At 43.7% G+C, this 68,918-nt stretch overlaps 4 protein-coding genes across 13 annotated transcripts; 2 read left to right on the forward strand and 2 right to left on the reverse strand.

The window, feature by feature from the left end:
• The first annotated feature begins 8,369 nt into the window (after positions 1-8,369).
• LOC139565797 (uncharacterized) lies at positions 8,370-16,802 on the forward strand. The gene is made up of 4 exons (XM_071386371.1): positions 8,370-8,659; positions 9,660-9,887; positions 11,625-11,898; positions 12,481-16,802. Exons 2-4 carry the CDS (start codon positions 9,759-9,761, stop codon positions 14,274-14,276), a joined length of 2,199 nt encoding a protein of 732 aa, XP_071242472.1. The 5' UTR covers positions 8,370-8,659; positions 9,660-9,758; the 3' UTR covers positions 14,277-16,802.
• Positions 16,803-19,570: 2,768 nt separating this feature from the next.
• LOC139565796 (regulator of nonsense transcripts 2-like) lies at positions 19,571-39,980 on the reverse strand. Of its 4 annotated transcripts, none has more exons than XM_071386370.1 (23): positions 39,852-39,980; positions 38,612-38,980; positions 37,689-38,468; positions 37,349-37,509; positions 36,960-37,148; positions 36,710-36,865; positions 36,124-36,227; positions 35,882-35,967; positions 35,485-35,593; positions 35,217-35,330; positions 34,061-34,177; positions 33,342-33,527; positions 31,885-32,088; positions 31,184-31,459; positions 30,811-30,994; positions 27,568-27,728; positions 27,022-27,126; positions 26,850-26,948; positions 26,566-26,739; positions 25,385-25,526; positions 22,184-22,304; positions 21,235-21,282; positions 19,571-21,069 (listed from the first exon to the last, which is right to left on the reverse strand). In XM_071386370.1, the coding sequence occupies exons 2-22, from the start codon at positions 38,977-38,979 to the stop codon at positions 21,276-21,278; spliced, it is 3,843 nt and encodes a 1,280-aa protein (XP_071242471.1). In that variant the 5' UTR covers position 38,980; positions 39,852-39,980; the 3' UTR covers positions 19,571-21,069; positions 21,235-21,275. The 4 variants fall into 4 exon arrangements, with proteins under 4 accessions (XP_071242471.1, XP_071242470.1, XP_071242468.1 ...); XM_071386369.1 differs by having other exon boundaries at positions 19,571-21,072; XM_071386367.1 differs by lacking the exons at positions 19,571-21,069; positions 21,235-21,282 and adding an exon at positions 21,513-21,910 and having other exon boundaries at positions 36,722-36,865.
• An 8,363-nt stretch (positions 39,981-48,343) lies between these two features.
• Positions 48,344-56,268, forward strand: LOC139565800 (calumenin-A). Of its 7 annotated transcripts, none has more exons than XM_071386376.1 (7): positions 48,344-48,471; positions 49,338-49,559; positions 53,037-53,230; positions 53,441-53,607; positions 53,732-53,792; positions 54,582-54,781; positions 55,056-56,268. In XM_071386376.1, exons 2-7 carry the CDS (start codon positions 49,339-49,341, stop codon positions 55,158-55,160), a joined length of 948 nt encoding a protein of 315 aa, XP_071242477.1. In that variant the 5' UTR covers positions 48,344-48,471; position 49,338; the 3' UTR covers positions 55,161-56,268. The 7 variants fall into 7 exon arrangements, with proteins under 7 accessions (XP_071242477.1, XP_071242482.1, XP_071242476.1 ...); XM_071386381.1 differs by having other exon boundaries at positions 53,037-53,218; XM_071386375.1 differs by having other exon boundaries at positions 48,362-48,475.
• Positions 56,269-56,511: 243 nt separating this feature from the next.
• On the reverse strand, positions 56,512-59,168 carry LOC139565801 (putative violet-sensitive opsin). The gene is made up of 5 exons (XM_071386382.1): positions 58,500-59,168; positions 58,180-58,348; positions 57,683-57,848; positions 57,327-57,566; positions 56,512-57,192 (listed from the first exon to the last, which is right to left on the reverse strand). The coding sequence occupies exons 1-5, from the start codon at positions 58,837-58,839 to the stop codon at positions 57,103-57,105; spliced, it is 1,005 nt and encodes a 334-aa protein (XP_071242483.1). The 5' UTR covers positions 58,840-59,168; the 3' UTR covers positions 56,512-57,102.
• Positions 59,169-68,918: the final 9,750 nt, after the last annotated feature.

The following is a 68,918-nucleotide window of genomic DNA, read 5'->3' on the forward strand; positions in this document are numbered from 1 at the left end:
GAGTAAAGGTTTTAAAGTATTTGGTTTTAAATATCAACAGTAAAGGTAATTGAGAAAATATACTTAAGTATCAAAAATGAAAGCAAAAATAGAAATAATTTCTAATTCCTTATATTAAGCAAACCAGACGGTATAATTTTTTATTATTTATGCATAGCCAGTGGCATGCTCCAACACTCAGACATCATTTACAAACGAAGCATGTGTTTAGTGAGTCCGCCAGATCAGAGGCGGCAAGGATGACCAGGGATGTTCTCTTGATAAGTGTGTGACCATTTTCTTGTCCTGTTAATCATAAAAAAATGTAACCAGTACTTTTGGGTGTAAAGTAAAAGTTTTCAAAAATATAAATAGTAAAGTAAAGTAGAGATACCCTAAAAAACAACTTAAGTAGTACTTACAGTAAATTGAGATAGCTATGTACACTACCGGACAAAAGTTTTCGAACACCTACTCATTCAAGGGTTTTGCTTTATTTTTACTATTTTCTACATTGTAGAATAATAATGAAGACATCAAAACTATGAAATAACACATATAGAATCATGTAGTAACCAAAAAAGTGTTAAAAAATCGAAATATATTTTATATTTGAGATTCTTCAAATAGCCACCTATTGCCTTGATGACAGCTTTACACACTCTTGGCATTCTCTCAACCAGCTTCATGAGGTAGTCACCTGGAATGTATTTCAATTAACAGGTGTGCCTTCTTAAAAGTGAATTTGTGGGATTTCTTTCCTTCTTAATGCGTTTGAGCCAATCAGTTGTGTTGTGACAAGGTAGGGGGGTATACAGAAGATAGAGACCTATTTGGTAAAAGACCAAGTCCATATTATGGCAAGAAAAGCTCAAATAAGCAAAGAGAAACGACAGTCCATCATTGCTTTAGGACGTGAAGGTCAATTAATCTGAAAAATGTCAAGAACTTTAAAAGTTTCTTAAAGTGCAGTCGCAAAAACCATCAAGCACTATGATGAAACTGGCTCAAACTGGCTCTCATGAGGACTGCCATGGTCGAATTGCTGCAAAGAAACCACTACTAAAGGACACCAATAAGAAGAAGAGACTTGCTTGGGCCAAGAAACACGAGCAATGGACATTAGACAGGTGGAAATTTGTCCTTTGGTTTGGAGTCCAAATTGGAGATTTTTGGTTCCAACCTCTGTGTCTTTGTGAGACGCGGTGTGGGTGAATGTATGATCTCTGCATGTGTATTTCCCACCGTAAGCATGGAGGAGGAGGTGTGATGGTGTGGGGGTGCTTAGCTGGTGACTGTCTGTGATTTATTTAGAATTCAAGGCACACTTAACCATCATGGCTACCAAAGCATTCGGCAGCAATACGCCATCCCATCTGGTTTGGGCTTAGTGGGACTATCATTTGTTTTTCAACAGGACAATGACCCAACACACCTCCATGCTGTGTAAGGGCTATTTTACCAAGAAGGAGAGTGATGGAGTGCTGCATCAGATGACCTGGCCTCCACAATCCCCAGACCTCAACCAAATTGAGATGGTTTGAGATGAGTCAGACTGCAGAGTGAAAGAAAAGCAGCCAACAAGTGCTCAGCATATGTGGGAACTCCTTCAAGACTGTTTGAAAAGCATTTCAGGTGAAGCTGGTTGAGAGAATGCCAAGTGTGCAAAGCTGTCATCAAGGCAAAGGGTGGCTATTTGCAGAATCTGAAATATAAAATAGATTTGGATTTGTTTAACACTTTTTTTGGTTACTACATGATTCCATATGAGTTATTTCAAAGTTTTGATGCCTTTGCTATTATTCTACAATGTAGAAAATAGAAAAAATACAGAAAAATCCTTGAATGAGTCGGTGTTCTCAAACTTTTGACCGGTAGTGTATAGGTAGAGGTAAAGTGACAAGGCAACAGGATAGATAAGACAGTAGCCGCAGCATATGTGGTGAGTGTGAAAATGTGTGTATGTGAGTGTGTGTGTGGCGTCAGTATGCATTTGTGTGTGTGTGTGTGTGTGTGTGTGTGTGTGTGTGTGTGTGTGTGTGTGTGTGTGTGTGTGTGTGTGTGTGTGTGTGTGTGTGTGTGTGTGTGTGTGTGTGTGTGTGTGTGTGTCAGTGTTTGGGTAGTCCAGTGGGTCCAAGAGAGTTAGTGCAAAAAGGGGTCAATGCAGGCAGTCCGGGTAGCCATTTGATTAGCTATTTAGCAGTCTTGTTTAGCAGTCTATTGGCTTGGGGGTAGAAGCTGTTCATGGTCCTGTTGTTTTCAGACTTGGTGCACTGGTACCGCTTGCCATGTGGTGGTAGAGAGAACATATGGCTTTGGCAATTTTTTGGGGCCTTCCTCTGACATTGCCTGGTATAGAGGTCTTGGATGGCAGGGAACTTGGCCTCAGTGATGTACTGGGCCGTATTCATCACCCTCTGTAGAGCCTTGCAGTCGGGTGCCTTACAGTTGATGTACCAAGACCTGATGCAGCCAGTCAAGATGCTCTCAATGGTGCAGCTGTAGAACTTTTTGAGGATCTGAGGGCCCATGCCAAATCTTTTCAGACTCCTGAGGGGAGAAGAGGTGCTGTCGTGCACTCTTCACAACTGTGTGGGTGTGTGTGGACCATGTTAATTCCTTAGTGATGTGGATACCGAGGAACTTAAAGCTCTCGACCCATTCCACTGTAGCTCCAAAGAATGTGGATGGGGGCATGCTCGCTCGTCCGTTTCCTGTAGTTCACGATCAGCTACTTTCTCTTGCTGATGTTGAGGACACTTTCGGTATTGCAGTTTAACTATAGTCCGGCCCAGGAAGACAATTCCCATAGACATGGAGACACTTTAATCATCATTTTATGCACAAAACATCCATTGAATTATTCAAATAATAATTGTTGCAGATGCCAATCATTTTTTCATCCCCCACAGTCAAAGATATTAAAGGGATAATTCACCCAAATTACAAAATGTCATATTGGGTTTACTTCCATGTAAGCAGTCTAAGGACAAGGTATGACATGCTTTCCCATTTAAGTCATGGGACCGATATTATAATTGTTTTTGCATCATGTTCAAATCATCTATAAGTGATTTTATTGAGCTTCACAATACATTTTATATAGTTTTGGATGATTTGGACATGATGAGTAAAAAATGCTAATATCGGTCCCATGACTGTAAGGTCTACTACACCTGTTGTATTCGGCGAATGTGACAAATAAAATTTGAGATAGAATTTTTGCCACAAATGCTAAAATGTTAGCATATGGAAACGGTGCCAGGGAAACTAACATAGCAGGAACATACTTGCGAACATTAAAAAAAATAAAAATACTTTTAGACTTCTTCTCCTTCTTAAAAGGTGTGAGGCCCCCTCGTGTCAAGCTTTTTTGTTAGAGGGATACTTCAGGATTTTGCCAATGAGGCTTTATCTACTTCCCCAGAGTCAGATCTTGTACATGCACCACCAAGTCTGAACAGTAGGCTAAATTATGAGGGGGAAAGGGACCAAATTATTAGGGTGGGGCACATGGGCTATTAACACCTTACTACACTTAGTATTGCAAACTCAGTAGATACCATTATGTATCTGTGTCCAGTTTGAAGGAAGTTAGAGGTAGTTTTGCGAGCCAATGCTAACTAGCAATTAAGCTAACGCTAGTGAGCAACTTCCTTCAAACTGCACGCAGAGACATAACAATGGTATCCACAAGTTTATCTGACCCTGGAGAAGTAAATAAAGGGCATTACCATTACTCATTACCAAAATACCAAAGTAAATCTCTTCAAGGAAAAAACTGCTAGTCGTCAATGCTCGATTCAAATAATGCATATGTGACAAAGTGGATGATTCTAATGCATAGGACACTCAAGGACATTCAGAGACTTGTCCCAAAGCCACTCCCGCGTTGTTTTGGCTGTGTGCTTAGGGTCGTTGTCCTGTTGGAAGGTGAACCTTCGCCCCAACCTGAGCGCTCTGGAGCAGGTTTTCATCAAGGATCTCTCTGTACTTTGCTCTGTTCATCTTTCCCTTGATCCTGACTAGTCTCCCAGTCCCTGCTGCGGAACAACATCCCCACCTCATGATACTGCCACCACCATGCTTCACCGTAGGGTTGGTGCCAGGTTTTCTCCAGACGTGACGCTTGTCATTCAGGCCAAAGTTCAATCTTGGTTTCATCAGACAAGAGAACCTTGTTTCTAATGGTCTGAGAGTCTTTAGGTGCCTTTTGGCAAAATGTAAGAACGGCCCATTCAAAAGTGCTGAACAAATAGTTATTGACTACGACCGTCTTAGCTCACTCATCACTCATTAAGGTCTTAATCGAAATTACGGATTGCCTCTCATCTGCTCGTCGTTCCCTTATGCCATAGTTTGTACATCTCAATTATCAGTAGAAGCCACATTTGTTTAAGCAAGTCAGCCATATCAGCTATGTCTTTTTTAAAAGGCAGTAAATGAGGCTGAATGAACTGTGTCGCTGCCAGACAAGTCTCTGCTGATAACCAGGTGTAGCGGTGGTAAGGATTCACTCCATGGTGCTGAAAAGAAAGCTCTGCTGTTGGGACGGCTTTATGTAGGCCCTAACAGTTTGTATGCACTGTTTGTCACCGTTATAGTGCAATTAATGTATTGTTTAGTGTTGTGTTGTGCAGTGGCTTTGCTGGCATGTATCCCAAAAGAAAAAAAGTTGACTTTACCCCACCAAGATTTCCATGTTAAAATCGCCACTGGGAGTCTCTAAACAAAACAATGAGAAGAAAATGCATTCATTTGTTGGGGCCACTAGAGGGCAGTGATCAGTGGCGATTTTAGCATGTAAATTTTGTACATGCACCACCAAGTCTGAACAGTAGGCTAAATTATGAGGGGGAAAGGGACCAAATTATTAGGGTGGGGCACATGGGCTATTAACACCTTACTACACTTAGTATTACTTTCTTAGCTACAGTATACATATCTCCGTGGCATATTACATAATTTATGCAGCAGCATACAAGGCGTTTTAGGACTCATCGTTGTGCTGTGCTCACTTGAACAGGAAGGTTGCGCGACGGTCCTTCTTGTGGGCAAATGTTGTCATCAAAGTCTGGCATTCTCTGGATTTATGGTGCTTTCAAGACAACTGGGAACTCTGAAAAAACAAGGTTGAATCATGACGTCAGTGATCTTCAGGTCGGAGCTCTAGAAAGAGGCCCGAGGTAAATGCAGAGGGTCTTTTACTCAGTTATGAGGAATTCTTATCTCTTTACAAGGTCCCTGTAACACCTAAAGATTTTGCAATTGTTTTAGACGCCATTCCCTCAGGTGTTGCTCTGTTATTCAGGAACGTGTCAAGACCTGACCCTCAGAGCCTACCTTCTATTGACCCTGTTGACTCATCAGTAGGAAAGATTTGTTTCTCTTTTGGTCCATTCAACAACAGAGCGATACGAACCTTGTTTCGGCAGGATGTTGTATCTATACCTTATGTCATGCCTTATTGGAATGGATTTATTGATAATATCTGTTGGAAAAAAGTTTGGATGTTGCCACACACATACCTACTTGTTAACAAAATTAAGGAGGTTTCCTTTAAAATTATTCATAAATATTATCCTGCCAACCACTATATGAAGAAGTTTAAGGAAAACATCAACTCAAATTGCTCCTTTTGTAATGACCACCCAGAAACAGTGTTGCATCTTTTTTGGCATTGTATACATGTAAGAAAACTGTGGCAAGACATCAGTAGATTTATAATTGAACACATTTATGAAGATTTTACACTATTGTTGTCACGTTCCTGACCTTATTTCCTTTGTTTAGTATGTGTTTAAGTGGTCAGGACGTGAGCTGGGTGGGCATTCTATGTTATGTGTTTCTATGTTGGGTTAATTGTATTTGCCTGATATGGTTCTCAATCAGGGGCAGGTGTTTTACGTTTCCTCTGATTGAGAACCATATTAAGGTAGGCTGTTCTCACTGTTTGTTTGTGGGTGATTGTCTTCCGTGTCAGTGTTTTTACCACACGGGACTGTTTCGTTTGTCTAGTCTAGTCTGTTCCTGTTCGTGCGTTCTTCGTGTTCTGTAAGTTCATTTGTTCAGGTCTGTTGACTTCGTTTATTATTTTGTATTTATCTAGTGTGCTTCGTGTTCGTCTTGTTTCAATAAATCAACATGTATTCATCACCCGCTGCATTTTGGTCCGATCCTTGCTCCTCCTCGTTAGAGGAGGAGAACGACTTAGACGAACGTTACAATTGTGGAGAGATGTACTGCTTGGATTCTTTACATCCGATAAAAATAAGCTGAAACATTTTTATGTAATTAATTTCATTATTCTTTTGGCCAAATTTCATATACACAAATGTAAATTTACTAACAAAAAAACACATGTTCTTACCCTACAAAAATAAATGTAACTGTATTTGAAGACTATTAAATACTCTAACATAAAAGCTGTTAGAATTGTAAGTGTATGTATGTCCCTTAAGGTCCTTGTGTAATTGTAATGTGATATTGTACCCCCTAGCTCGATTGTCCATTATATATAATCTATATATACTTGTGTTCCCTTATGTACTTTCTGTATTGATTTGTTGATAATAAAAAAAAGAGAGAAAAAAAGAAAGAGGCTCGAGTTCCCGAACTGGAATGCCGAGTTGGATGACCGTTCAAAATGTATTTTCCTAGTCAGAGCGTTTTTTCCCTGAGTTCCCAGTTGTCTTGAACTCACTGAAGTATGAGATTTCACAGTTCCGAGTTTCCAGTTGTTTTGATCGCGACAGAAGTCATGCTGGATTGACAGCATGGCCAATTGTATTCAACCTTTTCTGGCCCATGGTGTTGCGTGTGTTTATCCTGTTTATCCTTTTAAGCTTGTAAAAGAGACCTTTAAACCCAGACGTGGACCACACACCCTCTCCACTGAATAGCAGGCTAGTGATTGCTTTGCAACCGTTGCAGTTAGCCACTGATTCCTTATAAACTACTCATTGTTGAATTTGCGATTTCCAATGTTGGATTGAAAATGATTTTCCACTAGATTGTTGACGTGATTCATGATGAGATTTTGAAAGTATGACGTTGGCATGATCAGTCCAATCAAAGCTACGGTAGATATAACGTGATTTGGCGTCATTTTATATGTGACCAATGACCTTGAGCCTTCTTGGATGGGAACTTCTAAAGTAAATATATGACAGCACCCAAGGGGGCTTGAACTTTCTAGCTCTCCCTGTAGATTATGCGGTGACAAAGTGTCCGCATGAGTGACAGAACACTGAGCCAATCACGGCTCAACTAGAGAAGATTACCTACTCCTACACATATTTTCTCTGGCTGCCCCTCTACCACAGAAAGCACTGAGCTAGGCTGAAACACCTGCATTTTGGAGCTGCCTTACACAAGAAAGCAAAAAAGAGACCATATTTGTATGCAGCTTTATTAACTCTTTTTTACATAGTTTGCAAACTGATATGTGACACGTATTAATGCCAAAATAACATGCAAAACAGGTAACTATATATATATATATATTGGCTAAACAGGTGGGGCACTGCTGTGCCTTCCCTGAATGACGGATCGCCACTGGGTACTCCAGCACTAGAGGTGGCGTAAAATCACCAATATTAGCTTTATGCTTTTTTCAAACACAAAATAAGAAGTAATGTTACTTTAAAATTGGGATAGCGCTCAATGGTGCTGCCCGTGCATTCACCGGAATCGTTATGGTACAGATACAAAGACGAACTCTCTTTCTATTATGGGTGGCGAATAGTGTAATGCCAGCAGCACAAAGTGCGGCCAAAGACTACCGGGTCATGGCCAAAAAAATACAAAAATGTCCTCAAATTAAACGCAATGTTCGCACGTAAACCAAACTAGATAACAATTCTTGCATTTTAATTAGGTTGTTGTTATGATGATAACAGTTCTTTGGAATTCCAATAATTATGTCATTCACTAGGCTGGAAAAAAAGAAGCACTATGATTCATGAAAATATCAGACATGCCTGCCTATGAATGAAATGTTAATAACAATGCCAGGGTATGGCGTGAATTGGGTGCCAACCTCATTTGTACCAAAGTAGAAACTGTAATGAAACTCTAGTCCAGAGAGTCGGGTTTGTTAAGTTTTGGTCCCAACCAGGGCAGGGCAAAAGCTGCTACACGAGATTTGTAGGCTAAACCGGATTATTAATTACATCTCGTGCATGATATTAGCTCATAATTATTAAGGCCATAGGGTCTGAAGCAAAAGGATTGCAGAACATTCCAGATGTGACACGTTAGTGCGTGCGTTAAGTTCAAGGGATGGCCATGCTGTCATTAGCCAAGATTGCTTAATTGTTTAAGTGAAAAAGCCTATAATAGCCTACATATTTAACTGGGACTCATTTCTAGTAGTCAGTGGGCGGTCTCCAGCACTTGAATGAAAGCTCCAGTTCACTGCTCAGCTGCGGTATTGGGTGGAGTCTTGTGCGCTTGACGCTTCACTGGAACAGGAGACCTGCTACATTACGCACGGGGAGGTCTCCAAGTACGCCAGTACCGCGAGGAGACTGGAGGGCAGAGAACTCTGAGAACAAAGCTAACGATTTTATGTTTTTGTTCTACGAAAAGGAAGAGTTTGTTACTCCATCCCTGTATACAGAGTGACGTTTTGGGACATTTGGATATATTTTTCTCAGAAGCCTATGGTTATTTTAAGGTAAGTGTATATCTAAATGTTTAAGAAAGTTAAGTACAGTACATTCAATGTAAATGTGTCTACCATACCTTGTGTCTATGGAAGCCTATTTTGGACTAATTTGGTATAATATTTCAAATCTGCAATGAAAATACTGGGAATGGGAATATGAAGTCCCAGTGTCCCACAGCAAAATATCTTAATTTTAGGCTTTATTTGATCATGACATAAACTCATAGGCTACATCGAAACCAATGGCGAGAATGGAATGTGTCAAAGCAGTCACCTTGACAAATCACCCATCAACAGCTTTGAGCATCCAATGTAAGTTTATTTGAAGGTCATAAACAAGGAGGGCTTATCCGGTGGAGCCTGTTTGCTCGTCGCTAACATACCTGATCCAGAATAACTCGTCTATCAGTTTATGAGTTTTGTACTAGTGATGCTGTGCCAAAAAAAACTCCAATGTATGTACTAGGTATATTGTAATAACTACCTGCTATAGAGGGTGTAATAACTGTATTATGAGAACGACGCACTAGTCGAGGGACCTACTGAACAAGGTGAACCGTGTTTATGGCGGTGACTTGGATGTGTTGCCCCGCTGAGGCAACCAGCATTGGCAAACATGACAACCTGTTGCAAAATGACTGATACTTCAGCTGAAATGGTTGAGTCAGTGTCAGTTTGGAGTTCAAACTTTGGGTTGAGAGTTTGGTATTTACATTAAATAGATTTACCCTGAATAAGTGTTTGGGGGTGGAAGGAATGAGGAAGACATTTTCCCAGGGGAGAGTGTTCTGTTCTCACCAGCTGTCTCCCCTGAGAGTATTGAGACAGTCAACATGATATTGATGTTATAGTAAACCAAAACACCACTGTATTATTACATTCATTCTATTACTGTACACCCTTTGTTCAGGCTATCAGGGAAGTAGTCTTATACTGTACACCTACTACTATGTTATTGTTTGACCTAGCCTCCGTTCCTTAAAGCCGTCCCTCTTCTCTCTGTTTCCAGACTGTTTGAGGAGATTAAAAGGTTATTCAGAGTGAGAGCAGACACGTTCCCTCGACTTTCTCTCCAAGGACTGCTCGGAAACCCCTGACCCTTCATGAGATGCCCAGGAGTCGCCTGGCATTTGACCCTATAACCATGGACGTCCGAGTGCAAGCCAATCCGAACCTCTACTTCGGGGTCAACGGGGGTCATGATGGCGCTGATAGAAACTCCCACAGTAAACCATTTGTGAGTATAACTTATATGAATCCCTTTCCATTATTCTTTTGGTATCTTAGGTCAAAATGTAAATATTTCTCCCTTTGTTCACAATTTACGCACCCATATTAAGGGGGCATGGCGTTGAAGTATTCACCCACTTGTTCCTGGTTTAGAGCAGGTGTTTTTCATCGTGTGACTTAAGAAAAACCTGACTTATCTGTTTATACACCAAAGTCTGTCTCCATGCCCCCCTCTGTCATGCTGTCACTGAGAATTTACACAGGATTAATGACTACATCCTGTTGCATGCCTCAGGGATAACACACACACACACACCACAGAGACTGAGGGAAACCGGTTAAGGTGCAGTTCTGTTGGTCCTGCTTCACACAACAGAAGTCAGTGGTCTTTGTGTTTGGTTTCGAAATTAATTTGCCTACAGATGTGCGCGCGTGTGTGTTGGTGCGTGTGTGAGTGTGCACATGGGTGCGTGCATACATGTGTGTGTATGGCTGGTGTGTGTGGCTGAGTGGAACAGGTCTGTGTTGTGGTACAGATTTACCTCTGGTAAAGGTTGATCTCTCCATCCCTACAGTGATGCCTAGCAACGAGATGGCATCCTGCTGCGGTAACCTGTTCACCCTCGTAATCACAGGCACAGGGTCGTAACTTGAAACAGCAAACAAAAAATATTTGGTTTGTCGCTGATTGACAGTGGTGGTAATGGTTGATGAAAAGTGGTATGGGTGCATCCGTTGTTTATTTTCTTGTTGCAATAAAAAATGGGCCATTGTCAGCCAGGTATTTGTGTCTGTGTGCGCTTTCCTGGGTTTGTGTGTCTACTGCCTACATGTGTGTATTTAGATGACACATTGTTTGATGGGGGATCTTCAGTATATATAGCTAGTCTCTAGCTCATTTGTGCATTCTGTTGACCTCGTACCTTTTTCCTAAACCCATTAAGGTTCATTTGAAACAATCTAACCAGGTTGCCCTTTGATTCAGTGTATTATCTTGAGTGAAACAGACCCCAGGGAACAGTGGAAAAATCTATAGTCAGGGTCATCCAGCAGCTGTCAAAGCAGCCCTATCATTGTATACCCTATGCCTATTGTGTTGTGTTCTGTGGCTGTATGTGCTCTGTACAGAGCGACAGGTAGTGATGTAACATGTAGGCAGTGAGGCCTCCCTGTTGGAGGGTGTAGGCTCCTTCCTCCAGGTCTCTGTGCTAGGTTGGGGGGGATTAGAAGGTTGAGAGGTGGGAGAGCACGAACAAGCAGCACTGTGTTCTCACCGTGGCTCATACGCACACACAAACATACGAGAGATGGCAAGCAGCTAGATGGATTGGGATACAGGGTCTCTTAAGTTAAGAATCATGCAAAAATGTTGGCAGGCAGATGTCCACGAGCGGATGGTCCCTAAAACACAGCACACCGAGCGAACGGCAGATCAACATTCAGTGTAGTGTGTGTGGTCCTTTCGAGTATGAGGGGAAAGGCTAAACCAACAGGATCTGTGTTTGTTTACATCCTTTACATAACTTTTTTGGGCAACCGGAAGTATATTCCATACACTAGACCTGATTATGGTATAGGAGATACTGTATGTCACATTAATGTAACTCGTGTTACAATTACCCCTTAACCAAAGAGCACCTTTAACCTACGTTTCTGATGATCTACCCGTGTGTCCCTGTAGTCGGCGCTTCCCATCCAAGTAACTCGTGTGTTGTTGCCCTGTGCCCTGTGTCGCCCCCTACAGGAGGATAAGGCGCTGCATTTCTTAAGCCAGGAGGAGCAGGATTGTATCCTCTTCTTTGAGAAGACCATCGACTCCCTGCTGACTCCCCCAGCAGTAGATGAGCTTGATGGACCAGGACCCCCCATACGGGCATCCGCCCCCAGCCTCAGCCCCGTACCACCCCTCTCAGCCTCAGACAGACGCACCAGCCCCAAGGACATCATAGACCTGGTTCGCCCAGCACAGCCTGATCTGGTCCACCCCACACATGCACCATTCAACCCCCCCATGCCAGGTACAGCACAGTTCGCTCCTTGCTCCACCCTAAACAGTACTGTTTACATTTGATTATCAGTCCCTTGGATCATTAGAATTACCACAGTCAAATGAGATCAGACTTCATCACAATCATCAGCATGACAGATTACTCAACATTGACATTTGTACTGTATAGTGAATATACAAGTGTCACGTGGGCTCCCTCTCCGGCCTCTAGGTCACAAGGCTGCTCGTTAGGGCGCACACCTGTCACCAGCGTTACTGCGCATAATGACACTCACCTGGACTCCATATATCTCCTTGATTACCTGCCCTTTATATGTCACTCCTTTTGGGTTCTTCCCCAGTCGTCATCGTTGCTGTTTCATGTCGGTGCTCTGTTTGTGTTTCTTGTTTTGTTCATTTATTAAAATGTATTCACTTCCCGAACTTGCTAACCCGACTCTCAGCGTACATCGTTACAACAAGAAATATGATTGACTTTCCATTGACCCAATGGTTTTTTGAAGATATAGATTTGCCATTGACCTTGTCTTTTGAAGATACAGAACGTACAGCGAACTGATGAGTTTACCTCTCAAACTCTTTCTCTTTGCAGATTTCACCCAGAACATGGTAATGAACAACCCTGAGAGGCATTTTGAGAACAAGCCGAGGCGTGAGGGGATGGAAAACTTCCCTACAGAGTACAACCTGCCGCCCCCTGGCAAGGACAGTGCCCCCTATGGCCACGCCCTGTACCAGCCTGTAGGCTCCGTCCCCACCCCCGTCCGCATCGCCCAGAAGATTGCAGAGCACCAGGGGAGTGTGGGGAACACCAACATCCTCTCTTCCTCCCTCCTGTCCAACTGCCGTAGGAACCTTGATTTAGAGAACGTAGAGAGACCACCCACCTCCCCGGATTATCCAATCAAACAGGACCCGACCACCTCAGCCAAGCCCACCCATTACCCCAACAACATCAGCATGATAATGGGCAGCAACCAGCACCACAGCCATTCGCTGGCCAATGTGAACCTCCAGGATAGGAAGTCTCAGATGCTGGCTAACCTATCAGGGACGTCCCACCCTGTGGAGGCGGAGGAGCTCCATGGGCTTCCAACCCGCAGTGTGTCTTTCAGGGATCCCACTCCAAATAAGTCCCGGATGGAGGCACTGTCCAAACTGGGCTTGACCCGAAACCACACCCACAACAGCAGCACAAACACCAAACCCGCTGCTGCCCCGATTCCGGTTGCCACCCCTACACCCGTTCCCATGCCTACCCCTACACTGACACCCGTGAGTAAACCAGATGTGGCCAGACAGGCAAAGACCTTGCCACCAGCAACAGTCAACACCAACACCTCTCATGCAAGTATCCATGACAACAAGCCTGCTTCTCCGTCGCCCGAAGTCTCGTCCAAGGACTTTAACAGCTATGGCGGGAAGTCCATCGTGGTGAACCCCTCTAAGGCTGCTGCTGCTGCTGTAGCTCCCTCCACCAGTGGCCATGGCAGTAAGGCCCACCCAGTGACCTCTCACAGTGACTTCAACCCTTACGGGGGTAAGACTAAGGTAATGAAACCTGCTCCTGTTACCACAACCAGGGCTGACCTAACCCAGCCAGACATCGAGAGGAGGGCCGTGCCTCCCCCAGCCTCCACCTCAGCCAGAGTGATGCCTTCACCAGCCTCCACCCCAGCCAGAGTGATGCCTCCCCCAGTCTCCACCTCCACCCCAGCCAGAGTGATGCCTTCCCCAGTCTCCACCGCCACCCCAGCCAGAGTGATGTCTCCCCCAGTCTCCACCTCCACCCCAGCCAGAGTGATGCCTTCCCCAGCCTCAACCTCCACCCCAGCCAGAGTGATGCCTTCCCCAGCCTCAACCCCAGCCAGAGTGATGCCTTCCCCAGCCTCAACCTCTACCCCAGCCAGAGGGATGCCTTCCCCAGCCTCAACCCCAGCCAGAGTGATGCCTCCCCCAGTCTCCACCTCCACGCCAGCCAAAAGGATGCCTCCACCAAACTCCACCTCCATCCCAACCAAAGGAGAAACCATGTCCTACGAGGTCAAGAGCTACGGGGGGAAGACCAGAATGGTCACCCCATCCGACACCACCCCCTCTCCCATTACCACCCCTGACATCCTCACACACACCCTAGTGAGGTCCCCCAGCAAAGCTTCAGCCCCAGTGCCTTCTCCAGCCTCCAGACCTTTCCGCTATAGCACTCCCCCTAGCGCCAACAGGGTGGGGGCGTCTCCCTCTTCTCCGGAGTCCCGGCCGAAGTCCGCCGTCTCCAAGCCATCGTTCCGCTCCCAGGGGATCACTGTGCAGTTCTCCGGACGGGGAGTGACAGATGAGTCACGCAGAGAAGCTCTTCGGAAACTGGGACTGCTGAAAGACACTTTCTAACTCTCTGCATAACCTCTATTCAGCTCCCAGGTGGACAGACGTAACGAAGGCCTCTGGAGTTTTTCTGAAAGGGTGTGAGGCGTGGCAGGAGAGGATACCTACATTACTGTGGAATGATCCGGGCTGAAACCGGCACACCCGGTTCTGAGCGCTGAATGCTGACAAACGAGTCCGACACGTCACATGGCCTAGTTGACAAATACACACACGCAGACATGTACACACACATTCGTCAAACAGACATACACGCACTCAAACACACACGTGCACTCATACCCACAAATACATTCACCCAACAATCCCACACTTATATGCATCAAAGCACTATCCCTTAATTGTCCTCTATTTAACTGTAGTCCGACTAAGTGTTTTACATTGCCTCTGAATCAAGACATATTGTACTTTACAGTATACATGTACCTCTAATATTCTCTGGGCCAAAACAGACAAAAAAAACAGACCTGTTCAAAGGGTAATGCAGACAGCTGAATGTCTTTGGCATTGGCACATTTGGCAGAGACAGACTTTTTACTACCTTTGCCACCTTCTGATGTCACATCCTCAGCTACCAGTGAGAATCCTTACATGCTCTCACTCTCCAAAGATGGATTTATATACCCAATGTAATTACATTGACTTTGTATGACACTATAATGATTACTGATCAGTTTGAGCCTGGTACTGATAAAGTGAACTTGAATCATTATAAACTGGCTGTGCAGTCACCTGAGAACTGAAGAGCCTCACAACATGTTATTTTGTTTACCGATTTCAGCGTCGTTGTTATCCAGGGGGTTATTAAGAGTGTGATGTATCTCACCGTTCAGCTCTTAACAAGGACATAGTTTGAGGGACTTTCCTGGCAGAATAAGGTTGAATTAACTTCACTCACTAATTGTCACGTACCCCCCTCTCCGGCGCTCAACGTCACCAGTTTACTCATTATTACGCACACCTGCCACCATCGTTACGCGCACCTGCGCCTCATGACACTCACCTGGACTCTATCACCTTCCTGATTACCTCCCCTATATCTGTCACTCCCCTTGGCTCTTTCCTCAGGTGTTATTGACTCTGTTTCTGACTAGCTGGTTCATGTATATATGCTACTCGTGTTACTTGCATTGTTCCATGTTCATTTATTTATTAAATTCACTCCCTGTACGTGCTTCCCTACTCCCAGCGTACACGTTACACTAATCTATTAGAATGTATCTATATTCCCTGTGAGGACGGTAACCATCCTACTCATAAATATTGATGATATCCTACTTAATAGGTATTTATGCACCCATTGATTTCCACTGCTGCCTTATGGTATGTTAAAGACAGGTCACTCGGAAGGGGGTACATTCCCTCATGCAAGAGCAAAGCTTAGAAACGTAACAATTGATTGGCATACCAAGCAAACTAAGCAGCAATTAAAATAGTTTGCATTCATGTACCTCATATACTCAGCTCGAAGGATATCAAATTATTGGAAGTTCTGAAGTGACCCCATGTGTTTATCTCCTCATATGACATTTTTGTGAATGTAAGTTACAGAAAAGAGGGAGTGCAAGACAGGCTTGAGTTTCTAGGAAAGGAGTGATATGTAACTACAGCGCTGGCTAAAGTTTATTTTTACTCCATGGACATTCCTCCCACACAAAACCACTGAATGTGGTTTGAAATGTAGACTTTTACTACTTTGAGGGGGGAAAAACGTAACTTGGTGAGGACGGGCAAGGGCTTGCAATGTCCAAAACACAAACACTGAAGCCACAGAATCCAGAAATACTCACAAGGACAATTTTTTCTTGTTTTGCCCTTCTTTTGTTCATGTACTGTATGCTGAACTTGCATTTGCAATATGTCATTTAACTGTCATCATAACTCTTGCCTCTTGTTTCTCGCTGGACTGCAGATATATTGGTACATAACCCTCTGTGTGTGTGTGTGTGTGTGTGTGTGTGTGTGTGTGTGTGTGTGTGTGTGTGTGTGTGTGTGTGTGTGTGTGTGTGTGTGTGTGTGTGTGTGTGTGTGTGTGTGTGTGTGTGAGTACGTGAGTGAGTACATGAGTGAGTGAGTACGTGCGTGCGTGAAACATGTTTGTGTGTGTGTGAGTGAGTACGTGAGTGAGTGAGTACGTGCATGCGTGAAACATGTTTGTGTGTGTGTGAGTGAGTGAGTGAGTGAGTACGTGAGTACGTGAGTACGTGCATGCATGAAACATGTTTGTCCATTTTAAAGTTTTTTTTTAATGAAAAAAGTCAGACTCCGGTTTTGTAGTTCATCTACAGTAACTCATGAAGTATCTAATACACACAAACACATACTCGGAAAATATACCTGTAGTTTGCAGACCCAGAGAGGAAAAGACTCACGTACAAAATCTTTATTTGACATTCAATTAACATTTACAAATTGTCAACAAAAGTTGCTGCTGTGGTACAACAGCGGCTTTATATATTTTGCTCATTGTCATATTGTACACAACGTTTAATGTACATCTGTGTCACCTAATAAAGAGACTAATATACATGACTTATCCTATCCAGAGTTTGTTATTCTTCGCAGGGCATTTACCATGTTATGAATGAGTAGAATCTCAGTGTATGGTTTATAATGATTTCTCTTCCCTGGGAAATACTTCACCATGGTTTTAATGGAACAGTAAACAGACAAGCTTTCCAGGGCATCAACTCACCTCAGCCTACACTCAAACCCCTCATTCTATTACTTAATTGACTGTCCATCCATGAAGATCATGATTCCAAAGTTCCCTGTCTCCTTTCTGCCACTAAGATGAAATAATTGGACAGTCAAACTCCCATAAGTCTTCCTCAATATTGTTTTTGTCTTTCCCTTTTTCAGATCGGATGACAGAGGATGACGTAAGACTATTGAGATACTTTCTCTTTCGTACAGAATATTTCCCTGGAGAGCTGTAGCCCACTGTGTACTCTCTCTGCTAGGTGGACGGCCGCTCCCAGTTTCACATGGGTATGCTGTCTACACTGCAGAGTCAGACCACTTTACCCAGCCCCAACAGAGAGCCTCTCTTTCCCTCTGTGGGGCATGGGTCTGAGTGTGTGTGACCAAGAACATCTGGGGCATTGGCTATTTCGGGAGTGTGAGCGAGGGCAACTAAAGCTGTGGTTGGGTAAGGAGTGTGTGTGTTTGTGTGTTGAGGGAAGGTACGAAGGCAGGAAGTGAGGAAATAAGCATGTTTAGGGTCTGTAATTAGAGGCAGCATAAAAAACCTTTAAGAGTGCCCTCTAACAAACACACACACACTCCCTCTGCCATACTACCTCTTTCTCTTACACACAGATGCACTAATACAGTCTTGCACTCCCTCTCATACACACATAGGTACATCAATGGAGGAGCTAAGGCGCCCAGCCATATTGGTGGGACCAGGGTTGGGGAGTAACGGATTACAAAACGGTAACTGTAATCCGTTACATTACCAGTAAAAAATATTGTAATCAGATTACAGATACTTTTGACAAACTAGATGCTTACTTCAAGGATTACTTTTAAATTCAGAAAGGAGGTTTGCTAAAAGAAATCTTTGACATTTCTGTTTTCTCAATGACATTCAAATCCGCATTGAAAAATGGCGCAAATGTAAGTTTGTTCCACCTGAGCGAGTCTGACCAGAAGTCAGAGACCACTATGATGACACAGCACATGGGTTTGATGGATCGCGGGGAAAAAAACAGGAATAGGCTTTTGTAGGCTACAATCCAAGCAATGTCTTCCAATGGTGAGACTGCTGTCGGCATTCCAAAGATTATCCAACTTGAATAAACGCTTGGAAGTAAGGATGACAGCAGTGGTGTAGTCTACGGCGATACGGATATCACCTCTTATTGATATCTACATAGCGCATTGATGTGAATCACACTGCTGCTCTCTCCTTTAGCTAATTGCGCCTTACGGATTGTGGTTGTTGTGGATGGCTGTTCACAAATCTAAATTTGTATTTGAACCCAATAATGGTTGAATTCAAGAAGTTTAAGATGCCTATCAATCATTGTTTTTGAAACCAGTGGTCAGCCAGTGAAAAATGTGCTCTTGCAACAGCTACACAGTGCGGATCTCAGCCTATGGAATAAAAGTGGGGCTTTTATTGCTCAATCTAATTCATGCTGGTACATTTTTTTAATCCATAGCCCTAATGGACACATGTTCAAACTCGCACACTTTTCATATACTTAAAGGGGAAATTTGTAGTTGCTACATCCATATTTGGACTTATAAATTATATATATCCATTGATTCTTGAAGAATATAATTTATAAATGCCTCATGAGTTAAGTTCAACTGTCACACTCCATGAGAACCCAAAATATAAGCTTGTTTTTCTCCAATGTTTGTAAACATTGTGAATGTAAACAAACACTGTATAGCCTCTTAACATGGTTAAAACGATACTTTTGATATCATGGATGGTCAGTCCTTGCATCCATAGGTCTGTCTATTAATCTGAGAGTGATTACATTTCTCCAGGCCCATCCCTCAGCTTTTTAACAAAACAGAGGTGGTTATTTTGTTCTTGTTTCATCTGTGGATTTGCCCTTTAAACAGCTGCATATTATCAAGACATCAAAGTGTCACCAACAAAAAGGTAAACAATAGGCCTATAGCAAATGCAACACATGGCATTCATTTTTTCACATGTAAATAGCACTTTTCAGTAGTGCTCAAATCTGCCATTCCAAGAGCGCAGCATTTATTTTTCAACTTGAATCAATGAGCCCAATCAGTCCTCCATGACAACAAAAATCATAAACAGAGTAGGGCTGGCTAATAAATCCTTAGTTTTGGGGTTATGCTCAGGTAAAACAATTTGGCTAATCTATACTTCCATATTTCCAAGTCCTATTCTTGAAGATCAAGGGGTATAACATTTACTGGAGTGACTATAATGATGATATTCATTTAATCATATGTAGTAGAAAGCGATGGGTTAGAAGAAGCCTACATAACCAACCCATAAAGTAAAATGCAACATCCATATATGGCCAGCTATGTCAATTTTAACATTATTTATCCTGCAATAGATGTGGTTATGTTGGTAACATACATTTATGTCTTCTTCTAATGCCTCTAAGGGGAAAGTAATCTAAAAGTAACTGAATGTAATCCGATTACGTTACCGAGTTTGTCATCCAAAAGTTACATTACTGATTACAATTTTGGACAGGTAACTAGTAACTAACAGATTACATTTAGACAGTAACCTACCCAACTCTGGGTGGGACAAAGATCATGGACACAGTAAAGAAGTCGAGCCAGAGGAGTGAGTCACAAACTGACACTTTTACTGAAACAGGCAGAAATTGGTTTACAGAAAGGCCCATGCAGTAGAGTACAGATTATCTATCTATAGATTCAACAGACAGAAATAATCAAACAGAAGTTATCATCACTGAGTAGGACTCAGGAGGCAAGAGCACAGATAAGTATCTTATCCATTTGTCAAAAACTACAATACGGCACACAAATTCCAAATCAACAAACTGTATATCACCCCAAGAAAGTAGAGATTTTTCATGAAAATAAAGGAAACATCTAGAAAGCCAAAATGCTGAAAAAATAAAGAATATGTATTATATTCATCACTTATATTTATTTTTTTATTTCTGATGATGAAACGCTGGTCAGTCAACACTGGTCTCGTACCCGCCTCTGGGTCAGGGTCGTCACCGTGACAAGGTGTTCCATTTCCAACAGGGTTAGGAGGAGCAAACCATCTCTATGGTACAGATGCAGGATCTTAATTTGATCACCCTGTTGCAGGAGAACTGTGCTGCAATGCAGGACATTTTAAAACGTTTAGTGTATGAGGTTTAAAAATGCTTCTGAAGTTTGTAATTTCCACTTAGAAATGTCAGACTTGATTTTCCCTTACAAAAATGTATCAACCCCTACAAAAATATCCACTAATCATAATCCACATAATAATTCCCATTTCCTGTTGCTGCAGGATTATTGTCCCGCTGTAGCAAACTGGCTCAAATTAAGATCCTACATGTGTAACCCATCCTCACACACAAGCAACCGCGCCTTTCTGTACATAATCCTGTCCTCCTTGTTCCCTTGTTTATCAAGTCATTTAGTAGTGGTGACCCCGTCTGTCTCTCCTCCTCCTCCATACCCCTCTCAAAGCTGCCTTTGAACAGTGTGTGATTTAGCTAGATAAAGAGATAAAAAGACTGAATGACAGATCTGTTCCTAGTAAGAGAAGCACAGTCCATCTCCAAAGATGTCACACCTACACCCGTCCCCTTTGCTATCCCTTTGTCCGTTCTCCTCCTCTTGTGAGCCCTTGTACACCACATCCACATCCTGCACGGGAGCGTAGAGAAGACGACTGTGGTCCCTTGTCCTGCTGCCTAGCTGTCCGTGCGTCTGTTTGTCTGCGTCTATGTCTGTCCGTACATATATCCGTCCGTCAGCTGGTCAGTCGTTCTTTCATTCATCTTTTGGTTCATCCTCTTGTTGAGACGGGGTGGGTGTTTGTGCTGCTTTGCTGGTGTCGTCCCGGGCGACGCACAGAAAGGAAGGGGAGTTCTCTGGAACGCCTTAGCTGGATGAAGGGGGTGCCCCCCTCTTCCCCACCCCTCGTTGATGCCCTTTCTCTTTCTCTTCTTCCGGCGGCGGGGTTAGGTGGGGGTGTCTGCGCTTGCGTCAGTGGGCGGCTGGCGGACTCACTCCCTGCTCAGGCGAGACCGATGGTCCGCTCGCCCTCTCTCGCTCTCTCATTCGCTCGCTCCCTCAGCTAGACTCCAATCAGCTTCTCCTAGGGGACAGAGCAGGGCTTTACTGCAGTAGCTGTCTTCCAGAACACTCACTGTAATGTTTATCCCCTCCTCAAATCCCCAAAACATCCATCCCCTTTTCTCCACCCATCCCTCCCCCAACCTCCTGCCCCAATATCCGTCCCCGTTCACTCCTTCAGTACCATCATTACTGCAGCTCCTTCCATCCATAGGTTGCAATGGTCTAGCGTCTGTTCGTGAGAAAAAGTCATTGTGAGTGACAATCCAAAATAAAGTTGTGTTATTCGTCAAAAAACATAATTGTGTACTTTGCCATCAGTATCATGTAAGCATCTGTCAAATGTATGTCAGGCATGAATATGATGCGTGATGTTGCCGCGGATCTAAAGATCTCCTTTCTGAATTCTTTCGTCACTTTTCCAAGACAAATGTGAGGAGGAGGACAAAGAACCACAAACTGTTTTTGTTCTGATGAAAATAGAAAGTTCATGCAATCTTTATTTCCAAAAATAGAGAGCAATCTTTACAGCATTTAAGGAAATATATGAAAATTCACTTTAGTGCCTGCAAAGCAGAGCAGTTTCTTTCACAGTGCAAAAATAAAAGGGGGACAAGTCTGTCTCTGATCAGAATACTCATGCCAACAAAATACGGTTTGACAGTTGGGAGACATTAACCCTTTCCCGTCTTAACATAAGCAGGCCTGAGTGCAGAGTCTGTCAGTAGCGTGTCCGGCTGAGCTGGCTGGCCCTATCCTCCTGGCCCTCATATCTGTCGTTTCTCTCGTGTTTCTCTTGCCTCTCTTGTCTGTCACGCTTTTCGTGCCTTTCATTTCTCTCCTGCTTTGTTTCCTGCTTTCTGTTCAGGTGCAGAGAACAAGGAGGGAGAGTCAGTAAGTTGACAAGCACCACGTCCTTCGACAGGATCCCATTCTAATGCCAACCCTATTTCTACCAGCATTTGGCTGGTGGTCTGCTGTTAATTCCTGGCCCTGGTGGTGTGTGTGTGTGCGTGTGTGTGTGTGTGTGTGTGTGTGTGTGTGTGTGTGTGTGTGTGTGTGTGTGTGTGTGTGTGTGTGTGTGTGCGTGTGTGTGTGAGTAGTCGGTAGGAAAGTTGAGGAGCGAGTCTCACCTTCCTCCGGTCTTGAAGATGAGGTCGGCGTTGGGTGCCCCTTTGGGGTGTTGGTAACGCGGGCGCCGCTCCCGGTTGGTGTTGGCAGGAGCGGGCCGCTGGGCCAGAGACGCCATCATTTCTACATTATAATAACCAAGAGAGTTTAAGACAGTGCTGCACAAACCAAGGCAACACAAACCAACAATGATTACCCAATGCTACACAAACCAACAATGTTAACACAATGCTACACAAACCAACAAAGTGTAGGCCTGTTGAATTTTGGTAGTACTCCTGCTACTTTCTCTCGTCATCTCTCAGACACACTCCCCATTTCTTTCCCTAACGCATGCCTCATTCGCAATCTGTCCCTCTTCTTATCAGTACTGTTCAATCAAAAACACATATTTTGACCAATGTGTAAAATAATGTTGTGTAGATACTCCTCTACGAAAACCAATTGTCCAAACCTGATGTCTCTATCATAACCCGTTACAAAAGTCACTTGAGTTTTTACTCTTGTAGGATGGCCAGAACTAAACTCAATGGAGGTACGAGAAGAAAAGTGGGCAAAAGTCAGGATAATTGCATTAGGTCAGCTAGAAGAATTAAGGCTCCTGCTACCTGACTTATCGTCAGGACATAAAACAATAGAGGTGAGATGGATATCGGTTTTGAGACGTGACATACAGTGGGGAGAACAAGTATTTGATACACTGCCGATTTTGCAGGTTTTCCTACTTACAAAGCATGTAGAGGTCTGTAATTTTTATCATAGGTACACTTCAACTGTGAGAGACGGAATCTAAAACAAAAATCCAGAAAATCACATTGTATGATTTTTAAGTAATTAATTTGCATTTTATTGCATGACATAAGTATTTGATACATCAGAAAAGCAGAACTTAAATATTTGGTACAGAAACCTTTGTTTGCAATTACAGAGATCATACGTTTCCTGTAGTTCTTGACCAGGTTTGCACACACTGCAGCAGGGATTTTGGTCCACTCCTCCATACAGACCTTCTCCAGATCCTTCAGGTTTCGGGGCTGTCGCTGGGCAATACGGACTTTCAGCTCCCTCCAAAGATTTTCTATTGGGTTCAGGTCTGGAGACTGGCTCGGCCACTCCAGGACCTTGAGATGCTTCTTACGGAGCCACTCCTTAGTTGCCCTGGCTGTGTGTTTCGGGTCGTTGTCATGCTGGAAGACCCAGCCACGACCCATCTTCAATGCTCTTACTGAGGGAAGGAGGTTGTTGGCCAAGATCTCGCGATACATGGCCCCATCCATCCTCCCCTCAATACGGTGCAGTCATCCTGTCCCCTTTGCAGAAAAGCATCCCCAAAGAATGATGTTTCAACCTCCATGCTTCACGGTTGGGATGGTGTTCTTGGGGTTGTACTCATCCTTCTTCTTCCTCCAAACACGGCGAGTGGAGTTTAGACCAAAAAGCTCTATTTTTGTCTCATCAGACCACATGACCTTCTCCCATTCCTCCTCTGGATCATCCAGATGGTCATTGGCAAACTTCAGATGGGCCTGGACATGCGCTGGCTTGAGCAGGGGGACCTTGCGTGCGCTGCAGGATTTTAATCCATGATGGCGTAGTGTGTTACTAATGGTTTTCTTTGAGACTGTGGTCCCAGCTCTCTTCAGGTCATTGACCAGGTCCTGCCGTGTAGTTCTGGGCTGATCCCTCACCTTCCTCATGATCATTGATGCCCCACGAGGTGAGATCTTGCATGGAGCCCCAGACCAAGGGTGATTGACCGTCATCTTGAACTTCTTCCATTTTCTAATAATTGCGCCAACAGTTGTTGCCTTCTCACCAAGCTGCTTGCCTATTGTCCTGTAGCCCATCCCAGCCTTGTGCAGGTCTGCAATTTTATCCCTGATGTCCTTACACAGCTGTCTGATCTTGGCCATTGTGGAGAGGTTGGAGTCTGTTTGATTGAGTGTGTGGACAGGTGTCTTTTATACAGCTAATGAGTTCAAACAGGTGCAGTTAATACAGGTATTGAGTGGAGAACAGGAGGGTTTCTTAAAGAAAAACGAACAGGTCTGTGAGAGCCGGAATTCTTACTGGTTGGTAGGTGATCAAATACTTATGTCATGCAATAAAATGCAAATTAATTACTTAAAAATCAAACAATGTGAGTTTCTGGATTTTTGTTTTAGATTCCGTCTCTCACAGTTGAAGTGTACCTATGATAAAAATTACAGACCTCTACATGCTTTGTAAGTAGGAAAACCTGCAAAATCGGCAGTGTATCAAATACTTGTTCTCCCCACTGTATAGTATTTTCATATTTAAGTATGCACATTTCATATTATACGCTTTTTCATTTAGAAGATTTCACACAAAAACAAGCGCATCTCTGTGAAATGTCAAAGGAGAACTGAGCGTATACCAAGCTTTTTATTTTCAAAGCCTTTTACATTTAATTCAGCTTGTGTCATGCTAATTTAGCTTTTTTGCAACCTGCAGAAACATGTTTGAGAGAATGGTTGAGAGAATGCCAAGAGTGTGTAAAGTTGTCATCAAGGCAAAGGGTGGCCACTTTGAAGAATCTAAAATATTAAATATATGTTTAACACTTTTTTGGTTACTACATGATTCCTCATGTGTTATTTCATACTTCTGAAGTCTTCACTATTATTCTACAATGTAGAAAATAGTAAAAATAAAGAAAAACCCTTGAATGAGTGGTAGTATGTATGTATGTATGTGTATGTATATATAAAAATGGTGTGTATAGACAGTATATGAATAGAAAAGGTGTGTACAGCCGCAGTTATATAGGATGAGCCATGACTAGAATACAGTATATACATATAAAGTTGGTCAAATAGTATGTAAACATTATTAAAGTGAGCAATGTTCAATGATTATGTACATAGGCAGTCTCTAAGGTTAAGGGTAGAGTACTGGGTGGTAGCCGGCTAGTAACAGTGACTAAGTTTCAGGGCAGGGTGCTGGGCGGAGGCCGGCTGGGGGCGACTCTTTGTTTATTATCGGCTGTATTAGGTTACGAAATCAGACATTTTGGATATAACGCGAGTGATATGTTAGAGAAAGACCATGCTGAATGATTCAGGACATGAATAATTATATTTGTCTTGGTCAAATGTATTTTATGACATAAGGAAGTTCAATTTCATCACCAAAAGAGTGTTTTCACCCGCTCAGAGTGAGTGGAACACCCTATATAATACCTTGGTAGTCCTCTTGCTCCTGTCTCTCGTTGATGTCCAGAGTGAGCTTCTTCATCCTCATCCTCTCCTCCTGCTCTGCCTGCTGCTGGTTGAAGTGGTTGGCAGCCAGGTGGGAAGATAAAGGCACGTTCAAGATCTTAAACTAGAAACAAGAGAGACAAAACAGACACACATTCAAGAACTTCAACTGCAGTTGGGGGATCTGAAACAGGCACATTAATGATTGAGAAGGAGCAAGAAGGACATCTCATGGTGTAGGCAGACAACGGGACAAGTGCTCAGTATTCACACTGCAGAAACATGCTCTCCTGGTTTACTATTCAACCTTTGACAACATTCCCTGTGATCCCTACTTTTCTTTCTGGCTGTGCTAAAACTTAAATGTGTTTCCCGGACGAAGGCCCAGGCAGCAGAGAAAGGGAGGGCCACTCCCATGGTGTGGAGCTGACAGAGGAATGCAGTGAACGTGTCTGACAGGGAGGGGTCCAGGTACGTCACATACAGAAGCTGTGACGCTGACTAACACACACTGAACCCCATTATTCTCACCTCAGGAAACACACTACAGGAGAGGATATTGTGTTTATCATATGGAGAGACATGTCATTTATAATGCATTAAGTCATTTATATAGCTTAATTTTATACCAACAAAAACCGTCTATAGCCGGTACTGTTATTTGGTCAAAACATAATGTTTACATAGGGTTTATAATCTGGTAAATGTAGTTGCTGGAGGTGTAGTGGACTGAGTTTAGTGAGCTCTACTTTAACGTCTTGATTTTCTGGGCAGAGACTGTGGACACACCCTGACCCTACTCCAGTACAAGAGCTTGTCGTCTCTACCCCAAAGCCTTACATTCCACCCGCGGACTGGGCCTAAATACACACACACACACACACACACACACACACACACACACACACACACACACACACACACACACACACACACACACACACACACACACACACACACACACACACACACACACACACACACACATACACACACAGTTAAGAGTCAATATTATCGCTGGGTCTGTCTGACAGTGCTGATTTTGTGGAGGGATCTAACTGATCTCACAGCGAAGAAGACCTAAACAAGTTTGTGTGTGTGTGTGTCCATACTCTGTGTGTGTGTGTGTGTGTGCGCGTGCGTGCGTGTGTGCGTGCGTGTACCTGCTGCTTGTTGCCCTTGCGTGTGAGCATGACAAACTGCATGGTGTCTGAGATGTCTGCGTCCCCCTCCCCAGAGCAGACCGGTCCACCAGGGCCTTTCTTCAGCTGGCTCTTCAGCTGCAGGGGGATGGCCACGTCCAACTGGTGCACCTTCACCGCCTCCCCGCTCCGCTGCTACACACACACACACACACACACACACACACACACAACTCCTGTTAATACCCGTTTATTAACAAAAGTAGTAGACATAGTGAACTGAGAGAATAGGAGAGATACTGTACCTGCAGGTTCTCCAGCATCATCTTGTCCAGAGCCTGGATGAAGTCCTCATCCTCCGCACATGCCACATGCTTCAGACCGCCACCACGGATGGTCACCTCCTACAGGACAAGGCCGTCAGTAACACAATAACCTCTCTCCCCCTCACCCCCTCCCTCCATGACATGTTCTTACATTGTTCTCCTCGTCTGTCTCGTTCTCCTTGTTGGAGTCGGTCAGATAGTCGGTGTTCTCCTCCTCCTCTTCCTCCCGCTCCTCTTCCTCATTCTCAGACCCTTCCTGGAACACACAGCGGGTTCTTAGATGGGGGGGGGGGGTGTGATTGTGTGCTAGCTTGTGGAAGGTAGAAAAACAAACACTAAACCAGGAAAGCTAAAGGGGGGGGGGGGGGTAGGCCTGGCATGATAGAGTTGATTTATGAAGGAGGAACAAAGAGTTACCGAAGGTTGACCCGTCATGCTTTTCTGACCGTGGAGTCAACACATCAATCTAGCCGCACAAGATGACCCACTTCCTTATACAGTATCCTGCTTAGGACTGGGCTTCTGTCCTCAGTTTGCCCTTACAAAACTAGGGGTGAGTGCCAAATGAATGAATAAATGGATGGACAGATGAGGGAATGAGTGAGTGATCTAGTATCCACCTATTATGAGAGACTTGTGTATCTTAGACGTGCAATGAATGGTCTGATGCCCGTGAATAAAAGATTGACATAATCACTTCTTCCTCTGGCTCGTTCATCTCGCTCTCATTGCCAGACTGTTCCTCTGTGTCCGCCCCTCCCTCTTCGTCGTCGTCGTCGTCATCCTCGTCTAGCGCCTCGCCTTCACTCCCCATGGCACTGGAGGGCCGGCCGTCCTTCTGCCCATCCATGGCCAGTCCTGCAGGGCACAAACGTACGCGCACACACACCTTTATTGGAACGGCGCGACGTCAGGTTGCGAGACTAAGTCTCGAGGCAAGAGATCAAGAGAAAACGCAAAAATCATTTGCATAATAGTCATTGATTACAGTCCTTGGTAACAAGCTCCTCCCGTGAGCCACCGCTCCATCTTCTGAACAGGCTTTACCCTGGCTCTTTCCATAATAAATCAGATTATACACAAAGCATAGACATTTACCACAGATAATATCCTAAACTACTTGAAGTACGTCCAGGAGTGAGGACAGATTTGACGCAAACAACAAGCCCATTTAGAAACAGGAACTGCAGGAAAAGCAAGTCATTGCAAGAAATACAAGTCACTGTGACATTCACGGTGAACCTAAAACAGGTGCTTCAACACGGTGCTTGGAGACCACGAATAGAACTTCAGAAGCCTGACGAGCTGAGAGCAGCAGAGGAGCAGATAGGCGTGTAGTTAAGAGACGCTGCTAAGCAGTAGAACTTAGTTGAGCGGGGTTCAACAGAGGCAGAGGAATGCCTTCATTGCCTTATCTTGGTTAAAGGATGAAAGGTGCAACAATGAGGCTACTGTACAGCCTGTGGCTTACGTCACCCTCATCGATCACTCAGAACACACACAGTACAGACAGACGCACTGCGTTCGAAAGCGTTCTCTCACATTCCATGTCAACACCTTGAAACCTTTAACAATGCTCTGTGTGTGTTAATACAGCTGATTACTTGTTCTGTGAGTCAGGATATATTTGTATTTGTATTTATTATGGATCCCCATTAGATGCTGCCAAGGCAGCAGCTACTCTTCCTGGGGTCCAGCAAAATTAAGGCAGTTTATACAATTTTAAAAACATTACAATACATTCACAGATTTCACATCACACTGTGTGCCCTCGGGCCCCTACTCCACCACTACCACATGTATAGTGCGTATGTTATCCTGTGTGTGTACGCATGTGTCTGTGCCAATGTTTGTGTTGCTTCACAGTCCCCGCTGTTCCATAAGGTGTTTTTTGTAATCTGTTTTTAAAATCAAAGTTTACTGCTTGCGTCAGTTACTTGACCTGGAATAGAGTTCCATGTAGTCATGACTCTATGTAGTACTGTGTGCCTCCTATAGTCTGTTCTGGACTTGAGGACTGTGAAGAGACCTCTTGTGGCATGTCTTGTGGGGTATGCATGGGTGTCCGAGCTGTGTGCCAGTAGTTTAGACAGACAGCTCGGTGCATTCAACAATACCTCTCATAAATAAAAGTAGTGATGCATATTGTTAATGTTATCTCTCTGTGTACATCCAAGAGCCAGCCGTGCTGCCCTGTTCTGAGCCAATTGCAATTTTCCTAAGTCCTTTTTTGTGGCACCTGACCAAACGACTGAACAGTAGTCAAGGTGCGACAAAACTAGGGCCTGTAGGACCTGCCTTGTTGATAGTGTTGTTAAGGCAGAGCATCGCTTTATTATAGACAGACTTCTCCCCATCTTAGCTACTACTGCATCAATATGTTTTGACCATGACAGTTTACAATCTAGGGTTACTCCAAGCAGTTTAGTCATCTCAACTTGCTCAATTTCCACAATATTTATTACAAGATTTTGTTGAGGTTTAAGGTTTAGTGAGTGTTTTGTTCCAAATACAATGCTTTTAGTTTTAGAAATATTTAGGGCTAACTTATTCCTTGCCACCCACTCGAACTGCAGCTCTTTGTTGAGTGTTACAATCATTTCAGGCGCTGTAGTAGCTGACGTGTATTGTGTGAGTCATCCGCACTCATATGTAACAGTATAACTTTAGTCCGTCCCCTCGCCCCGACCCGGGCGCGAACCAGGGACCCTCTGCACACATCAACAACAGTCACCCAGGAAGCATCGTTACCCATCGCTCCACAAAAGCCGCGGCCCTTGCAGAGCAAGGGGAACCACTACTTCAAGGTCTCAAAGCGAGTGACGTCACCGTTTGAAAGGCTATTAGCGCGCACCACCGCTAACTAGCTAGCCATTTCACATCGGTTACACATAGACACTGGCTTTACTCAAGTCAGTAGCATGTCGTTAGTAAAAAATGTAAATAGCAAAGGGCCTAAACAGCTACCCTGGGGAATTCCTGATTCTATTATATTTGAGAGGCTTCCATTAAAGAACACCCTCTGGGTTTTGTTAGAAGTAGTAACTCTTTATCCACATTATAGCAGGGGGTGTAAAGCCATAACACATACGTTTTTCCAGCAGCAGACTATGATCGATAATGTCAAAAGTTGCACTGAAGTCTAACAAGAACAGCCCCCACAATCATTTTATCATCAGTTTCTCTCAGCCAATCATCAGTCATTTGTATAAGTGCTGTGCTTGTTGAGTGTCCATTACACCTGCAAAAGGAATGCTTCCCTCTTCCTCCTCTAAGTCGCTCAGGGTATTTCATTATCTACATCCTGTCTGTCTCTTGATTGTGTTATCTCGGTGCATCTCTTTGCTCTCCATCAGATACTGATCAACTGTTCAGAGAGCACTACAAATGAGCATTTCAGCTAAAGAAACACTTTCAGTATTGTGCCACATTAGAACAGCAGGTGCAATAGGGCAACGATATATTTGACGATATATTCACATATCTTGTCATTGGGGTGTTACTCAGGTATTGATTAATATTCCCCTTACTTGAGAAAATATGTATTCGTCCAGACTTAAGAGTGAGTGTTTTTAAGTGTCAGTCTACAGCACAGGCAGGTCTGACTGCTGTGTGTTTGTGTGTGAGAGGGCCAGGTATGCGTGTTATTATGAGGGAATTAGACCTGTCTGACAGACAGACAGAGTGCCCAGAGCTGAAGCACCCTCCTACACACAGGGGAATGTTGCTCAGCAGGGAGGACAGAGAGCAGGGACTGGGCCAACCCAAGGAGCTAGCTTCTACAGAAACACAAATACATTTCCGAGGCCTGCAGGCACACACACACATCTGGGGGACTGACGTATGACAAGGATCTTTATCGACCTTGTTGTCGTGTGCGTACATGTGTGTGTGCCCTTATGCATGCGTTCCTGTGTGTCAATCTCTCACGGTCTCTTACCCAGTTTAACGAGGAACTCCCTCTCCAGCTCGGTGACCTGTCGCGCGGAGTCTTCCAGGGAGATGCAGAGCCTCATCTTTGGTCGGAGCAGCTCCAGGGTGTCACTGATCATGTAGTCAATGTCGATGGGGAACTGGTGCTCTGCACTCCACACCTCCACACTCTTCTTCCACCAGATATACCTCTGGAGAGGACAGACAACACCACATCAGAATTTAGGGACAGTCTTGTAATAAATTAATGTAATTGACATTATGTCACAACAGTATCAAAACGCTTCTTAAAGGAAAGAAAGAGAAAGAGAGTAAGAGAGCGAGAGACAGAGGCTGAGAGGAGTGAAATAAGGAGAGGTCAAACGGTCATACCGACTGACCTGGAAGTAGATGAGGAAGCAGTCCAGCTTTCTCTTGCTGGAGCCTCGGTCAAAGTACTGTCCGCAGGTGTCCAGCAGGGTGCAGACCATGCGAATGCGGAACAGGTGCTCGGGGGGGTCCAGGGGGCTGGGGCCGCCGTCCGGGTTCACCCCGAACGAGATGAAGGAGAAGAGGGTGCGGAAGATGACCGCTGACTCCACCATGCGGTAGTTGTAGAGCTCCCCCAGGAACTTGGCACTGCTGATCCGACGCTGGTTGAACTTGGGCTGGTTCACCTGCAAAGGAGAGGGGGAGAAGGAGCGACAATGGAGGAGGGGTAGAGGAGAAAAGGGGGTGAGATGGGTAGACAGAGAGGAGAGTGAGAGAGAAAGCAGGTGAGATGGAATGTCAGAGAAGTTGAGTGCCTCCGTGCTCAGAAACACCATAAATATGAAGCTCCAGGGAAGACTTTACCCACATGAACCTAACATGCAGCCTGTTTACACGGTATACAACACGTAGCCTCAACAATCAATCATTCAAGTCATAAGAAACGTACCATCAATCTCTCCTGCTAGGGCTCTTCACATCCAGGAATGAACTCTTGAATCTGGGCCTGACTCCAACAAGATCCCCTTCCCTGGTCCTCACCTCCAATCCCAGAAACAGCTCACCACCCTGGGCTTGCCTTCCCCTTCCCACCCCCTCCCATGGTGCTCACCTCCATTCCCAGGCGGATGTCCTCCAGGACCCCGTCCACCACGTGGATGCCCACGTCCTCCTGGTAGGCCACAAGGCCGGCCAGCAGGTTGGCCACACAGTGGATGCTGTTGTACTTGACGTTCCAGATGTTGACCATGCAGCAGATCAGGTAGCCTTTAGACTCTGGGTCCTGCCAGGGGAGTTTACGCATCTGCCTCAACACCTAGGGGAGGGAGGAGAGAAGAGGACGGAAACGAGGGAGACAAGGAAGCGGAGAACAAGAAGGGAGAGGTAAGATGATAATTGGCAGGTGTTTGGGATACTTCTGTTGTGGTAATGTTGGTTAAAGAAATTCCAGACTAATCGGGGTGGGGGGGAAATCACACCTCTTTTTCCCCCTCATATCTCTCTATAGTGTTATGATGAATATGCATAAGCCAGTGACTGTATAAATGAGGCACTTTTTCGTGATATCCAATTACGATCTTGTCTTATCGCTGCAACTCCCCAACGGGCTCGGGAGAGACGATGGTCAAGTCATGCGTCCTCCGAAACACGACCCGCCAAACCACGCTCATTAACACCCACCTGCATAACCCGGAAGCCAGCTGCACCAACGTGTCGGAGGGAACACCGTTCAACTGACGACCGAAGTCAGCCTGCAGGCGCCCGGCCCGCCACAAGGAGTCACTAAAGCGCGATAAGCCAAGTAAAGCCACCCCGGACAAACGCTCCCCTAACCCAGATGACGCTGGACCAATTGTGCGCCGCCCTATGGGACTCCCGGTCACGGCCGGTGGTGACCCAGCCTGGGATCGAACCTGGCCTGTAGTGATGCCTCAGGCACTTTAGACCGCTGAGGCCTAAGAAAGTTACAGAGGCCTATATATCATAGTCCCCCAAAAATGCTAACCTCCACTGTAATTGTGAGATGTTAGCATGTCTTGGGAGGTATGATATTTGTGCATCTGTACTCATCTGTACTCATCACACTCATTACGATTCATTCAGGATTATCCGTAACCATGGTAGCATCCACATTAACGTAGAAGTGTTATGAAACACATTCTATTCTTATTTACAATAAACATGACTCCAAAATGACACAATAAATGATTTACCATTAATTTCTATTTGGCACAAAATAATCTGAAACCCAGCAGATGCATTCAAAAGGTTTGTACAGTCATTGTGTGCTAGGAATATGGGATCAAATACTTTTTGACTATTTTAATACACATAGTAAATTTGACCCAATACCTTTGGTCCCTTAAAATGAAGGGACTATGTACAAACTGCTGTCATTTCTAAACGGTTCACCCGATATGGATCAAAATACCCTCAAATTATAGCCGACAGTCTGCACTTTAACCTCATAGCTTTTGGAGCTCACTGTATCTTAAGATGAATGCACTAACTCTAAGTTGCTCTGGATAAGAGCGTCTGCTAAATGACTCAAATGTAAAATCTTCATACCTTCTCCGTGGTGACCTTGGAGAGGTCCTTGTAGAGCAGTTTGCGGATGTACTCCTGCAGCGGGGGCCTCTTCTTCCTGACAGTCTTCTCCATGGGCGGGGGGTTGCAGTAGTAGTAGGCATTCTCCACCATGGTCACGTAGCGAGCATCCAGGTGCTGCGCCTGCTTCTTACGCATCATTTGCTCCTGAGACACACAAACATACAAAAACAAGTGAGTCATTCAATATAGCCCAGAACACAGCTAAAAGCCCGCAAAAATATTATTATCTTGCCAAACGTAACCTAGAAAATATGGCAGCTGTGCACGTGACATGAATAACCTCGTCCCAAAGCAATTTAGGGACAATAAAGCTGGATTAATAGCGCTTTATAAACCAGATTTAACCCTGGATTTTGGCACCAGTTAGGAAGGCCAAAACAGGTCTCTCTCCAGGGCTCTGGATGCACTCCACAACCTTAGGGGAATTCCAGTACAATGTTTGATAGGTGTGTGTGTGTGTTTGCTTGTACATTAGTGGAGGCTGTCGAGGGGAGAACGGATCATAATAATAGCCGGAACGGAGCAAATGGACAGTCATCAAACACCTTGATTTGAAAAAAAGGACACCTATTCCGCTCCAGTCATTACCATGAGCCCGTTCTCCCCAATTAAGGTTCCACCAACCTCCTGCGTATGTGCGTTCATTGCCGTGTGTGCGTGTGCATGCGTGTGTGTACCAGAAGGACGCTGGTCCGGAGGTGGGAGTCGGGGGATCTGAAGAGGAAGCGTCCACTGGTCTCCAGCAGGGTGCAGGCCATCTCTATGTGGTGATGGGAAAAGTCTGACAGCAGCATCTGTAGAACACACACACACACACACACACACACACACGATGATGACAGTGTAATACAATAATTGTAACAGTAATCACGTTTCCATCCACAGTTTTTATGCGAGTGAAGTCATGTATTTTTTTTTTTATCACGACAGGTGTGATGGAAACAGGAAGTGTCAATACAATTTCAGAAATGTCGACAAACAATTTGTTAGTTCGACATGGTGAGATCATTTTGTGTCGGTAAAACTAATTATGTGATATTTGCAGTGAAAACTCCTTTATGCGCAAATATTGATATAATAAACCATCGTGTTGATGTAAATTTGGAGTCACGAGATATGCTAAGTTGTACCACCACTACGACATGGAAATGTACTAAGAGTTTATAGGCAGATTAAATAAGTTCTGATGAACTTCATGGTGGTTAAGTGATGGGTGATGAGCTTCGGAGGTGTTATTTGAATGCTGGTGACATGATTGATGCATGGCTGCCAATTATCAGATACAAATTATAAACTGATTGGTTCGAGCCCTGAATTCTGATTGGCTGACAGCGGTGGTATTTCAGACCATATAGCACAGGTATGACAAAACATGTATTTTTACTGCTCTAATTAAGTTGGTAACCAGTTTATAATAGCAACGATGCGTCATGCCTAAGAACAGTCCTTAGACCGTGGTATATTGGCCATATACCACACCCCCTCGTGCTTTATTGCTTAATTATATTGCTCTTATCCATATCTCAGCATATAACTTATAACCTACCATTGTCCACTTTATCAGCAAACTGTTATCTAGAGAGCATGTGCCAAAACCAGATTGGGCAAGCTACCTATTTATAGCAACAGTTTGTGACGAAACTATTGGTAGAGGTAAAAATGAAATGGAAACATTGAACTTCTGCTTTTTATTTGGTACATGAAAATGGTGTGAAAATGTGAATATTGTTTTCATGCAGATTTTAGAAGAGTCGCATGAATATCTGTCGCCAATTGGATGGAAACCTAGCTAATGATAGCACAGCTTCCTGGTGAGAGAGATGCACCCCCTACCTTCAGACAATGCAGAGTGTCCGTTTTTGAGAACAACTTGAACTTGGCCAGCTCCCCGATAAACCTTACAGTTTTGTTTTTTGTTTCGATGTTGATCTGGTCCTTCTTCCGGATCTACAAGGAAACACAACAAGCAGTGTGTATTGAAAACTCTTTCAAAACTGTTTGTTTCCTTCAGTATAGATCATATTTTAAATGAGGCAGTGGTTCTGTATGAAAGACACAACGAGGAAGGTGTTAATAGCTGTAGTAAAGTCTTGGGACCTACGTGGAACCTGAAGTCTCCTTTGAGTATGGAGCACAGGTCATCGGCCACATCTGACATGCAGGGGTGAAGGGTGGCCACCAGACGGGAGTAAAAGGGCAGCAGATCCAACCTGGAAGAACACAACACAACCATGAGCTTTACAATAACATAAGTACCATTGACTTCCTTTATGCCATTTCAAATTAAAAGAGGAGCAACAGCACCACCTAGTGGGGAAAAGGGAGAAGGAAAAAAATACTTATTCCCACACAAATCAATACATGACCAAATCCTTCCAAATTAACTATCTGCGTGTGCATGCGTGCGTGCTTTGTCAGGGAACGGTGAAGAGAGTCCGGACCAGCTTCCTGATCAAATCCTTCCAAATGAACTATCTGCTTTATGGTGTGTGTGGTACCTTTGTCTGGGAACGGTGAAGAGAGCCCGGACCAGCTTCCTCCTGTTTGACTTGGTGTTCATGTTCATGCAGAAATCCATGGCAGCCTGTGAACAAACACACCTACAGTCAGACTAATTCACTGCACAACTGTGTACTTAGTACCACATTCACTGTGAATCGTTGCCTTTGTGGCTAAACTCAAATTGTCAAGCTGGGAATAGATCCTTCTGGTATGCTGAAGGTGTGTGTTCTCTCCTTGCCTTGTCTATGAGGTCTCTGTTGACACAGTTGGGAAGCTGCTGGATGAAGGCGTCCACGATGAGCTTCAGGTGGGACCCGGTGCTTGCCTCCTCATCCTCTTGTTCTTCATACATAAACCGGGAGGACACAGTCAAACATGTATACAGCAAAGTCATGCTCCAAATATTTCCTTAGCTAACTTAAGAGTCACTCACCGACAGAAACAGAAAGAGCAAAGCCATAGCATAGGTATAAGCCTAGGAATGGGGTTGATACATGTGATATATTAGAAACCTTGTGAATGACTGTCTGGTTTCCACATGCTCAGCAACACACCCCTGTTTAGTTGATTGGCCCTGAGCACCCATGAGTGGGCCCTAGCTCTGTTTCCCTGACCTCTCTCATAACCTAACTTGATCCCTGGAAAAGACACACAAACACCAAGACACTGTCCATGTCAATAACCAACATGGTTCCTTTATCCAGAGGTTGTAGATATTAGATGATTGCCGCCCTCTTGTTGTCTTTGTCAAAAATGGAAAGCTGGGTGTGCAAAGCGCTGGGTGGTGTGTGCTGCTTGGTGGCTGGTGGGTGGATAGAGAATACCTTCATCTTTACCTTGCTCGTCCAACAGTTTTTTGGCGAGCTCTGCCTCGTTCTCTGCCTCGTCAGGTCCATCCAGCTCCAGAGGGTCATCAGCGATGTCTAGAGCCTCGAGCTCCAACTCCAACTCCTCTGTGGTGGCCGCAGCATCTTTAGCCTCTGAGGAAAGGACACAGCAACAAGAGCAGGCTCAGTCAGACAGCGTGAGTGTCTGTGTGAGTCTGCATGCGTGCATATGTGTAGGTGGCTGTACCTTTAGCAGCAGCCTCCTCTTTGTCCTTGCCCTTCTCGTTATCTTTGAACAGGATGGCGGGGACGAAGGCCTTCAGGTCCACCATGTTCTCGTAGAAGTTCCTGGCATCCTCGTCCTCCCAGATGCCCCCCTCCAGGTCATACTCTCCGGGCTTCCCAGGGGTGAAGATGTCAATGCCAGGGCCGTGCTCTATTACACAGAGAGGAGAGGAGATGGCTAGATACACACAGACACCAAAGACTGTAGGCTACATATAACCAACAGCAATAAAATATGATAACAATGTGGCTTTATAACACAAATCACCCAAAAGTACAACAAAAAGCTAATTCTTTACATTGTTCCTATAACAAAGTAATAAACCGTATACAAGGGTTGTTACTCTTTACCTTCCTGCACAGTCTTGTCCAGTGGAAGCTCTGGCATGTTCTCATCCAGAAAGTCAGCCAGAGACTGGGTGTTAGCCAGCAGCTTCTGGTAGGACGTGGCAAACTCCTCATGCTGCTTGTGTCTGTCCTCACTCAGCTCCCCTTTGGAGTGGAGGATACGCCTGGAGGGAGAAAAAACATGGAGCTGTCAGTATGTACACTCAAACACATTTAGCATGTTACTCAAAATGGCCAATCGTCATGCACTGTGGCAGGAGTATACACTGAAATCAATAATACAAGAGAAGAAGTGGGATAGGTCATGTAGAAAAGTTTCTCCAAGTAACCTAGGCCCCATCACCTGTTCTGCCTCTCAATGTTCTGCAGCTCGCGGTGGTCCTTCTTCAGGTGCTTGGTGAGCGAGGTGAAGTACTCCCTCAGAAGGTTCTGAAAGGGCTGCTGCTTCTCCGTGTTGATGATCTCGCTGGGAGGGAAGGCCAGGCCAAACTTCTCCCGTGCAGCCTTCACCTTGCGAGGCACCAGACCCGCAATGTCGTCCCCGCAGTGCTTACAGAAGCTGATGACCACTGACACATGCGTGTGTGTTTCGCGGTCCGTCCCGATGATGCTCTTCAGCTGCTCGTATATGAGCGACAGGCCCTCCTTGTCGGTGAACAGGCCTACGATGGTGAGCTCTGCGATGAAGCGCAGGTCGGTGCGCAGCTTGCTCACGTTGGGTGCCTTCTCTTCCTTGCGCGCCTCAAAGTGCCTTTTCCAGGCCTGGAGAAGCAGTGGGGCGAATTCGGCGTAACGCTGGTGGAAGAGGGAGCACAGGTGCACGGCGCAGCCCACGTCAGAGATCTTCAGCTTGGCCTCCACCACAGAGCCCACCGCCTCGCCGATGTACTTGCTGAGGTTGAGCGAGCCAAAGTCGTTGGAGAGGGCATCGCGCTGCTGCTCGGTGAGCGTGCGCAGCTTCTTGACAAAGGCTGTGTTCTTCTTCAAGCTGGAGTCAAGGCGGCTAAAGAAGGTCTCCTCGGGACGGCCCTCGTGGGCGTTCTGGTTGCGGACGCGAAGCTCCTTCCGGCACTGGTGGCGCTCCCAGGCCTCCTGGTGGAGCTGGTGGCCCTCCTCCTTCTCTCTGAAGTGGGAAGAAAGATGGAGAATCAAGTTAGCAGTTATCTGAATTAAAAAATACTGACCATACACAAAGTTCATGATGTTGAGAGCACCTACAGTAGAACATGATACATTATTATAGTGGTTCCTCCCCTGAGCTCTTACTTGAGTTGAGCTGCCTCCTCTTCACGCTGTCTCTTGGCCTCCTCCTCCTGAACTTTCCTCTCCTGCTCCTCCTGCTGCTTCTTCTCCTCTTCCTCCTTCTTCCTCTGCTCCTCCTCTGCCTTCTGTTTCTCCTCCTCTTTCCGTTTCCGCTCTTTTTCTTCCTTCTTTCTTTTGTCCTCCTCAAGCCGCCTCCTCTTTTCCTCTGCAGCCTTACCAATATCTTTCTTGCCACTCATCTTTGCCTCATCCTTCACTTTATCCCGGGAGGAGGCGGGCCGTCTATCACCATCCCTGTCTTTCTCCTTGTTACTAAAGGAGCTCACCTCTTTCTCATCCATGTTTAATGATCTCTTGCCCTCAGCAGGCATTCTAGAAAAACAAAAAACAAAATTGAGTCATTCTCATTAACAGTGTTACACATCAGAGCTAGGCAAGCATAGTTAATAACATACACTTTGACATAACGTTAATATTCGCTGATCATAACATTAGCTAATTCACATTGCTAACTACACACGCATCAAAAATTTTCGATTTAACAATACTAGCTGTGCTGTGACTGGTCGAGCCGCTAAAAGTTTTAGCCAGCCGTTGGTGAAAGCGTCATAAGATTAAATGTCAGTGATTGAACATTCCAATAGCTTAGCTAACTAGTTAGTTTTCTAATATCCGCGAACTACCATATCTAATTAATAGGTAACGTTATAACCCCCCCCCCTCCCAACAAGTTGACTACACGCCAATTAAATGTTTATCAACGTGCGTTATGAGCCTATTTTCCTCTTAAATCGCAGTTATTTGATCGTGTTGTTAAGGTAACGTTAGCTATGTTGACATTGTCTTAGCTACGACGCACGTATAGCTAGCCTAACATAGCATGCCAACTTGCTGAACACACAACAGTTAGGTGAGAACCGTTAGCTGTACAATTGCTAAATTACGACGATTACGTACAATCATTTTAGAACAATGCAATAAGGTGTAAAAACCTTTTTTTTTACCACAAGAGTCGACAAAACAGCCCACACTAAGCCAACGTTACGTTGCTAACGCGTCAGCTAGCTAACTGTTGTTAGGCCGCTTCGGCTTGAGTAGAGGTAAACAAATGGCTTGGTAGCCCGCGAGCACTAAGATCGTCGAGGTCAATCGTCTGCATTAAACCAAAAATAAGCGGCAATATATATATTAGTAATCTTTGCATGTCGTTAATTATGGAATATAGTCTAAAACACATTATTACCTTCGATTTCTGTCAACATAAACATCAGACTTGTGTTAATAAGTAAAAATGATTTCCTTGTGCGGGAAAGGACCCCTTTGATTAGGCACAAAACATTCTGCCTGAAAGGAAATGTAGGACTAATCTTCTTTGTTTATTTAATCGATATGCAGATCGAATATCTTTAAAGTATTTTTTAAGGACTATTTTTTCAATAGATAATAGTTTACCTACACAAATGATATAATTGAGTTACGTATTCATTAATTCAGACAGGCAATGTCGCAGATGACATTAAGGAGTGTGTCTCTGTTGTGTCTGCTGGAGCAACAGTTGCAGCCGAGAGAGTTCCAGTCAATTATGTATATATACACACACACATAACATTTCAGTCATTTAGCAGACTTACATGAGCAATTGTGCTTTTATCCTTTATCAATTATCCTTGCTCAAAGGTACATCTTCAGGTTTTTCACCTAGTCGGCTCGGGGATTCAAACCAGCGATGTTTTGGTTATTGACCTAACACTATTAACCGCTAAGCTACCTGCTGTGGGTAGAGAATTATTTTGGTCCAGTCTTCACTGATAAATAGTTGGTTATCATGTTTTATTTTTCACTTTAATGTCAGATCTGTGCATGCATCATAGAAAACACAACTAATGGTACGAAATATTATAAATATTCATAAATCATCCTATTATCCATTATATACATTCATATAAATGTGTTATGGTTTCAATAGTCTAAAGGTTTCCTCTCTCTTTTGTGAGTTTTCCCTCATCTATTACTGATAAGAGAACACATTCTATGGAGAGAACATTCAGGGGATCTGCTTTACAGGTCCACTGGCGATTTTAGCATGTAAATCTTGGCGGGGCAAAGCATCATTTACTGCCTTTAACAAAAACATAGTTGATATGGCTGACTTGCTAAAACAAATGTGGATTCTACTGACAATAGAGATGTACAAATGATGGCATTAGAGGACGACGAGCGGATAAGAGGCCATCAGTAATTTCGATTAAGACATTAATGAGCGAGCTAGGATGGACGTAGTCAATATAACTATTTGTTCAGAACTTTTGAAATGTACAGCGACAGAATTCAGAACATGGGCCGTTCTTACAGTATTCTCCCTGTATACCAAGTCAGAACCGCAAGCTAAATAAAGAGGGCATGTAAGCAGCAGGGACCTTGGAGGGGACAATTACATTAAATTTTCTCAAGAGCAATTCCTGAGGGGGACACCAAATGTAGTGCTGTAACACATAGCATACGTTGTTATATGTTAAATGTATATTGATGAACCATAATTCCTACAACTGGATAATTGATAGGTACAGTAGTTAACTGAAGGGTTTTCCCAACTTGTTCAAATGTTTAAATCATTATAATTCTACTACTAATAATAGTTATAGCAGTGCTCCTTACCAGTCCAGTATGTATGCAGGTATTCATACTTACAACCAGCAATATCAAGAAAGGTCAGTAGGTGACAATGGTACTGTACACTGTATGGGTGTAGTTTTCATAAATACAATGAACATGGTGTGATCACATCTAAAATAATCTCCATTGAGAACCATCACAAAGTTGGTCTCCGTATTGAATTGACCTTTTAATTGGACTTTTTCTGATACATTTATATAGTCATTAAATATGTGCACCTGGCCTGAGTCTACTACAATATCTTTGCAAGAACAAAAAGCTTAAAATAAGTACAGTTCTAAAAGCAAAATAACTACTTAAATGAAAAACCCAAATAAATCAAACAAAATATCCTTCAGTCAGTGTCTCAACTCTTCAAACAGCAGCTATGGACAAGTATGTCGCACAAAGTATGCAATTTTAAATAAAATAACATGAAATAAATAATTTGTAAGTGTACTGAAAACTACTAAACAAAAGAACAAATATCAATTACACCAGGGGTTCTCAAACAGGGGTCCATGGACTAATTGCAAGGGGTCCGTGAAATAAAAAAGTGTAATGAATGTAGTCAGTACCACAAGGTTTCCAGTAAGTTTACATATAATATAGAGGGGGTGGAGGTCCCTGAGGACCGCTCAAAACCTTGCCTGCCTTGCCTCAAAATATGCAGGGGTTCCAGTACCCCAAAAAGGTTGAGAACCACTGCTATACACACTACTGAACAAAAGAACCGAGCATATGTTTGCGGGTTTCCTCAACAACACATCAGTTGCCACTTTCGCAATGCCCTCGCCTGTTGTCTCCGACACCCTGTATAGCCCAATAAACTCCTTGTGAGGGACATGGTCATGGTCAACATAACGCAGACAGACATTCTCCTGTTCAGCACCAGAGACATCTTGAGTACCATCAACAATTAATGAAAATTGTACAATCGGAAGAGACCTAATCTCAGCTGCAATGCCTCAAATGACTATTGGCCATGATGTTCAGAATTTCATTCTGTGCTTTGGGGCCTGTGTACATTGTGGTACGCTCTGTTAACCACTTCAGTAAAATGGGATCATCCTCTTCTGCCCTAAGTTTCAAAATCTGGTATAAATTCCCACAGTCATCCGTGTGGCCTCTAAAGGCTTGTCCCTGTCTTACTACATGCCGCACCGAACTAACAATTTTCATCAAGCAATGCCTTGCGTCCTCCTGCTGTTTACCCCACGCGCTGGACAACTGGACACTGATTGGATTTAGCTGGTGTGCTGTTACAATTACAAAGTGGCGGTGGGTTTGGCAGTTTTGATGTGCTGTGAATTTTTCAATGGCTTTTCTCCAGTTCCTAAATCCTGCACTAATGACGGCAGCATCTGCTCTTTGGCCAAAAGATGGCTGGCTTGAAAACCCTTGGCTACAGTGAAAACACAACACTCCTTTTATTGATGGATTATAATGTAGCCAGGGGAAATCGCGAAACCATCTCTCTTGAAACGTCAACACACTGTTGGCAAGAGTTTGCGGTTCTATAAATTGTGGGTGTGGCTGATATGGTTTTGTGCCATCACTGTGGTAACTGGACAATGCTGTGCCACTGTCCCCTATACTGGTGCTGCTGGCAACAAGGGTGACACTTGGTCCTGTCGTGGCTGTGACACTGTCCTCTGAAGTCTCTCTCCCTGGCTCTTTCCCTTTCACCACCCTAACTGACTCACAGTCTGTCTCCTAGAAAATAAATAAGGTGTTTGCCGTACTCCTAACTACCGGTACCCAAAACTACACAATTAATCACAACAGCAATACCATTGCCGTAAACAAATCTTAGTTTAGTCACCAGTTTAAGTTGAGAGTGGGGGTATCCATGGCATTTTCCAATTATGTCCCTATTTTACAAGTCAAAAAAATTGAGAACCTTTCATAATGTTGCCAAACAAAGACTCAACCAACTTACCTGAGACTTCCTGTCTGCCAATCTGTCCCTGCATATCTGTCCCCAGCTCTGCTGTCTGTGTGCCATCTGTTGCCTGCTCTGCCTAATGACATCATTGTGAAACATTTCACTTCTTTCTTATGAACATTTTATCAACTAGTCTTTGAGATATTAGGATACTAGAGTTCTTACTATGCGTTTTGGTGTACTGACAAATACTCTGATGTCCGTCTTCTTACTTTTTTCTGCCATTTTTCTACCTGGCTGGCTGGCCTAGCTGCACACACACACATTTACACAACACATGCTGCAACCTTTTGTAATTTTAATAGTTTGTTTCATATTGGCTGGCTTCCAACAATAGCTGAATTTGTAAAGCTAGCGAGCACCAATTCCGTTTCTGTGTGTTTGCTATAATCTTTGCTACCTGGTTAAATAAAGGTGAAATAAAATAAAATAAAAAAAGTTCACTAGCGACAATTTATCTTTTGCAACGAGACCATTATATATATTTAAGACAATGGTAGAAGAGAGTGTAGTTCTGTTCTGTTCAGTTTGGACTTCAGTTTATCGCTAACCTTATCACAGGGACGTCGAAGCACTGCATGCTGATCTTGGAATAAACTGACGATAGCAAAGATTCCATCTTTGACGACTCCACATAAATGGAATAGGTACTAGCTAGCTTGATAGTTAATGTTTGCTTTAGTTTGCGCGCTAGCTCTGCAAATTCAGCTAGTGTGTGAACCCTGCCAACATAAAAATAAATAAATAACATTGCTATGGACCTGCTATGGATTGACTGGATTAACCTCACGTCAGTTACGTACATGTCCCTTTCGAACAGTAAATAGAACCCTCTATTACCTTGCCAGCTAAAGAACTGGCAGTGGATCAAACCATTGTGAGGCAAAGGGTCGCAATCTTTTGAAACTTAAAAACGCGCTATTAAGTGTCTATAATCAGCACAAGTGCTTTCATTGCGTATTATTAATATTATTGAAATTACATAGTTATGTTTACAGTGATATATTGGGGGGGACAAATCAAATTTTTCCCAAGATGGGGGGGTCGTGTCCCCCCCGTCCCCCCTGGGATTTCCGCCTATGGTAAGCAGACAATGAAAGCTCTTACAATATTAAATTATTGCATTTCTCTAAAACAGGCTTTAGGCTACATGTTCAACACCAAGTCAGAACAGTAGGCCAAGTTATGAGGAGGAAAGGGACCAAATAATTACGGTGAGGCACATGGGCTACTAACAGCTTACTACACAACTTACACTGAGTATTACTTTCTTAGCTACAGTATACATATCTCCCTGGCATTTTACATAATTTATGCAGCAGCATACAATATATTTTTGGACTCACCTTGTTGTGCTGTGCTCACTTGAACAGGAAAGTAATTCTCTGGATTTATGGTGCTTTCAAGACAACTGGAAACTCAGAAAAAACAAGGTTAAATCATGGCATCAGTGATCTTCAGGTCGGAGCTCTAGAAATAGGCCTGAGTTCCCGACTTGGAATTCAGAGTTGGATCACCGTTCAAAACATATTTTCCCAGTCGGAGCTTGTTTTTTCCAAGTTCCCAGTTGTCTTGAACTCACTGAAGTCTGAGATTTCTGCAGAAGTCATGCTGGATTGACGGCATGACCAATTTATTCAACCTTTTCTTACCCATGGTGTTGAATGTTTATCCATTTAAGCTTGGAATAGAGACCCTTAAACCCAGACTTGGACCACACACCCTCTCCACTGATGAATAGCAGGCTAGTGATTGCTTTGCAATGCTTGCAGTTAGCAACTGATTCCTTCCAAACCACTCATTGTTGAATTTGCCATTTCCAATGTTGGATTGAAAAGGATTTTCCAGTAGATTGTTGACGTGATTCATGATGATGACTGCTTGTCTATCTTGCTAGGTAAGATTTTGAAAGTATGATGTTGACATGATCGGTCCAATCAAAGCTACGGTAGATATAATGTGATTTTGGGGTGGCAGGTATTGTAGTGGTTAGAGCGTTGGGACAGTAATCAAAAAGTTGCTGGATTGAATCCCCGAGCTGACTAGGTAAAAATCTGTCGTTCTGCCCTGAACAAGGCAGTTCCCTGGTAGGCTGTCATTGTAAACAAGAATTTGTTGTTAACTGACTTGCCTAGTTAAATGTAAAAACCTCCATATCATTTTATCTGTAGCCAATGACCTTGAGCCTTCTTGGATGGGCATTTCTGATTTAACTCTATGGCAGCACCCAAGGGGCTTGAATATTTGAGCTATCCCCGTAGATGTTGCGGTGACGTAGTGTCCCCATGAGTGTCAGAACACTGAGGCAATCATGGCGCAACTAAAGAACATTACCAACCCCTATGCTCTGTATTTTCCGCTGGCTGTCCCACCACGGAAAGCACCGAGCTAGGCTAAAACACCTGCATTTTGGAGCTGCCTTATTCAAAAAAGCAAAACAGAGACCATGTTTGTATGTGGCTTTATTAACTAAAAAAAATATATACATTGGTTGCAAACTGGTATGTGACACGTATTAATGCCAAAATACCATCCAAAACAGGCACAAAAAAGTATCTATATATTTTTTTGGCTAAACAGGTGGGGCTCAAAACAGGTCGGTCTCTGCCCCACTGGCCCTGAATGACGGGTCGCCACTGCCGGTCCAGATGTTTTAGATAGAGATAACTTGGAGATAGAGATAACTTAGGGAGCTAAATATATTCACCTGCGGGCCCAATTTGGCCTGCGGGCTGCCTGTTGGGGAACCCTGGCCTACAGGGAGGAGGTGAGAGCCCTGGTGGATTGGTGCCAGGAAAATAACCTCTTTCTCAATGTCAATAAAATGAAGGAGCTGATCATGGACTACAGGAAATGGCAGAGAGAGCACGCCCCCATCCACACCGAAGCGAGCCACAGTGGAGATGGTCAAAAGCTTCAAGTTCCTCTGCGTGCACATCACTGAGGACCTGAAATGGTCCCTTCACACTGACAGCTTGGTGAAGAAGGCGCAACAGCGCTTCTTCAACTTCAGGAGGCTGAAGAAATTTGGCTTGGCCCCTAAGACCCTCAGGAACTTATACAGATGCACCATCAAGAGCAGCCTGTTCACCCCACTAACATCTAGAAGACGGAGACAGTACAGGGGCATCAAAGCTGGAACCGAGAAACTCATAAACAACGTCTATCTTCAGGCCATACTCAACAAAAATATTAACGCAACATGCAACAATTTCAAAGATTTGACTGAGTTACTAGTTCATATAAGGAAATCAGTCATTTGTAATAAATTCATTAGGCCCTTATCTATGGATTTCACATGACTGGGAGTACATGGTCTGCAGTTGTGAGTCCGGTTGGACCCACTACCAAATTCCCCAAAACAATGTTATGGTAGAGAACTAAACATTTAATTATCTGGCAACAGCTCTGGTGGACATTCTTGTGGTCAGCATACCAATTGCAAGCTCCCTCAAAACTTGAGACATCTGTGGCATTGTGTTGTGTGACAAAACTGCACATTTTACAGTGGCTTTTCTATTGTCCCCAGCACAAGGTGCACATGTGTAATGATCATGCTGTTTAATCATTTTATTGATATGCCACACCTTTCAGGTGGATGGATTATCTTGACCAAGGAGAAATGCTCACTAACAGGGATGTAAACAAATTTGTGCACAACATTTCAGAGAAATAAGCTTTTTTGTGTGTATGAAACATTTCTGGAATTTTTTATTTCAACTCATGAAACATTGGACCAACACTTTACATCTTGCGTTTATATTTTTGTTCAGTGTAGTAGGTGCCAGGCGCACCGGTTTGTGTCAAGAACCGTTTCCCGCTTGTATAACGGGGCTGTTTCACAACTTGCAGTGATTGGGAGTCCCATATGGCGGCGCACAATTGGCGCTGCATCGTCTGGGTTTGGCTGGTGTAGGCCGTCATTGTAAATAAGAATTTGTTCTTAACTGACTTGCCTAAAGGTTCAATAAAAAACAGAAAACTTGACACAACGGTGGGAAGCATTAGAGTCAACATGAGCCAGCATCCCTGTGGAATGTATTTAAGCACTATTTTCTCGACATAGCTTAATCTATTATTTCTACTACTGGACATAGCATTTTAGTTACACTGTTTATACACACTGCATATTTATAGATTAATATATATAGATTCTTGACATAGCTCACTCTAATTTATCTACTGCTGTACATACTGTATCATTCTTAGTATATAATGTGTACATTTATCCGGTGTATATATATATATATATAGATTGCATTTGGATTACTGTTACAGTGCTATTTGGGTTAATTGGATTTGTTCCGACATTTCAATATCTTTTTTATTTATTTGTATTGTTATTTGTGTACATGTTTGGCATTTTACTGCATTGTTATGAGCTAGTAACAAGCATTTAGCTGCACCTGCTATAACATCTGCTCAACTGTGTACTCGACCAATAAACTTTTATTCGATTTTTCAGTCAATGTTGCACATCCATTCATGCAAAAGTGAGTTTAGCCTACCTCCATTGACAGTGAAATAGCGGGAAAAAAATAACAATTCATGTTAGGGCGACATCTAATCCCAGAAAAATTCAAACCCAAATGTTAAACAACATTTATTATACTGTAAATTAATTTCTTTATTTTATTTTATACCATATCCATCTCCCCATAAATGTAATACTTAATCAGCTGCATACGTTTAGGTCTTGTTCAAGACACTGAAGCTAGCTAGTTAAAGTTGTCAGGTCCACTCAAGACTGATGATAGATGGACTGAAACGCAGAAGAACATGTTAACTTTACATATATTTATATTTTATCCAATGTTCAACAGCAACTGCAAAACATGTCCATGTAAACTTCAGCGGCTGATAACAGTTCTAGAAAGATTTACTCAAATTTGGGGACGTGGCAATTAGTAGCCAATCAGGTGCCCAGGATGAGGTTTCAGACAAAAGGACCACAGCGAAGATTTTACTCAACGTAAATACATTCTCTTAAACACGATTGGTTCAAACACTACAACGCTTTTCGTGTAAGCCAATCAAACTCGAATGCGATGAATAAACGTTTTATTATTGAACTTTAGGTCATCGTCCAAATGTGCCTTTTTGCTGAAGTGGACCAATCAAAGCTCGTAAAGGCTCATATTTGTAATCTCATTGGATCTCCTTTAAGAAGGAAGGAGGACGATGCTAGGGTGTGTTTATTAAACTGTTGGCTTGTGAAACAGAGATAGTGTAGATATTGTGTCTGGAATCATCAGGCAGGCAGGTAGGTAGGTAATACAATGATATTACTTCTCTTACAAGCTAATATTGATAGTGTTACTTTGTATGATCAGCTAACCCTAAACGGTAGGATATGCATATTCAGGCACATTCCAATAGTCTGACAAGAGAGCTAGCGGCTAGCAGGCGATCTTATTATGATGAAGTGACTGAAGACAAAATATCTTACATTACAGTCAACAATTCTGTTTTATTGTTCCACATTTGGTAATGTAGCGAAATGTGACATATTAAATAAACAGTGTATTCCGTGTGTGAATGGTGTATACGTTGATACATGTATGTTAACAATCTGTGCCAATATTTGTGTTCAGAAAGCCAAACGCTACATTCTTTCCACTTTACCGTTATAGTGAGCAATTTTGATATTGTGTTCCCCTGATCTGCATTCAAGTACTGTTAACTATATAAAACCTCAATGTTACAAATACCACATCATGACATTATGAATGCCCTGCAGACATGTATTTTGCTTTCCTGCCTGACTCATCTGTCCTATCCTGTCTACAGGACTATCTCTTTTCTTCCATTTTAAATGTCCTATCACAAGTCTATGCTGGCATGCTGCCAGCAGCAACAGTTTAATAAACAACCAACAGTTGAATATGTGAAACAAGTACTGGAACACCATAATGTCAAAGAGCCTGTCAACGAAGCAAAGCTAGACATGTTTACATTCTGAAAGACTTGGAACAGCCCTAATGAGCAGCAGATGTGATGTTAACACTCTGGAGGAGGTGTCTTTAATCTTGCTCTCTCTCTCTCTCGCTCTCTCTCTCTCTTGCTCTCTCTCTCTTGCGCTCTCTCTCTCTCTCTCGCGCTCTTGCTCTCTCTCGCTCTCTCTCATAGGATGGAGATCAGGCCGTTGCTCATGTGCTTTGCCCTCTGCGTGGTCTATGCCACCAGTAAACCCACCGAGAAAAAGGAACGCATTCACCACGATGCACCTCTCAGCAGCCGCGAGCACGACGATGCTCAGGGCTTCGACTACGACCACGATGCCTTCCTGGGACAGAAGGAGGCCAAATCTTTTGACGACCTCAGCCCAGAGGAGAGCAAGCGCAGGCTAGGGTGAGTAGGCTCAAGTCTCTGCCTGGCTGCGTCTCAGTTGTCCAATGTGGCCACCATTCCTCGGCTCGGCTGTGTATTAATAGTATCAAGTTGAGGGTAGGGCTGTGACGGTAATTGCGTAACCGTGTAACTGACGATTATGGATGAAGAGCGTCATGAAAATAAAACCGTCAAAACCGTTTAAATAGGCCTACATTAATTTTAGGATTTAAAAAATGGTATTAATATTATTTTCATGTAGATAAACTTGACCTAATAGTGGGAGTGTGTACTAATGATTATAAGCAAATGTTTTGTTAACTTAATTTGTCTATTAAACTTTCTACATCTCCTCCTCTTTACAGCTTTCCTTTGCTTGAGCAGCTAATTGCTTGTAGAGCGGGATGTAGAGTGCTATAGGCTATGGCACTTCAGTTAAAACATTGTGTGATGTGTGGACTTTCTTTTATACAATACACGTTTTCGTTGCTTGCTAGTAAATAAATCTGTCTTCCTTAAAAAGAAAGTTTAGTTTTTTCTGACTATTCATTAATCATTCAACAGCTGTCGGCAAGGTCGTTCTGGCTCTGAGGCCTATAATGCGCTAATGTTGTGTCAAATGGACAATTCGCTGAGCCTCTCCAACCTGGCATGGTATAATTTGATACAGGATCTTTTTTTAAGTTATAAACAAATCAACGCTGATCAAGCCCGGTTCTGGCTGATATGCTACCCCAAGCTAGACCCCAAAAATTGCTGTCCTCCTATCCCCGCAAAGTAGAATAGTAGCCTAGGCTCGCAATGCACTTTTAGGAATGCCTATGTGGTAGGATACTGTTTGTAAAACAGGAAATTTACCATTAATTCCTGTCATCTGGTTACATTCATTTCTGTTAATGCATGTATTAATTACAGTAATTTACCGTTCTCATTCTCGTTGTTTGCACAGTTCAAAACCCGCTACACTTGTGATAAACAAGGTTTGGTTTATTTCATATCATCATTTACGCGCTCCATGTGAGCAATGAGCATGTGTCTGGTTTCTCTGACCTGTTAATGTTGACGGAGCGCGCGCCTGAACACGCACAGAAGTACCTGGCCTGCTTTTCGCAAATGTCAAAAGTAGGAAAGTGCCCAGCTGGGCTTCTAAGTCATATTTTCCTCACCTCACATAGTAAGTCAACGAAGTCCATTATAGTTGTTCCTCACAGTATTTGAAAAATCTTTCCAACACTCTCCCCCTCGATAATCAACGTTACTGATAAATAGGCTATGGACATGTTGCGTGTATTTGTTTCTATTTTAATGATGGTCAATTTCATCTTCATTCTATAGCATAGCTGTCCCCTTCATACTTTCATTGTCAATTAATTATCTTCCAACCTACTCTCAGGAAAGCCTAAGGTAGGCCTAGGTTTTTTATTATGTTTTAGTGAAAGGATAAATATTTGCTCTTGTGTCTGACATACAGTTCGCTGGTGGTTTTGATTGATGGATGCTTTTATGGGGGTGTGCGTGTGTGAGTTCGCTGATTCTCTCTATAGGCCAAAATGTCCATTCAGAAAGTTTCCTAAAGTAGCCTATCTGAACTAGGGCTGCAAATAACTGTCGGTCTCACGGTAATTGACCGTTAATTAACATAAACACATTTAGCATCTCCTGGCTTCCACTCATAGCCTACAAGCCACTGATGCAGACCTTTGGAACATCTACATTTTAAAAAGTCTAATAAATCCATTCTTTTTTTTAGACAGGTCTAAAGAAGCATGATATGAAGAAAATGTAGTCTATTTCAGAATAACAGAATAGCATATCATGTCCTTATGTTAGGCCCTGATATGGCTATGCCAAATGGCTGAGGGCTACACTAGTTCATATGCAGAAAAGATTTGCTTAGCATTCCGTGGCATTATTTTATAGTATGAAGAATACATTGTGAACAAAACTGAATAAAATAGAAAGGATATTTTCTCCAAACGATTTGAGGGAGTGCGCGCACATGCGGTTATTCTGTGTTGAGTGGTTAACAAAGAAATAGGTATTCCTAAATGCTTAATTTTGAGTTATTTATGTATCTTTAGTTGTTCTACAAACGTTGGACTGTATGTTTTGAGGTATCCAATTGGTAGTTAAAGTCTTGTCTCATCGCTGCCACTCCCGTACGGAGAGTCGAAGATCGAGAGCCATGCGTCCTCCGAAAAACAACCAAACCAAGCCACACTGCTTCTTGACACAATGCCCACTTAACCCAGAAGCCAGCTGCACCAATGTGTCAGAGGAAACACTGTTACACCTGGCGACCGTGTCAGCATGCACTGCGCCCAGCCCGCCACAGGAGTCATTATTGCACGATGGGACAAGGACATCCCTGCCGGCCAAACCCTCCCCTAACTTGAGGGTTTAATTCGCTGCAGAATGCTGTGGTAGGCATGCTGGTTAAGTGTGCCTTGAATTCTAAATAAATCACAGACAGTGTCACCAGCAAAGCACCCCCACACCATCACACCTCCTCACACCTTCTACGCTTCATCCGGCTTGTCCAGCGCTCATGCCTCGGCCGGCTCGTCAGGCTCGCCCAGGTGGCGCCCCTAGAATTCTGAAATTCTTTCTACTTGCATAGCATCTACAGATTGTAAATTGAAGATACATATTTTTACTGAAAGTATTATTATGTTGTTGATTGTTTGACTATGGCTTTCCAAATCTCCCAACAGTACTATTTGTAGGATTCATTTCGGATAAATGTGATTTTTCAGCCATTCCTGAACCTGTGACCAGAAACAAGCTACATAGCTGCAATACCAAAAGAAGTGATCGAATGATTCTGCCTCTTCGTAGCAGAAGAGACAGAATCATTCGTTTCTTAATTTGTTGATTAATATTTATAAGTAATAACCTGAATAATAATAATAATGAAATGCCATGATAATAACAATGTGTAATGGCTTGTTTCAAGTAGGATTTTATTAAGAAGCATATCCATGTAAACAAATGTACAAACAGAGTTGTGATCTCTCCTTTTTTGACCGCTTATCCCTTGAACGGTTATGTCGGTGACCGTGTACATTGGCCTTGCCAATTACCGTTACCTCAAATTCCAAGACTGTCATAGCCCTAGTTGAGGAGCCAATCAGAGACTGTTCATGTAGTTTGCTACCTACAAGTTACCTGTATGTTAACGTGGCAGAGTAATATAAATGTAAAAGTACTTATTGCAATGTAAAACTAATGCTGTCACTCATACAAGGAAGTATGTCCTCTTTTCAGTAAAAGTTCATCAACGTATAGACTTGTTTGCCAGTAAATGGAGAGGAGGTAGAATTCCCCCTTTCCCATTATCAGATTCAAAGAACAGGCTGTCAATTTCACGTAGACTGTACTAGATCTTGGTGTTGACTGTTATTATATTGGTATAGTAAATATAGTTTGTCCTCTTTTGAACTACATTTTTCATTTTTTAACAGTCTCTTTCTCTTGCTCTTCCCCTTTCTGATACAGTGTGATTGTAGAGAAGATTGATGGGGACAGTGATGGTTTTGTCACTGAGGTGGAGCTGAGAGCTTGGATTAAGAAGGCTCAGAAGAAGTACATCTATGAGAACGTGGACCGCCAATGGAAGGACTTTGATGTCAACAATGACGGCATGATCTCCTGGGAGGAATACAGGAACGTAACTTATGGTACCTATCTGGGTAAGAAGGGCATGACGTGAGCATGCATGAGCATGAGCCCGGGAAATGCAATTGGTCCAAAACATAAATGTGTTGGTTATGATTGGTTGGATAATTGCAGGGCCTTTAGTATTAGTTTCACTGATTGGTTGATTTACCGTATCAATTCAGGTCAGGGTGTATCACGTGTGATTAACTAGAGATCATAGCCACTTCCCTTTGACCCCACAGATGACCCGGAACCAGATGATGGCTACAACTACCAGCACATGATGGCAAGGGACGAGAGGCGTTTCAAAATGGCCGACCAGAACGGAGACCAGATCGCCAACAAAGAGGAGTTCACCGCCTTCCTACACCCAGAGGAGTACGACCACATGAAGGGCATAGTGGTGCTGGTATGTGTGTTTCATTCTCTGTGTTCGTTAGATTAAAAGGTTTTTGTAAAAAATGAAACACAGGACCAGCGTTCACCGGTCGGCTCCCTAACCATCCTCCTCTTTCTCCTTGCTTACCCCACAGGAAACCATGGAGGACATTGATAAGAATGGTGATGGTTTCATTGACCTGAATGAATACATAGGTAAGGACTGAAGTGGACAGACTGTGAGTATACAAAACATTATGAACACCTGCTCTTTCCATGACACAGACTGACCAGGTGAATCCAGGGGAAAGCTATGATCCCTTAAATCAAATGTTATTTATCACATGTGCCGACTACAACTGGTGTAGACTTTACAGTGAAATGCTTGCTTTACGAACCTTTCCCAATGATGCAGAGTTTTAAAAAATATTAGGAAAAATGTAATGGTAACTAACACAATAGAATACACAAGAATGGAGCTATATACGGGGAGTACCAGTACCTGATCAATGTGCAGAGGTACAAGGTACTTGAAGTAGATATGTACATGAAGGCAGGGTAAAGTGACTAGGCCTTATTGATGGCACTTGTTAAATCCACTTAACTCAGTGTAAATGAAGGGGAGGAGACAGGTTAAAGAAGGATTTATAAGCCTTGAGACAATTGAGACATGGATTGTGTATGTGTGCCATTCAGAGGGTGAATGGGAAAGACAAAAGATGTATGTGCCTTTGAACAGGGTATGGTAGTAGGTGCCAGGCGCTCCGGTTTGTTTTAAGAACTGCAACACTGCTGGGTTTTTCACGCTTAACAGTTTCCTGTGTGTATCAGTAGTGGTCCACCACCCAAAGGACATACAGCCAACTTAATACAACTGTGGGAAGCGTTGCAGAAGGTGTTCCTAATGTTTGGTGTACTCAGTGTGTAGTCACTTCATTCTGAGGTCCCCATTCAATAGATGTACAATATTGATGTTTCTACCTCCCCCTCTCCTTCGTTTCCTAGGTGACATGTACAACCATGAAGATGAGATGGAGGAGCCAGACTGGGTTGCGACGGAGCGCGAGCAATTCTCAGAGTTCCGGGACAAGAACAAAGACGGGAAGATGGATCGGGAGGAGACTATGGACTGGATCCTTCCTTCAGACTACGACCACGCAGAGGCCGAGGCCAAACACCTCGTCTACGAGTCGGACTCAAACAAAGTGAGACAATCGCTCTCTCTCTCTCTCTCTCTCTCTCTCTCTCTCTCTCTCTCTCTCTCTCTCTCTCTCTCTCTCTCTCTCTCTCTCTCTCTCTCTCTCTCTCTCTCTCTCTCTCTCTCTGGTTTTCTCTCTCTCTTTCTCTCCCCTCTCTCTCTCTCTCTCTCTCTCTATTGGTTTTCATTCTCTCTTTCTCCCCCTTTCTTTCTTCCACTCACAATGTCTGTGTCTGTTTAAGCATTCTGTTGACTGAATATCCTTTTTGTTTTGATTTCAGGATGGAAAGCTCAGCAAGGAAGAAATCCTGAACAAGTACGACCTGTTTGTAGGAAGTCAAGCAACTGACTTTGGCGAGGCGCTGGTACGGCACGAGGAGTTTTAGACGATTTAGTTCTAGCTAGATAAAACAGTTTTAAACTTGGTTTGATTTTTATTTTGTACGAAACCTATTCATACATTGTCTCCAATTAGTTTGTGGTTGATAGCACCTAATAGTTATGTGTGTTTTATATATACTGACTTCCCATCCCAACACTTCATTTTATTGTTCTGTTACGTACATAGGTAGTTTAGATTGGTCATTGTTTTTGCCTTGGTTTGAAATATGATGATAGCACTGAATACTCCTTTTGGAGTTGTAATCATTTATAATTCTTCCACCAAACCCTTCATATGTGGGAATGATTTGGTGTTTTTTACAGTCATGTTTTGAATGACACTGATTGTAGTGATAGCCCGTCATTTCTTAGTATAGTTAGTAGATGAGAGATGCTACCCAACGTTAGCCTCCTACATTTCCTTTTACCCAGTGTGTGCCTTCTCTGAGTAGTCTTTTGGGAGCTCAACCAATGAAACTGACACTAAATATCAGTGAATCCGAGGGTCATGGGAACGTGAGTCCACTACAGTGAAATCATCCCTCACCCTGCTCTGTTTCTCCATAAACACTCTCTTTGACCCCCTTTTCTTCATATGTACTGTATTTGTCTTTCATGACTAGGGCCGTTATTACATGATTAGGCCCGTTATTATTAGCAGTTCATCACTGCTTCTGTAGCCTTCTCTGCTGTCAATCACTGCCTCGCAACAGTCTACAGTGGTTTCCTCTCCTTGCATTGGTCTAGAAACAAATGATAGGTGGAAGAAATATGTTTGATGACCAATGTGAAACAAGAAAAGGAAACCATTTTGGACTATTGAGTAGCAGCACAAGTGTGAGATCGCATCTGTTGTTCTGTTGGTTAGAAATAAGAGCGGTTGTACTTCCATCCTATGGGGCATGCTGAACTGAAAGGTTGGTGCATTGCAGCGTTGTTTACTGAATTACGCTTGCTCAAAATTAAATTAAGATTAAGTATTTACATACTCAGCAAGTGTTTATTTTCTGAATTTATGTACAGAATGTATGGACATTCATATTTTGGATGAAATACTGTACTTTTGATTCCACAGCCCATTTCTCAATAAAAAAAACTAATTGAGTAAACTTATTTGTTCAGGTTTGAGCCTCAAAGCACATCTTCTTTTAACAGTTTGTATGTCTGGTTGTGTTTGTGTTAATGATTTTGTTAAGACATCCAATAAATGGTGAGCGTGGTTGAAATAAAACACTGTCCACCACTGTTATAAAAGTGCATCGTAATACAATATAAATCTTTATTTACCTTAGATATGTTACAATAAATCAACATGTTGAGTATTTCATCAAGGAGTAGATTCAGTAAACCCTATTTGCCCTGAGCTCACATTTTCAATCAAGTGTTAGGGAACCTTAGATGGTTTATTAAATCCACCCCAAGACCCCCCCCATTCCGGAGATACAAAAATAAAAGTGCTAAAATCATTTTTTTCTTCATTTTTTTCATGCATTGCTATTTTTAGACTGCAGCTTTGGTAAGCTAATATATGCCATCATCAGACAAGTTCGGTCAATATTCAGAATTAAATGTACATGATTCATTACTGTCTTAAACAGGGTGCGATTTGTGGGGGAGAGGAAAGGGAGAGGCGAGAGAGAGAGAGAGAGAGAGAGGTGGATAGGAGGAAGAGAGAAAGAAAGAGCGCAGGAGAAAATAACCCCCTTCTTTTTGGCTCTCATGGTGTGCTAAGGGGTGTTTCCATTTGAATAAGAAATAAAATGGGCAACAATACCACCACAAACCCTATACAAATCGCACACTGATTATGATAAGAATAATACTATGGAGTTTGGGAAAAGTTCTCTGACGGTAGGACCTTCCTGGTATGAAGCAGCGGAGGTAAGGGGTGGTCAGGTCTTGGCTGTTGGGGATGGGCTCCTGATGGACTGAGACCGGCGTCACAGTTTATGCTGTGGAGACCTCAGTCTTGGAGGCTGAAACTGAAGTCTCCTCAATCTGCTTTCCGAACACAGTCTCCATGATGCAGGCGTTAAACTGAGGGAGAAGTAGATGTATATGACAGACAGTGAACATGATAAGGTTGTGTGTCCTGTTCTGACTCACCTCTGATGTGCTTCATTTCAATGACTGAGTGTGTGTGTCTAGGCATTTGGGGGTTATAGACTCACCTGTTTGTTCATGAAGGCATAAATAAGAGGATTGTATACACAGGAGCTTTTAGAGAAGAAAGCAGGGATGGTGACCAGTCGGTAGTCTTTGTCATCGCTTGTTGTATAGGCGAAGTACAAGCCTGCCAAGGCGTAGGGGCCGTAACACAGAATGAAGGAGCACACCATCACAATCACCATCCTGGATACTTCCTTTTCTGCCTTCTGGGTGGAAGCTGACTCAGCCTGCGCAGCTGCCACCTACACACACACACACGCGCACACACCGGACAAGCTGGTCACATCTGGGTTCCAAATCATGACTTTACTATACTTTGTTTTCTTCTTTTTTTTTACCCAGAAAGCATTGTACTCACAGCCCGTAGTGCTCCCAGCAGCTGGGAGTAGGAGAAGAAGATGATGGACATGGGCATGAGGAAACAGGTAACAATAAGGAATTTGGTGTAGCTGGCACAGTGGTACTCCTCGTTGTTTGTGTACCAGTCAGGTCCACAGGAGCAGCCCAGACCCTCAGGGATATACCTGTAAAACAAACCCAAGTTACTTCTACTAAAGCCCCACACATTGTCTCTCTGCAGGGTTTCCTCCTTGCCTATATCAATCAGTGACTTATCTATCTTGAAAAGCAGCGAGCGATGCAAACGTTGAAGCCAATTAGTGACATTAATTGCTGCTCAGAACCTTACACGTACAGCAAGACATATACATGTACTTTTAACTAATTTTTGGATATTTTCCATTTTCCCCATTCCCTGTGTGTGCAATATAGTAGCCAAATACAAAGAGTATTTATTAATCCAGACTATAACACAGTACAAGATCAAAGTGTTTGTGAGAGGCTGTGGATCAGTACCTGCTCCAGCCGAAGAACGGTGGGGTGGCACATCCGATCCCCATGACCCAGGTGAAGCCGACAGCCGCCAGAGCCTGGTTGTTGTCAAATTTGAAGGTGCCGAAGGGTTTGCAGATGACCACATATCTCTCAAAGGCAAGGACAGCCAGGGACCAAGCTGACACCAACCCTGAGGAAGAGAGAAGAAGCCATCACCATGTTAGGAGATATCAAAGACATCGAACACAAGAACAAGTTTGCATGCAAATAATCAGAAGAGTAAAATGAATCGTTAAAGTACGTTTTTTTGTTGTTGTTCTTATGATGATGTTTGAATTTACCTGCTATTGAACCCATGCAAGCTTCCATTGCACACAAGGTGTAACCCAGGAAGTAGTATCCTCTCGCGCTAGAAACAAACACTTGACTCACAGAAAACGTCACAAAGATGAAACCTGCTAACGAGACGTTGACCAGGATGTAGTTCAGCGGTTGTCTCAGCTTCTTGTACTTCACTGTCACCAAGAGAATTATAAAGTTTAGGGGTGTTCCAGCAAAGAACACAAAGCCCATGAAAGCAGTCTGCAGGTAGAAAGCCCATATTGGGGCCAGGTGATACTGTGGCCCCTCAAATGGGCTGACCTTAGAGATGTTCTCGTACAGATGGAAGTCCTTTCCCATCTTGGCTCCTCTCTGACTCAGACCACTACCTGTCCGTCCCTTAGATGTGAACTATGATGCTGAAAGGCTCCCTTTTATATGACCATAAACCACTTATAACTGATGTCAGGAACAAGCTTCTCCTGCGGAACTTCCTGATCTTGTAGGTGGATGAATAAACTTTAGGATTAAGCTGCCCCCGTGACCATGACCTGCCAGAAGTGACCTTACTTTGTTGGGCGCAGTAATCCATCTTAAAGAGCCAGTGAGAAAGAATACAATTTAGAAGAAGAATTGAACTTATAGCAATTCTTTGTTGGTGGGAACAGTGCTAGGATAGAAAGCATTGCCATACTTCTGGAGTTTGTAATGTATATCAATGATTTAAGCTAGGCTGTATTGGCTGCTCTTATGAGGTGGTAACTGCCTTATCCAGTTCCTATTAATCCCTGATGGACATTAACCTTCCTCCGAACATAACCTAGGGGGGAAGGGGATGTGATGAACAGTGGTAGAAGGAAGAAGCTGACTGGGCAGTGGCACTCACCTCCACAATGTTTGGAATCTCCACTTTAACAATTCATTATTGTTTAGTGCTAATCCATCAACCAATGAATTAATTCATTATAGATTCTAAGCAAACATAGAGAGCCAACATAGAGAGCTTTGCTCTTGTTGTATACCTGTCTACAGTACAGGGAAGCTCTAGCACACTGAGCACTGTGAAAGACTGTTTACGTTTCAACACATTTTTCAATCTTACATTTACAAGTCACACTGTAAAATTAGAAAGTCTCAAAACACCATGATTGTGTAATGAAACCATGAAAAGTAATGCACGTAAACTGAGATTTGGTGTTTGGAGGGTGTTTGAATGTAAACCCAATGTAAGTGTTGTAGTACACCGAATGTGTTTTAAAACCAAAATGAAGTACTCTGAAACACCTAAAGTGGTTGTTCAACCTTAATATTGGTCTTTTTAAGAGAGTGCTGAGCAAAAAAAACATGTTGGACTTTCAGTGCATGTAAAAGGCAGCACCAAAACACAAAAACTGTGTTTCTCATACAATCAATGGTTTAGAAATGGACATGGTTTATAGCTTATATATTGATTGATGATAAGGGACTATGAATAATATTTTTTGTGGAAATCCATCTTTATTTTTTCAATGCTTTATTTAGACAGATTAGAAACAGGAGGGGCAGTAAGATTGTACATTTCGTTGGAATTTTATCCACTCAACAACACAGCCACACTGTAAGAAATGATTCTGGGGTGAATTGAAATTGACCCCCCCCCCCCAAAAAAATGTATGCAAGTCATGCAGAGTCTATAGTCTAGCAGTAACACTAAGACACCCCTCTCCCCACCGAAGACTGGGGTTAAATTCCCTGATCCAACCCTTCAATCTTTTTCTCACACTTTTCGGTATCCCCTCTGTCATTTCATAACTGTCTCAATAAAGTGTAAAAATAACCCCAATATATATATATATATAATTATGCAGTCGTTTAAATGATTTGTTAATTGAATTTGACCAAAATAATGTAAGATTAAATACAATTTAATGTGTTGCTCAAAATGTAAGTGTCTTTCATGAGGATTACCAGAGAGAACATTTAGTGACTGAACTCATTGGAAGTGGTTTTAATCAGCTTGCATTTTCTATCTTGCCGCTTGACTATGATTGTGGGTAATTCAATTTTTTTTTACTTCATAATTATTTCACACAATGTTGTATACAAGTTCGATGAAAGAAAAGTATATTTTCATATTAGTATTTAGCTTGTTGTGCCATGAGGTGTAATGGATTATGATGAGCGGATATCAAAACCGTTAGACAAATTGACGTTCATTGAGGACAGCACCCATTTCCACACTCATGTTAGTCAATGGAAGATGCGAGTGCAGAATTCTCAATTCATGCTGTTCAACTTCCAGTTACGAATGGTGATGTGAACACTGTGCTTGACAATGCCTGCCAAAATGGCAAATTATTAAATACATAAAATGAAGTGATCTAATTTTGCGCTGGACACAACTCAAAACACCAAATTATGTTTACAACCTTATTCAGTAGGGCTCTCAGTTCCTAGCAAGGTGTTTCACTACTTTTGATTAAGTGGTGTTAAAATACACCATGTCATGTTTCAAAACATTTCAGGATGATGTGTTTCAATAAAGCTTTGTCTCCTTCAAGTTGGTGGCAGCTCAGTTGCCACTATTTTGGGAATTACAAAGCACTTAATTTGAACAGTGCACATTCAGGTCTAAATTAACCTACTGGTATCAAGATGTAGCTTGCATGGAACAAAAAAGGAGTGCCATATAACGAACAGCAGGTAGGTTAGAGAGGTGGGACAGCAACCTGAGGGTTGACAGTTTGAATTCCCAATTTGTACTAAAACCACATCTGGCCCTTGAGCAAGACATTTAACCATTAAACTGCTCATTGGTTTTGACGTGGGACAGAGATTACGGTTTAGAGTTCTAGATAAACCTTGATCAGGTGAAAACAGAAAGCTTACGACTAGCTGGCAGCAAGCCAATTATAGCACCATCAGTCCCCAATACTCCCCACCCCCTCGTCCATTCCTCCCTCCCTCCCTCACTGGAAAGGGTGTCTAGTACATTTCTGAGAGTTGTAATCAGGTGAATTCTGATCAACATACCTCACTAACAAATAATATTTTTACACTACTGTGATTCTTCTCTGTGCAAGGACATGGATATTCAGAATGTTTTGTCTATTTGTCCTCTTCACGATATTGTTGCATATGTTGTCTGGGATGGCAGCCGCAGACATTTGATCTGCAAAGTGTCTCAGGCTACTTTCTTCAGTTACTGTTTTTTACTGATAACTCATGAGAGTATGTTGCCTATCGGTGTGTCTGCATTAATGTTTTTATTTTTTTTATTTCACCTTTATTTAACCAGGTAAGCCAGTTGAGAACAAGTTCTCATTTACAACTGCGACCTGGCCAAGATAAAGCAAAGCAGTGTGACACAAACAACAACACAGAATAAACAAGCGTACAGTCAATAACACAATAGAAAAAAAGAAAGTCTATATACAGTGGGTGCAAATGGCATGAGGAGGTAAGGCAATAAATAGGCCATAGTAGCGACACCACCCCACTATGTATCCTTGGAAAAGTTTTCCCCCATCTTATTGATTTACTTGATTAACTGTGTGCTATAGTAGTTGGAGTTATTTTTTAAACTCATAAATGGTCATGGCTAACAGGTACAGCTAGCGTTAGCTACATAAGATGCTTAGTTTTGTTGTCAGTGGCCCTTCCCCTGAGCTTCATCACATGTGAAACCTTTCTGCCATCCACCTGCTGCCTGTTGCCTGCCATGCATATTAGATTGCATGACATTGGGCTCTTAAAATGCCACAATACAGGGATGAGCCTTAATCTGGAAACAAGATTTACCTGAGATGTACCTGGCCAATCCTTCCAATCTCTGCAAACTGCAGGGATGTAACATGGGATTAGGATCAAACTACAGGATCATCCCTTTAGCCACAGATTGTTGGGTCAAATGACTAATTTGAGGAAGGATCAAGGGTGGGTTTACTGGTAAATCTCCCTACTCCTCCTCACGTGCCCCCCGTCCTCCTTTTTATACACTTGCCAATCCTTAGCCAATCCTCTTTTCCTTGGAACCTTTCCAAGGAACCTTTTCCTCCTCCATCCTCCTCCTCCGCCCTCCTCTGTCTGTCGCTCATGTCTTTTCAGATCAGTGCTACTCTAGTTAAGTTTGAGGCAGTAGGGACCAGCTAGTTTGATCTAGTTTTGAGCTCGTTTTTGCAGCAGAAATAAAGGTATGCGTTTTTTAATTTCCAGTATTTTTGTATGGGTGAGTAGGCTTGTTTAACAGGCTGTATTTCAGTTTAGCATTTGGGTATGTCGTTTAATTTGAGGTATATTGATCAGTTTAAGATTTTAGATTGAAGGAGAAATCTCAGTCGACAATGCTTATTTGACCGAGATTGGATCTTTGGAAAAATTTATATAACTTTTAGCATGAAAAAGTATTTTATATAGTTTGACACTATTGACAAGCTAAACTGTGTTTGTACTGTACAGCAAACCGAAGTGCATGCATTGTGATGACCCTTGATCTTGAAGATTAGCAGTACAGTCCTTCAAGATACATGGTGAAGAAAAGATGGAGAGCGAGTGAGAGAACGGGTGCAAGAAAAATATCATCCCCAGACTCAGGGTTGTATCATAACCAACCTGTATGGTTTAGAAGTATGGGTATGATACGACCTGGGTTTGGCGGTGGTCTGCTGCTACCTTCAAACAGAGGATGCTAACACCAATGGCTCTCTATAACTGATTATTTAGTGTGTGTTTTCTTCCCTTTTACTTTTCCTTTCCGTTTTTCCAAGAGAAGAATGTAATAGCAGCCAAAAGGGAATTGTTTTAACAGCTGTAAAATTGCTTAAAATGACACTCTTGACTTTTGTATTTTTGAAGTGATCCACAAAATAAACTGAATGGAATGACCCTGGTACTTCTGTCCACTCTGCCCTTGTGAGACCATGGCCAATAGAAATGCATCCATTTGAAAACCCTTAGATTAGCCGTTGTGGGGGTTGGTGACACCAGTGTGATCTACCCAGTACAGCCAGAAGAGGACTGGCCACCCCTTGGAGTCTGGTTCCTCTCTAGGTGTCTTTATAGGTTCCTGCCTTCTAGGGAGTTTTTCCGAGCCACTATGCTTCTGCCTCTGCTTTGCTTGCTCTTTTGGGTTTTAGCCTGGATATCTGTAAAGCACTTTTTGACAACTGCTGATTTTAAAAGTGATTTATGAAATAAATGTAATCTTGTGAGGGTGGAGTAACAGCATAATGATCCCTAAGAGGTTATTAACCACACCCTCTTGGTGCACAAGGCAAGCTAAATCAAGTGCACCTAAGAGTTGCTTTTTTAAAATATAGTGATGCTTTAATCAAAGCTTTCACACACAGGCTTCTAAACACCCATAGTAAATGTAAAACAACACTCCTTATAGAGCAAGTAAAAATTAACAAACTTGAGATACACTATATATACAAGAGTATGTGGACAGTCCTTCAAATGAGTGAATTCAGCTATTTCAGCCACACCCGTTGCTGACAGGTGTATAGAATCGAGCACACAGTTATGCAATCTCCATAGACAAACGTTGTCAGTAGAATGGCCTTACTGAAGAGCTTAGTGACTTTCAATGTGGCATCATCATAGGATGCCACCTTTCCAACAAGTCAGTTTGTAAAATTTCTGCCCTGCTAGTGCCCACAGCAATGTTCCAACATCTAGTAGAAAGCCTTACCAGAAGAGTGAAGGCTGTTATAAGAGCAAAGGGAAGACCATCTCCATATTAATGTCCTTGATTTTGGAATGAAATGTTCGATGAGCAGGTGTCCACATACTTTTGGTCATGTAGTGTACTTACACCCATGAAGCATGCCTATAGTGCCAAGTGTTTTTCTAACCATGTGACCTGACCAGGAAAAACCTGGGGTCCAATGTTTCCTTTGCATCAGGTTACTCTCCTGCAGTGCAACTATTGACAACTGCTTGGAGGAAGCAAACCTGTAATGAGCCACATTTAAACTTGTTAACCCTCGTAAGGCTACTGGCCCAGACGGCATCCCTAGCCGCGTCCTCAGAGCATGGGCAGACCAGCTGGCTGGTGTGTTTACGGACATATTTAATCACTCCCTATCCCAGTCTGTTGTCCCTATATGCTTCAAGATGGCTACCATTGGTCCTGTACCCAAGAAGGAAAAGATAACTGAACTAAATGACTACTGCCCCGTAGCACTCAATTCTGTCATCATAAAGTGCTTTGAGAGGCTAGTCAAGGATCATATCACCACCACCTTACCGGCCACCCTAGACCCACTTCAGTTTGCAGACCGCCCCAACAGGTCCACAGATGATGCAATTGCCATCACACTGCACACTGCCCTATCTGATCTGGACAAAAATAATACAGATGTAAGAATGCTGTTCATTGACGACAGCTCAGCATTCAACACCATAGTACCCTCCAAGCTCATCATTAAGCTTGAGGCACAGGGTCTCAACCCCGCCCTGTGCAATTGGGTCCTGGACTTTCTGACGGAATGCACCCAGGTGGTGAAGGTAGGAAACAACATCTCCACTTCGCTGACCCTCAACACAGGGGCCCCACAAGGGTGTGTGCTCAGCCCTCTCCTGTACTCCCTGTTCACCCACGACTGAGTGGCCATGCACGCCTCCAACTCAATCATCAAGTTTGCAGACGACACAACAGTAGTGGGCTTGATCACCAACAACAACGAGACAGCCAACAGGGAGGAAGTGAGGGCCCTGGGAGTGTGGTGTCAGGAAAACAACCTCTCACTCAACGTCAGCAAAACAAAGGAGATGATGGTGGACTTCAGGAAACAGCAGAGGGAGCACCCCCCTATCCACATCGAAGGGACAGCGGTGGAGAAGGTGAAAAGTTTTAAGTTCCTGGGTGTACACATCACAAACTGAAATGGTCCACCCACACAGACAGTGTGGTGAATTAGGCGCAACAGCGCCTCTTCAACCTCAGGAGGCTGAAGAAATTTGGCTTGTCATCCAAAACCCTGACAAACCTTTAAGGATGCACAATCGAGAGCATCCTGTCGGGCTGTATCACAGCCTGGTACGGCAACTGCACTGCCCTCAACCGCAAGGCCAACCAGAGGGTGTTGCGGTCTGCACAACGCATCACCGGGGGCAAACTACCTGCCCTCCATGACACCTACGGCATCCGATGTCACAGGAAGGCCAAAAAATCATCAAGGACAACAACCACCCGAGCCACTGCCTGTTCACACCGCTATCATCTAGAAGGCGAGGTCAGAACAGGTGCATCAAAGCTGGGACTGAGAGATTGAGAAACAGCTTCTAGCTCAAGGCCATCAGACTGCTAAACAGCAATCACTAACTCAGAGAGTCTACTGCCTACATTGAGACCCAATCACTGGACACTTTAATAAATGGATCACTAGTCACTTTAAACAATGCCACTTTAAATAATGTTTACAGATCTTACATTACTCATATCACATGTATATACTGTATTTTATACCATCTACTGCACCTTGCCTATGCCGCTCGGCCATCGCTCATCCACATACTTATATGTACATATTCTCATTCACCCCTTTACATTTACATTTTACATTTAAGTCATTTAGCAGACGCTCTTATCCAGAGCGACTTACAAATTGGTGCATTCACCTTATGATATCCAGTGGAACAACCACTTTACAATAGTGCATCTAACTCTTTTAAGGGGGGGGGGGGTTAGAAGGATTACTTTATCCTATCCTAGGTATTCCTTAAAGAGGTGGGGTTTCAGGTGTCTCCGGAAGGTGGTGATTGACTCCGCTGACCTGGCGTCGTGAGGGAGTTTGTTCCACCATTGGGGTGCCAGAGCAGCGAACAGTTTTGACTGGGCTGAGCGGGAACTGTACTTCCTCAGAGGTAGGGAGGCGAGCAGGCCAGAGGTGGATGAACGCAGTGCCCTTGTTTGGGTGTAGGGCCTGATCAGAGCCTGAAGGTACGGAGGTGCCGTTCCACTCACAGCTCCGTAGGCAAGCACCATGGTCTTGTAGCGGATGCGAGCTTCAACTGGAAGCCAGTGGAGAGAGCGGAGGAGCGGGGTGACGTGAGAGAACTTGGGAAAGTTGAACACCAGACGGGCTGCGGCGTTCTGGATGAGTTGTAGGGGTTTAATGGCACAGGCAGGGAGCCCAGCCAACAGCGAGTTGCAGTAATCCAGACGGGAGATGACAAGTGCCTGGATTAGGACCTGCGCCGCTTCCTGCGTGAGGCAGGGTCGTACTCTGCGAATGTTGTAGAGCATGAACCTACAGGAACGGGTCACCGCCTTGATGTTAGTTGAGAACGACAGGGTGTTGTCCAGGATCACGCCAAGGTTCTTAGCACTCTGGGAGGAGGACACAATGGAGTTGTCAACCGTGATGGCGAGATCATGGAACGGGCAGTCCTTCCCCGGGAGGAAGAGCAGCTCCGTCTTGCCGAGGTTCAGCTTGAGGTGGTGATCCGTCATCCACACTGATATGTCTGCCAGACATGCAGAGATGCGATTCACCACCTGGTTATCAGAGGGGGGAAAGGAGAAGATTAATTGTGTGTCGTCTGCATAGCAATGATAGGAGAGACCATGTGAGGATATGACAGAGCCAAGTGACTTGGTGTATAGCGAGAATAGGAGAGGGCCTAGAACAGAGCCCTGGGGGACACCAGTGGTGAGAGCACGTGGTGCGGAGACAGATTCTCGCCACGCCACCTGGTAGGAGCGACCTGTCAGGTAGGACGCAATCCAAGCGTGGGCCGCGCCGGAGATGCCCAGCTCGGAGAGGGTGGAGAGGAGGATCTGATGGTTCACAGTATCAAAGGCAGCCGATAGGTCTAGAAGGATGAGAGCAGAGGAGAGAGAGTTAGCTTTAGCAGTGCGGAGCGCCTCCGTGACACAGAGAAGAGCAGTCTCAGTTGAATGACTAGTCTTGAAACCTGACTGATTTGGATCAAGAAGGTCATTCTGAGAGAGATACAAGGAGAGCTGGCCAAGGACGGCACGTTCAAGAGTTTTGGAGAGAAAAGAAAGAAGGGATACTGGTCTGTAGTTGTTGACATCGGAGGGATCGAGTGTAGGTTTTTTCAGAAGGGGTGCAACTCTCGCTCTCTTGAAGACGGAAGGGACGTAGCCAGCGGTCAAGGATGAGTTGATGAGCGAGGTGAGGTAAGGGAGAAGGTCTCCGGAAATGGTCTGGAGAAGAGAGGAGGGGATAGGGTCAAGCGGGCAGGTTGTTGGGCGGCCGGCCGTCACAAGACGCGAGATTTCATCTGGAGAGAGAGGGGAGAAAGAGGTCAAAGCACAGGGTAGGGCAGTGTGAGCAGAACCAGCGGTGTCGTTTGACTTAGCAAACGAGGATCGGATGTCGTCGACCTTCTTTTCAAAATGGTTGACGAAGTCATCAGCAGAGAGGGAGGAGGGGGGAGGAGGGGGAGGAGGATTCAGGAGGGAGGAGAAGGTGGCAAAGAGCTTCCTAGGGTTAGAGGCAGATGCTTGGAATTTAGAGTGGTAGAAATTGGCTTTAGCAGCAGAGACAGAAGAGGAGAATGTAGAGAGGAGGGAGTGAAAGGATGCCAGGTCCGCAGGGAGGCGAGTTTTCCTCCATTTCCGCTCGGCTGCCCGGAGCCCTGTTCTGTGAGCTCGCAATGAGTCGTCGAGCCACGGAGCAGGAGGGGAGGACCGAGCCGGCCTGGAGGATAGGGGACATAGAGAGTCAAAGGATGCAGAAAGGGAGGAGAGGAGGGTTGAGGAGGCAGAATCAGGAGATAGGTTGGAGAAGGTTTGAGCAGAGGGAAGAGATGATAGGATGGAAGAGGAGAGAGTAGCGGGGGAGAGAGAGCGAAGGTTGGGACGGCGCGATACCATCCGAGTAGGGGCAGTGTGGGAAGTGTTGGATGAGAGCGAGAGGGAAAAGGATACAAGGTAGTGGTCGGAGACTTGGAGGGGAGTTGCAATGAGATTAGTGGAAGAACAGCATCTAGTAAAGATGAGGTCAAGCGTATTGCCTGCCTTGTGAGTAGGGGGGGAAGGTGAGAGGGTGAGGTCAAAAGAGGAGAGGAGTGGAAAGAAGGAGGCAGAGAGGAATGAGTCAAAGGTAGACGTGGGGAGGTTAAAGTCACCCAGAACTGTGAGAGGTGAGCCATCCTCAGGAAAGGAACTTATCAGGGCGTCAAGCTCATTGATGAACTCTCCAAGGGAACCTGGAGGGCGATAAATGATAAGGATGTTAAGCTTGAAAGGGCTGGTAACTGTGACAGCATGGAATTCAAAGGAGGCGATAGACAGATGGGTCAGGGGAGAAAGAGAGAATGTCCACTTGGGAGAGATGAGGATCCCAGTGCCACCACCCCGCTGACCAGAAGCTCTCGGGGTGTGCGAGAACACGTGGGCAGACGAGGAGAGAGCAGTAGGAGTAGCAGTGTTATCAGTGGTAATCCATGTTTCCGTCAGTGCCAAGAAGTCGAGGGACTGGAGG

The sequence above is a fragment of the Salvelinus alpinus genome, chromosome 37, assembly GCF_045679555.1.
Source record: "Salvelinus alpinus chromosome 37, SLU_Salpinus.1, whole genome shotgun sequence".
Taxonomy (NCBI): Eukaryota; Metazoa; Chordata; class Actinopteri; order Salmoniformes; family Salmonidae; genus Salvelinus; species Salvelinus alpinus.

Bases quoted from the DNA above. Each gene is read 5' to 3' on its own strand.
- LOC139565797 (XM_071386371.1), top strand. From the start codon at position 9,759: ATGCCCAGGAGTCGCCTGGCATTTGACCCTATAACCATGGACGTCCGA. The intron at 9,888-11,624 runs GTGAGTATAACT...CGCCCCCTACAG, and splicing joins ACTCCCACAGTAAACCATTT to GAGGATAAGGCGCTGCATTT. The intron at 11,899-12,480 runs GTACAGCACAGT...TTCTCTTTGCAG, and splicing joins ATTCAACCCCCCCATGCCAG to ATTTCACCCAGAACATGGTA.
- LOC139565796 (XM_071386366.1), bottom strand. From the start codon at position 38,979: ATGCCTGCTGAGGGCAAGAGATCATTAAACATGGATGAGAAAGAGGTG. The intron at 27,127-27,567 runs GTGATTATGTCA...TGTGTGTTCCAG, and splicing joins TGAACGAGCCAGAGGAAGAA to GAAGGGTCTGAGAATGAGGA. The intron at 26,949-27,021 runs GTAAGAACATGT...CTTGTCCTGTAG, and splicing joins AGACAGACGAGGAGAACAAT to GAGGTGACCATCCGTGGTGG.
- LOC139565800 (XM_071386374.1), top strand. The intron at 53,231-53,440 runs GTAAGAAGGGCA...TTGACCCCACAG, and splicing joins AACTTATGGTACCTATCTGG to ATGACCCGGAACCAGATGAT. The intron at 54,782-55,055 runs GTGAGACAATCG...TTTTGATTTCAG, and splicing joins ACGAGTCGGACTCAAACAAA to GATGGAAAGCTCAGCAAGGA.
- LOC139565801 (XM_071386382.1), bottom strand. From the start codon at position 58,839: ATGGGAAAGGACTTCCATCTGTACGAGAACATCTCTAAGGTCAGCCCA. The intron at 57,567-57,682 runs GTGAGTACAATG...GTGTGTGTGTAG, and splicing joins TGCTGGGAGCACTACGGGCT to GTGGCAGCTGCGCAGGCTGA. The intron at 57,193-57,326 runs GTGAGTCTATAA...CTTCTCCCTCAG, and splicing joins ATGCCTTCATGAACAAACAG to TTTAACGCCTGCATCATGGA.